Consider the following 72,089-nt stretch of genomic DNA (forward strand, 5'->3'; position numbering starts at 1 on the left):
GTACTAAGGCATATTTATGGAGTATGTTGCAAATATTTGGAATGACACTATCAAGTTAGGATAATCTGTTTAATTTTCGAAGAGGTTAAATTTGTTTGCATTCTGTTCTCTTTTGTTTGTGTTCATTCAGTAATCTTCTAAATAAATTCTGTTTTATTTGAAACTACGTAGGTTGACCAGCTTGACCAGAATCCTGGGATATCTGTCTTACATCTGCTTGAAATAACTATCAAATTTAGAGTCAGGTCCACTTTCCTGAAATGTTTTGAGGGGGTCTAGCCTGGTCGATAGCATATGGAATTAGAAAGGCTCAAAGGTGCTCTCAATGTGCTTGAGAATCTGGTGATGGATATTATGACAGAATCTTTCAAAGGATATCCTAGAATTCGTTGCATTTCTTTTTCCCAAAATCCTTTGGCCCTGGAAAAGTGCCCAAGCATTAGAAAACGGAAAATGTGAACCTTTCAAAGAAAATGGGAAGGAAGCAAAAGTCATGTAACTAGTTTGGTGAGCGTAACGTCTATTGTTGGCAAAGTGTTGAACCAATTAGTAAAGAACAGATAGCAGCATGTTTGGAAAATCATAATCACTTCAAGAAGAATCATATTTTTTCATGAAAGAGAATAACCAGGAAACAATAAATGGGAGTGAGCAGTTCTTTTTCAGTTTCGCAACCACAGGAATCAGTGCTACAAAAACAACTGTTTGCAAAATGTATTAACCTCTTGGAGGAATGAAATTAAACCACTATATCCAATTTTGCAGGTTACACATAAATCGGTGGAAAAAATAAACACAATTTTCATATAATTAGTTTAAGAGAGATATCGATCAGTTCAGTTAGTGAGCAAAATTTGGAAAGTGGATGATAACATGCGAAATTTTGAAATTGTCTTTAGGAAGGGAGAACAAAATAAGAGTGTGTTCATAAGGCTGCAACACAAAAAGACTTGCAGGTGCTTGTGCATGGAATATGGAAAGCTAGCACAACGCTACAGCAGGTAATCAGGAAGGTGAACGAAATGTTGGCGCTTATTTCAAGGGGATTCATGGATAAGAGTAGTGGAGTCTACTGTTAACTGGACAAGTTGCAGGCGAGACGATATCTTCAGCAGGGTGAGCAACTTGGTTCATATTATTTGAGGAAAGAGATCAATTCGTTGCAGGCAGTTCAGAGAAGGTTCATGAAGATGACCCGTGCTATAAAGAGATAAAAGCAAATTACTGCGGATGCTGGAATCAGAAACCAAAAGAGAAAATGCTGGAAAATCTCAGAAGGTCTGGCAGTATCTGTAAGGAGAGAAAAGAGCTGACGTTTCGAGTCTAACTGACCCTTTGAGCTCTTTTCTCTCCTTACAGATGCTGCCAGACCTGCTGAGATTTTCCAGCATTTTCTCTTTTGGTGCGATAAAGAGATTGTCATCCGATCGAAGGTTAAACACAGTGGAACTCTACTCATTGGAGGTTAGAAGAATCAGATGTGATCTCATTCAAACATATCGAATTATTAAGGTGTTTACCCGAGTAAATGCTGGAAAGGATAGTTCCCCTCATGGGAGAGTTCAAGACCAGCCTTACAATGAAACGGTGCCAACTAAACAGCGAAATGTGAAGGAATTGTGTCTCTCAGTCGTTTGTCAATCTTTGGACCTCCTTGTTGTGGTTCTGTTCGCCGAGCTGGGAATTTGTGTTGCAGACGTTTCGTCCCCGTCTAGGTGACATCCTCAGTGGTTGGGAGCCTCCTGTGAAGCCTCCTTTGGTCCTCCTTGTTGTGGACAGCTGTAGGGCAAAGTCTAGTATAAATTTAACGCTGACATCGAGAGTGTTTTTGGAGAGTGACTGTGATTTTTGTCTTTTTAACTGTGCTTCTTGTTTTCCTGATCGCTGCTCATACTGTGTATCACTGTAACATAACTTTGTTTTTACTTTCTCTATTCTGTAACTAAGGAGTTTTCCTCGGCCCCTTAGTACCTAAGATAACGCTGTAAGTGGCGGCGTACATACTATTCACTGTACTCGTTGAGTATTTGTGATAGTAAAGCTAATTCAACTCAATTCAATTCTTCTTCGTTTGAAAAATCAAATGATCGGGCGAATAGGCATGAAAGTGTGCATGATGGATGTCAGATCAGCCACCCCATTTTATGAATGATGGAGCTTGCTCTTTTGGGCGGGATGTCCTAATTCTATTCATATTTGTTATGTTACAATGACCATCATGTTCTTTTGTGAAGTTGGATACTATCTATCCTCATCATGTGGCAATATCACCCCTCACTGTTCACTTCGTGTTGATGTCCAATATGCCCGAAGCAGTTATTTTCTGAACATGTTTCCCACGTTGGACGTAAACCATTTGTAATGAGGTCCTGCGTTTCTGACGCCAGATGTGGTACTCATTAGGGTGTGTCGTTTCCTGTTACTTTCTGCACTGAAATAGTTCATTACTTCGTTCCTTGTTGGGGGGGGCGGGGTTATAATGAGGAGATTTAGGAAAAGCAACACTGTAAATTTAATAAGACTGAGTTTAGATTACTTACAGTGTGGAAACAGGCCCTTCAGCCCAACATGTCCACACCGACCGGCCGAAGCGCAACCCACCCAGACCCATTCCCCTAACACTACGGGCAATTTAACATGGCCAATTCATCTAACTCGCACTGTTTTCTGGACTGTGGGAGGAAACCAGAGCACCGGGAGGAAACCCACGCAGACAAAGGGAGAATATGCAAACTCCACACAGTCAGTCACCTGAGGCGGGAATTGAACCCAGGTCTCTGGCGTTGTGAGGCAGTAGTGCTAACCGTGCCACCCACTAAGCACTGATTATTCAACGCACATACACGAATTTAGGACGTTTAGACGATTTTTTTCTTTTGATGTTGACAATTATTTCTGCAAACGCCCAGTTCGAGTTAGAAACGGTCAGGGATAAAGGATTTGAACCTGCCTGACAGATATATTACTTTCACCTCTTGGTTACATCTGCAGGCTCCATACAGAATGTGATGTTCTTTCTTATTAACCACAGTCCAGCTAAAGGAAAGAAATGAAGCATTTGGCACCTTCGCTGTTCCTGTCACAATACCAAATAATTTGGCAGCTCATTGCTGCTGGTTATCAGAGGTTTATAGCATAGAAATGTCCCTTTGGTCTATTGAGTCTGCTATGGTCAGAAACAAACACCCGATTAGTATAATCAACAAAACAAAACAGACAAAGAACTGTGGGCGCTGGAAAGCAGCGAACGCCAGAAAACCTTCCAGGTGATTTCTGAGAAAGTGTCATCATAAAGTAAGATTTACTCTGTGTCTCTACCTGTCTTCGCCAATCTAACTTTCCAGCAGTTGGCACACAGCCTTGCCTAACTTTGCATCGCAAACATTAATCGAATACCTTCTTTATTCATGTGAAGATTTTCGACTCTACAACACTTGCAGAGTGTGAGATTCAGAATCCCAACTCCTTTTGAATGAAAAAAAATCGCCTTGTTACCATGAGGAAAATCCACTCTCCACCAACTCCATTCCAAGTACTGTCAGCAGGGCTTGGAGCTGTAGGGCGAAATCAGAATAAATTTCTTAATCCATCACTTTAGCCACTCAGCAAGGACTACAGAACCAAACAGTATTGCGTATTAATCTGCTTACTGCTCACACTCCGTAATTAGATTCTCATCAATGTCCAACACAAAATGATATACAGAACTGAAGAAAAACAACGCTAAACAAGTCACTCACTGGCACAAATCCCATGAAACCTACTTTCAGAATCACTACAATTACATTTTTCCTTGAATTGAAGCACTTCTGCCGGAAAAAAAATTGGGATGTTGGTGAGACGTTTATTCCTGAGTCTCCTCTTCGGGGATTGTGTCAATGATGCTCGAAGATGTAGTGAATAGGATATAATCTGCCTGCGTTTTCCTGAGCCTGTCCTCAATGCATCGCGAGGATAAGCCGGGATCTGACGATCTTCTGTCCTTGGGATGAGCACTGAGCCACTTTTGAAGCTACAGTCTCGACCACTTGACAGAAATTCTGCCCTGCTCTGATTTTATTGTCATCAGTATTAGCCACACAACACCTGGCGTTTAGGCCTGAAAAAATAGATTGTCCCTGAAATCTATGACTTTTATATTGGCGGAAATTTTCACAGATTTATTACAGTTTGAATGAGGTAATTCTTCCTTGTCTCCGTCGTAAATGGCTGAGCACTTGTTCAAGGATGTTCCCTTTGGTTCTGTAGTCCCTCAACCAGGCGAGTAATCGTTCCTATTTCTCCCCTGTCAGTTCGTGTAGGAATTGTGTATGAAATTTTGTTGCAGTTCTCCCAGTACCCTGGCGAGTCTTTCCAGCTTGTGTCCACAGCAACTAATCAGCCAAATTCCATTTTAAACTCTCAGGTTGTTTCAGCTGAATTATAATGGTAACCATCTGTTGGTGAAAAACCTGGAGGGAAATTTGAAAGACTTGTAGACCACACCAGCAGCACTATTGTTCGTATAATGTAAAGGCAAATTAATACTGCTCTGAATTAAAAGGAATTTGCTAAAATCTGTCGGATGTGTTAATTATAGAGATATCAAAATTATTCCCTCCTGTGGAGGAAGTGATGCACTTGTCTTCCAGGTGGTCAAAGACATGTGTTAGGAACGTGCTGCACATGTAGCCTTTGTCAATTGCTGTGTTGCATCCAGTAGGTGATATCCATTGCTGCTAAACAGAACCAGAATGCGAGTTACTCACTTCCCACCGACAAGCACAGGAATTCAGACAAGTAATCAAATTAAGCCCCTCGAGTCTGCTTTGTCATTCAGTAAGATCATGGCTGATTGGTTTATGATGTCGAACACTCCTGATAAGTTTTCAATCCATTGTTTCGCAGAAAGCATTGACCTCTGCAGATGCCATTTTTAAGATGACTTAAAATTAATTTTGCATCACAGAGGTGACTGTGAACAATACGGAATGATTAAGGATACGGTTAAGATGTTTTGTGGCCAAGATTTGTGTCATTCACGGCATTCACTGCATTGTTTTCACATGCAGGATTCTATGATTATATATGTCTTGAGTATGTTCTATGTAAGTGCCTAATTAGCACAATTTGCACAAGAAGGGTTTCGCATCGCTTACCAATAACTGGTGCCCTCGGACAGGAAAGAAAAATAACTACTCTGTCCACCCTGTGTGTTCTATAGTTGTTTCTACAGCCGTTTCCGCAGTTCAGTCACAGGCTCAGCCTTTAACGCGAGGTGATTCCCCAAACCGTCATTATTTCTTTATTTCTCGCAATCTTTACTTCTCAGCTTCCACATATTTCTTCACAGCTCTTTCGATAGTCTTAAAAGCGAAGTGTTGAACTGTACTCGTAATGCATCAGGGATGTATCGTGACGTGATAGTGAGAGTGGTACGTTTTTGATGTTGACGTCAGATGATGAAAAATGTTGGTATTTGCTGCCCATGGAGCATGTCCTGAAATGTTGTGAAATGCTGCCGAGATGGAGACCCGCAGCCACAAGCTGGAGAGGTCAAATACCTACTCAGACGTCCATGTTGGAAGTCGCTACGAGCATAACATTTCTCTGTGCCGCATGGGATATAATGAAATTCCAAATTAATCAGGTGAGAATAGAGAATAATGAGGTATACGTGGATGCAAATAGGTGTCTCACCACTTACCAGCAAGATTCTTGTCTCTCCCTTGACTCCTTAATTGGAAAATCTGACTTTTATACTTTGACATTGAGAATCTTATTTCCAGTATCTCATTATAGTTCGCCAAGAGAATCACCATTCCGCACGACATTCAGGGACCGAAGGAGTGTTTGAAACCAAACGAGGTCATTTCACGTTTCTCACATATTATGTAGAATCGCTGAAAGTGATGGACAGATGAATTTTGTCTTTTGGAAACATGAGATGATTCGGAGTTTGATGATCCGCGCTGACAAGGTGGTCTGAAGGGCGTGTTTGCATACTTTAAAAGTCCGATAGATTGATCAGTTTACTAGTGAAAATAAATTGAAATGAGAGAAGCGAAAATATACGTAATTAGGAAAAATGTCAACTGGTCTCGTGTTCTCTAAGATAATCTAATGATTAGGATTTGGAACTCACACTGTCATTGCCAGGGTTTGCTTTCTGGCCAAGGACAGAGGATTCATTCTGCTGGTGCAAAGTATTACACTGACCAGAATTCCTCATCGTGAAAACAGCAAGAACACAGCAGCCTTGTCAGATTGACTTCACATCAGAGATGAAAGCATTACATATGACCACGAACAAATCGTACATCTGTCTGCTCCTGAGCATTTAGACGCTCTGAAATACTGAGCTGCTAAACATAGACTCCGCTCCGTATGGAAATACATAACATTCATTAGGGCTTGTCAGTTTGAATACAAGAACAAAGAACAACAAAGCACACCGACAGACCATTGAGCCCTCCAAGCCAGCGCTGACACATTTTGACCTCCTGTACTAAAACTGCTTTCACTTACAAGATGGGTATCCTTCTGTTCGTTTCCTGTTCAATTATTCATCCAGGTGTTTGTTGAAAGCAGCAATTGAGTCTGCTTCCAACACCTCGCCCAGCATCGTGTTTCAAGACTCGCCAGCTTTTCTGTGGATATCTTGCCTCACACATCTCCTTCAACTCCCTCCACCCCAACCGACTCACCTGTGTATCCTAGCAATTGACATTTCAATGCTCAGAAAAGCTTACTCTCCATCAATGACATTCACAATTTATAAATTGCTATCATGTCACTTTCTCAGTCTCTCGCGCTCCAGCGAAAACAAACCCAGTGTATTCAACCTTTCTTCATAGCTATCATCCTCCAAAGCAGGAAAGTCCTGGTCAACATTCTGTATAACCTGGACAAAGCATCCACATCTTTCTGGTCGTGTGGTGATCTAATCTAATCAAGTATTTTGTGTTTCCTTCCAAACTCTGCAGAAAATAAAGGAATGGAAATAAAACTATCGCATTGAACACATACAGTCAATACACCTTTCGTTTCTTTAAGGCTCTACGAAGATTATTTGTAATATTCTCGGCTATATTAAGTAAAGTGAGAATTTGAAAGTTTTCTCTTTCCTTTATTTTGGCATTTGTATGCGCATGTCGGTTCACTTAGAGTCAGGGAGTTGTTCAGAAGAGAAGTAAACTTGGAAGGCTTGAAGGGCTACATCTCCATTTGAAGGATGGAAATAGACTCACGGGACGTGTTGTATCTGCAGCAGTGGGAACTGGATTCACTGGAGGGTGATGTGTCTGCAGGGGTGGGATTAGATTGATCCTATGCCTTCATAATGAATGGCTCAGCATTTATCTTAGAAGGTTAAACCTGATTGATATCAGTTACCATTTCGCAAGCAGTAAGAGGCATTAACACTCAGATAACTTGTTCAACTTCATCGTGATTTAATAGGTATAGTTAGAACCTCCTGAGAGAAGTAAATATAAAGTTGGGCGATCATCACTGGAGTCTTAAATGATAAGGATAAAAAAACCTTGATCTCAATTAAGTATATCCAGGAAGGCTATTGTTGGTTTAATGATAAACTTGTTGTGTTTTACTGCTCATTCTGGGAAGCAGCACATTTATACAAATAGTAATCACAACATCTCCATAAAATGCTATTTTGATTTGAAACTGTCATCAAAACTGTCTGTAACAGGGAAGATGTATAATCGAGAAACACCATTATACTGATAAACATCTCTTCACAACAAGTTATGCCTTGGTAGGAAAAAGAAGAATTCGAAGTGAGCCGCGCTGGTATTGCACCAAAGCCTAGCCACTAATGCGTATTTCTCCGCAAGATTAAGGGAAAGAATCGTGATAACTTTGCTTAAAAGTATAGCTGACAACGGTTTCCAAAGAACTGCACAAAACCTTTGGTTTTTGGAATGGTCTGAAACGAAGTGAAGACACGAAGGAGGTCCAGAACATAACGCCTACTTAAGCACGTTCATAAGTAACTGTTGTGCTCCCTTAACATTATTTAAATGAAGGAAAAATGCAGAAGTTATAGATTAGATTAGATTCCCTACAGCGTGGGAACAGGCCCTTCGGCCCAATAAGTCCACACCGACCCTCCGAAGAGTAACCCATCCAGACCGATTTCCCTCTGACTAATGCACAAATTCGCTGTGAGGTAGCAATGCTAACCATTGAGCCACCGTGCCGACATGTTCTCTGTGATTTCGTGACATCATACCTGATCTGAATCTTCACTTTATTTAACTGAGTTGGTACTGAAAACATTCAAACCTTAACCTCAGATTTCTGTTTGCTTCTGTTTTACAATTTTTACTTGATAATTAATTTTCAGAGGAATTTCAGAAAATATATTTCGGGCGGCACTGTGGCTCAGTGGCTAGCACTGTTGCCTCACAGCACCAGGGATCCGTGACCAAATCCTATCTCGGGCAACTGCCTGTGTGGAGTTTGCACATTTTCCCCGTGTCTGCGTGGGTTTCCTCCGGGTTCTGTGGTTTCCTCCCACAGTCCAAGGATGTGCAGGTTCGGTTAATTGTCCATTCTAAATTGCCCGTAGTGTTAGGTGCCTTAGTCAGGGGTAAATGTAGGGGAATGGTTCTGGATGGGTTGCTGTTCGGAGGATCGGTGTGGACTTATTGCCCGAAGCGCCTGTTTCCACACAGTAGGCATTCTAATTTAATCTATATTCAGCTTCCATAGGTCTTTTCCTGGCGTACTATCTCCTCAAATTAAGCTCAATGCTTTGAATTTATTTTTATCCTTTTCTTGCCTCCTTCCCTCGGAACTAAATCATTTTGCACTATTTTGCTCACAGAAGGATTTAAGCATTTGTAATATCTCAAGTGGATAAGACAAACCATCCAAATTCACAAAGCAACATGGCACGTTGAATGCTTCCTCCCCAGCTGCTTACATACTGCTGCATTGCACCGATGTCTTGGCAAATAATACAAGTGTTACTTGGGATGTTTTCTATTCATCCATGGGTAAGATTTCAATTGTCACTGCTGTTCATGTTGTCAGCTCTGAATGAGATTCTTCCATTTTATTTTTCATCTGGGACTTCGATTTTGCGGACATTTCAGAGACATGGACAGAGTAGGGAGAGAAACGGTTGTGGTCGGTTTGAGAGTTTGGACGTTTCAGTAAGATCAGGGAAGGTGGTAAAAAAGGGGTAGGTGAGATATTGTTCAACAAAAGGACAGTATTACGGTGGCAGATAGGACGTTTGATGATGATTTGTCTATCCAGGTAGTTTGGGCTAAGGTTAGAAACATGAAAGGGAAGGTCACCTCATTGAGAGCTTTCTATCGACCTCCGGAAAGTTTCACAGAAGCTGAGGAAAGGATTGCAAAGATGATTCTGGATAGAAGCGAAAGTAACTCGGCAGTTGTCATTGGGGACTTCAACTTTCCAAATATTGACTGGAAACACGATAGTCCGATCACTTTAGATGGGTCAGTTTCTGTCCAATGTGCGCAGGAGGGTTACTTGACACAGGATGAGAAAGGCCAATAAGAGGCGAGGCCACTTTGGATTTTGTCCCGGCTGAGTGTGTTGGATTTGGAGGTAGGTGAGCACTTTGGTAGTGGTGATCACAGTTTGGTGACGTTTACTTTAATGACGGAAAGGGACAGGCATATACCACAGGATGGCGTTATAGCTGGAGAGCAGGCAATTATGAATCGATTAAGCAAGACTAAGATGCAGACGGTGGGGAATGAAACTGCAGGGGAAAGGCACAATTGGAACGTGCAGCTTGTTCAAAGCTGTACTTCATAAATACGTACCTGTAAGATGGGGAGGACGTGGTCGAGCGTGGGAACTGTGGTTGACGAAAAACGTTGAATCTCTTGTCAAGAGGCAGAAGCAGGCTTATGTAAAGATGAGGCGTGAAGGTTCAGTTAGGGCGCATGAAAGTTACAAGTTAGTCGGGAAGAACGTAAAGCGAGAGTTAAGAAGAGCCAGGATGGGACTTGAGAAGTCTTTGGCTAATAGGATCAAGTAAAGCCTTAAAGCTTTCTGTAGGTATGTCAGGAAAAAAGAAATGGCTCGATTAATAGGGCCAGTCAAGAAAAATAGGGCGAAGGTGAGTTGGGAGTTCGAAGAAATGGGAGAAGAGCTAAATGAATCTTTATCATCAGTATTCACTCAGGAAAAAAAGACAACGTCGTTGAGAAGAATACTGAGATACAGGCTATTAGATTCGACGGGATTGAGGTTCATGAGCTGGAGATGTCAGCAATTCTGTAAAATGTTAAAATAGATAAGTTCCCTGGGCCAGACAACATTTATCCTAGAATGCTCTGGGAAGCTAAGCAGTAGATTGCAGAGCCTTTGACTTTGATCTTTATATCGTCATTGTCTACAAGAATAATGCCAGAGGGCTGGAGGACAGTAAATGTTGTCCCCTTGTTCAAGAAGGGGAATGGAAACAAACCTAGTTATTATCACCCAGTGAGCCTGACCTTTGTTGTGGACAAAGCTTTTTAAATGATCATGAGAACTAGTATTTATAATGATCTGGAAAGAAATGATTTGACTACGGATTGTTAGCATGATTTTGTGAAGAATAGTTCGTGCGTCACACATCTTATTGAGTTCTTTTAGAAGATGACCAAACAGGGAATGAAGATAAAATGGTTGACCTGGTGCATCCCGATTGCGGTAAAGCGTTTGATAAGTTTAACCATGGTGGAGATTCAAGATGGTGGCGACCCAGCAAGTCTGAGTCTGTCGTGCTCTGCCTAAAACTATGGCAAAGTGGCGCACCCGCCTTAGCCACACCTTTTAATTCATTCAAAATAGCTTTTCCCAGCATGCTTAGTCATTTTCCATCAAACTTGACTAGTTTTGTGTTGTTCTTAAAATGACTAAGGGCAAAAGTTCCCGAAGTTCGCAATAGGCAGGGACCCCTCCCCCACCCCTTCCATCAGCAGCAGAGACGTCCTCGGCCGCCTCAGGGGACTTACCCGCAGAGGCGAGCCTGATCTCTGTGATCAACAAGCTGCAGGACAGGATCGACGCCTTCATCGAAGAATCCAGGACCAGGTGGGAGTCATTCTCGGTCGTGCTGCAGAAGCGTTGGAGGGGTGGAGCAAAAGGCCACGACCTCGGAAACTACTGCCGCGTCGGTCTTGGCCGGGTGCGGCCTCTCGAGCAGCGAGTCCGGACCTTGGAAGAGCACATCGATGACCTCGATAATCGGGTCATGGAAAAATTATTTCGTTGCTGGGCCTTCCTGAGCAGGAAGAGAAAGGCCAGCTTGCAGTTTTTTTGGAGCAATGGCTCCCTCAAATATTAAAGTTGGAGTCCAGAAGAGGGCAGGTACAGGTGGGGTGGGCCCACCGGGTTGTTATACATACGCCCAGGCCGGACCAGCGCCCCCGCCCGGTTCTGTACTGGCTCCAAAGCTGTAAAGAGAAACAGATGCACCTGGAAGCCTCCAGAGTCCTGTGGAAGGATCCCCAGTCCATGATTCACAAGGGTTCCAGGATTATGTTCTTCCAGGATTTATCTCCAACCATGGCCCACAAGTGGAGGGCATTCGATGAGGCGAAGAAGCGCCTAAGAGACCTAAATATCCAATATCCCTTGCATTACGCAGCAACCCTGCACTTCAGCCACGAAGGATCCTATTAAAACTTTGGATCAGTGGAGATTGCTAAAGAATTTTTTGTATTCTCTTAAATAGACTGTAAGATTTAAATCGTATGGATAACGATTTTGCTTTATGCCCCCTTCCCCTCGCAGTTTACCCCTTCTTTCCTTCTCCATACCTTTTTTGTTCATTACTTCTCCGAGGGACAGGGAGGGGGCCTATTTGTTATTCATTATGTGATTTCTTTTTTTTACAGGCCGTATGGCTTATTTGGTTTATGTTGGAGGGGGTTTGTTTTGTCCTACTTTTTTTTAGAACGGGATTCTCTTCTTCTTTCAGCTTACTTAGTTTTCTAATAAACGATACGATTGTAACTTTGTAGTTTTATATATTCACCTAGGGGTTGGTGTGTGGGGGTGGGGGGGGGGGGTGGCGTTGGACACACTTTTAACTATGGATTTAAAGAACACTTGAATTTGTCTAATCCATTTCATAATGCCTGGGTCGATGGTGGGGCACTAGTTAGGAGAGGTTATGGTGGGGTTATTGATAGGTAGTTACGCCCTCTGAGAGCAAGGGGGAAAATCTACTTTCAAATATGTTTTGTATTTTTTTTTACTTAGGAATAGTTTTAATTGTATTGGTTTAAATATCTTAAAGAATATTTGCTTTTGTGAATTATTCATGGTCTTTACTCAGGGCATTTTGGGTGGGGTTCTTCCTCTTGGGGGGTCTCGGGCTTGCCTGGACGATCATGGCGAGCTATTCGCTTAGGTGGTGCACCTGGAATGTCAAGGGTAGTAATTCACCAATCAAAAGGAAGGAGGTACTATCAACCTTAAAAAAGAAAGGGTTGATATAGCTCTATAACAGGAGACAGATCTACTTGACAAACAGCTCTTAAAATTACAAGAGGCTGGATATGACCAGGCTTCTTTCTCATCCTTTAGATCAAAAAGTAGGGGAGTAGTCATTCTCATTTGGAAGAATCTTCCTTTTAAAATCTTAATCTAGATAAAAGATGATTATGGATAGTATATACTGATCAAGGCCCTGATAAATGGTTAGGAGTATGGCATTTTGAATCTTTATTGCCCCCTGGCACACCCCTTCAAATTTGTTTCAGAAGCGTCCTCCATGTTGATGGCTTTTGGGGCCATCAATTATAAGAGGAGATTTTAATTGTATTATGGACTCAGAGACAGATAGGATACCTAAGAGTACTATGGGTATATTTCTCAGATCCAGACAATTGGCGGATCTGAGTAAGGAGCTAGGGCTAGTAGTACAGTAGTAGATATGTGGAGGTGTCTTCACCCCCAGGGCAGAGACGTTACTTTCTACTCTAACCCATACGAATGTCATACTAAAATTGATATGATTTTTTTGCTCCCTCGACCATTTGAATTCTATATTATCCTGCAAAATAGGTAACATAGTAATTTCTGATCATGTTGCGGTATGTATGGAAGTTAAGACTAGGGACGACGGGACAGGCCCCCGACATTGGCGTATGGATTCCTTTTTAAAAAAAGATAGCAAATTTATGAAATAATTTTTCTCAAGACCACAAAACCTTTTTGGAAATTAATTCAGGTACGGCCAGTAACCTGTTGACGATGTAGGAGACTTTTAAAGTTTATGCATGAGGTTTGATCATCTCATGTTCTGCGACCCAGAAAAGACAAAAGGGAGAACAACAGCGCTTACTCGAGGCGCGCTTGAAGGCAGCTGATACACCATATGTTGATAGGCCCTCTATTACCATTCTACAAAAGGATCACAGCCCTTAGGCCAGCCTTGAATACCGCACTTACCCAAACAGCAAAGAGGGAACTATTATTTGCAAAGCAAAGACTTTATGAATATGGCGACAAGCCTGGCAGAACCTGGCGTATCTTGTTAGGTAAAGAAAATGATCCTCAAACTATTATGGCCATTAGGGAAAGTGCTGGTACTCTGACAGCCTTTACAAAGTTCTATTTTGAACTGTTTAAATCGCCGGACTGTGAGGATAGAACTAGGAAGATGGAGCCATTCTTCAAAAACTTGGTCTTTCCAGATTTAACCTCGGAGCAGGTGTCGACTCTGAATGCGCCTCTGGTAACCCAGGAAGTACTCGACGCAATTAGACAGCTTCAGAGTGGCAAAGCACATGGACCAAACGGATTCCAGGTTGACTTTTACAAAGAATTCATAGGGGAACTGGCTGGTCCACTTATAGACATGTATAATTACTCACATAGTCAGGGCTGCCTCACGCCTTCATTGAGAGAAACAAATATTTCTCCCATTCTTAAAAAAGGAAAAGCCCCAGAAGATTGCTCATTCTACAGACCAATATCCTAGCTAAATGTAGATTTTTAAATCGTTTTTAAAACGTTAGCATTAAGATTGGAGATGGTCTTATCATATATGATAAAAGTGGACCAGACGGGGTTTATCAAGGGATGTAGATCATCTAACACCATTAGAAGGGTCTTAAATACGATAAAAGCCGGTCAATAGGAAGGAATATCGGGGATAGTTGTCTCCTGGATGCAGAGAAGACATTTGACCGGGTTGAATGGTCATATCTTTTTTTACACAGTGGAAAGGTTAGGTGATGGAGAGGTATTTTCTAAATGGGTCTCAATATTATATAATGACCCCAAAGATTTAGGTTTGGATAGCTTCAGCTTGGTTAGGGGCTGTCGTCAAGGATGTCCTCCCTCACCGTTATTATTCACGCTAATAATTGAACCACTAGCAGAAGCTATGCGAACCGACTCTAACATAGTGGTTCCAAGGGTTGGTTCAGGTAAACATAAAATCACTCTCTGTGCTGATGATGTCCTCCTGTTCTTACGTAATCCTTTGATATTCGTACCCCGCTTAATTCAAGTAATTAATCTATTTAGTATGTTCTCAGTCTACAAAATCAAATTTATGAAATTGGAGACCATGCTGTTGGGTGATCTCGCTAGTATATCCAATTTATCGGACAGATCTTGTTTTCCCTTTCGGTGGTCACTGGAGGGCTTTCAATACTTAGGTATTTTTACCACCCCAGTATTTGGTCAGCTGTATAAAGCCAATTTTATATACCTACTGGAGAAAATAAGGGAGCATCTTCAACGCTGTGGAGATCTCCCAATATCCTGGTTAGGCAGAGTAGATCTAGTTAAAATGAATATTCTGCCTCGTCTCTGATATCCTATGAGAATGTTCCCTTTGATGTTGCCGAGACTGACGTTATATAAAACTCGGTGAGCGTTTGGGGCGAGTCAAAACTGCCTCATATTTCTGATGTAAATCACATTGCGCCTTCTCCATTGTTACAAATCTTCCCCATACATGCAGTCTCTTCCCAATTTACCAGTTATGTTGCAGATTCTCACTAAACCTTTGCAGAAGCTCACAATCAACCATCCAAAGAAGATCCACTAACGTTCTAATGACAGAAATATGTAAAATTCCGCACATGTTCAAAACAGTTTCCTTCCCTTTCCTTTTAATGTTCTGCTCGTTTTCCTTTCTGCACTTATTCCCAACAGCCTGAACAAAGGAATACTTGACGCCTCATCGCGACATAGAATTCTTTCACATCTTAACACGCACCATTTTCTGTAATTCATCATCCCCAACGTCAGCATCAGTAGAACTGTGGAGATTGATACCATGTTCAAGGGAGAGAAAGCGAGGGAAACGATTTCACGTTTGGTCACGAACTGGATGCATAATGAACAGAAAAGAATTTCCAGGAAAATTGATGTAGAAAAATAGAAGGGGCCTTTGTTTTAAACAGAATGTGATTCTCATGTCGAACAAACCTGCTGCGGAAATGATGGATTGGGTACAAAACAAAAGGCTTTTGGATAATTACATGAATGGGAATGGTTTAGCGGATCTGTGCCAGGAACAGGCAGGCGGGGCTACTTTGTTGTGGCGTTATGTTCAGAGTGGACCGATCGATTTGTTTACGGCCTGTATGACGCTATGTCTGTAGGAATGAGATTCTTCTTTCTTTTCAATATTCATTCATGACATGTAGGCAATATTGGCAAGACCAGATCTTGTTGTGAGTACCGAATTTCCTTCAGTTGTGTGGCTTGTTCGGCCATTAGAAAGACCAGCTCAGAGCCAATGACATTGTTTCTCATCTGGAGTTGCCGATAATGCAGATTGGGCAAGGAATGCAAATGCCATTTTTTTGTATAGGGCATAGATGAACCACCAAATTTCAAACAAATTCACTAAAATCTACTCCCAGTAATGGCTAGCACTGTTATGTAGTAAATTTTACCATTTGCTAGAGGGGACTTTGAGCCTATGTTTCCATAGTATTTGCGTGGATCTCTGGGCGACAACTACAGTGACATTACACCAATCCCTCCGTCTCCCTATAAAACATTGAAGAGAATGTGGCATTTCTAGTTGTATTATGCACACTTGTAAGTGTGGCCAGAAGAAATTTGCTCATCTAAATTTAAACAAAACAAATGTTCAGTTGATGGTTTATTCAGCATCTGGACTGAGACAGGGTGGAGACTGAGGATGTTATGGAGCTGATGGGAGACAGGATTGCTGCTAGAGATATTATGGCGGATGAAGTCAGCTCATGGCAAAGTTACTGCTCGAGGTGGTAATTAGTTTGGATTCGAATCAGACACTGCCACTTACATAGTTCGAAAGGAATGGAGTTCATGAAAGTGAATTACTACAATGTCTGTCTTATTTTCAGTATTTATGTAATGCGGACAGTATTTCAGTTCAACGCGATTTACAGATGGATAACACTTGGAAGGATAGCCGCTCGGATAAAGCAACTGGCGCATTCAGGTCACTAGCATCACGAAGATTTAGCAAGTAATGTGTGTCGAATCCTAGTCGATCAGTGTTCATAGTGGATTTACAAACGAAAAACAGAGAAGCATTTCTGTAACTCTGACTGAGACTCCACAATGGTGCGTTGTGCCCTGACACCAGAGTCAAAGGTATATCTGAATGGGCACAGGCCATTCTGAACACATGTGGTCCGTACTGTTGCAAACAACATCGGCAGAAAGACAGATAAGGTCCTGAAATGAAAATTGATGGTATTGAATAGAAAATGTAAAATCAAGATTTCTCGGCTTGTGATATCATTATTAATCCCTGTGCCACGTGCTATCGAGGCTACAACTGGGAAAACAATTCAGTTAAATGTGTAATTAAGGAAGTTATGTAGGTGAGAGAGTTATAAGCATCTGTATCACTGGGATATATTCCAGAGCATGTGGTGTCTGTGCAAGAGTAGCCAGTTGAAGTTAAACTAGAGGCGCTCCAATATCCTAACAGAGACGTTGGCTTGTGTCATTCGGCGTTGGAGAGACACGTTAAAATATTGTGATTGAGGGAAGAAAACCAGAGCAATAATTCAACATATAGAATGTGTGAATAGAAGAGAGAAGCTAAATCGAGAATGCATAATATGAAGAATAACAGGTCCAGAGTAATGAACACAGCAGGACTGAGCTCTGGAATGTATTTATTTTCATGGAAGCAGAATAACACATAAACGAGATGAGATTACAAAATGGAATATTACATGTAACTACGATGCTGTCGTCATTACAGAAAATCGGTCAACAGAAGGACAGGACTGGATGTTCAATTTATTAAGACATAGATTTTTCAAGAGTGATACGAGAGATGTAAAAGTGTTGTGGTAGTTAGAATGTTGATCAAGAAGGAAGTCACAGCTGTACAAAGAGAGAACATCGTGCAGGAATCATCTTGAAAGGCCATATGTGTATCTTTCAGAAAGGGTGAAGACTCTTTGGTCCAACTCGGCCAGGATTGCTAAGTTAACGTCGTCTAATTTCCAAACAGTTGCCCATTCTTTCTAAAACTTGCCTACCTACGCACTTGCCCAAGTGTTTTGCTAATGCTCTAATTGTGCTCATCTTGACAACTTCATTTGATACATTTTTCTATGTATTCTCCGAACTCTGTGAAAATGTTGCCGCTCTAGTCCCTTATTTTCAACTTTTCTTTCTCATGTTGAAACTATGCCTCATCTTTTGGAATACCTCCCTTTGGGGAAAGTACCTTGTCTATTCATCTTATCTATACCCTTCATGATTTTATATACATCTAGAAGGTCACCACTCAACATCCCACACTTCAGCAGAAAAGAGTGCCAGCCTATTCAGGCTTTCATTCTAACTCAAACTTTTCACTTCCAGTAAAATCTATGAAATTATTTTTGCACCTTCAACAGTTTGATAGCACCCTTCCGATAGTGGAGCGACCAGAATTGTATGAAGTCCTCCAAATCTAGGCTTCTGAATGTCTTGTGCAGGGGTAACATGATGTCCTAACTCCTACACTCAGTACTCTGACCAATGAAGTGTGCCCAGCACGTTCACCATATTTTCTATCTGTGCCACCACTCACACAGAACTATATACCTGCACCATTTGCATTCTCTGTTCAACAAGCCCTCTTAGGGCTGTATCATTAACTGTTGTAAGTTCTGCTTTGGTTTTCATTACTAAAATATATCAGTCTCTCAATTCATAAAAAATAAACTTCACCTGCCAGTCTGCAGCCCACTGAAAGTAGAGATAAATCTCTTTGTACTTTGAGATAAATTTCTTCACTGTCTAACAATTTTTGTCTCATTTGCAAACTTGGGACAATATCTCACACTTTCTCATCCAAATCATATATATATAAATAATGAATAACAGTCGATCTAGAATGAATCTTTGTGGCATACCGCTGATCACAAACTTCCAGTCTGAACAACAAGCGATTACCATCACACTCTGTCTCCTACCGCCAGCTGTTCCTGATCCCATAATAATCATCCTACTAAATAGTCTACCAACTTGTGCCATGTCGAAGGCCTTGTGAATGTCCGTGTAGATCAAATCTATTGTCTGCCTTCATTGACCTTCTTGATCACTTCTTCAAAAACTGGGTCAAGATAGACAGACAAGATTGAGCACACACAAAAGCATGTTCAGGATTCTTTATCAGTCGTTAGCTTTCCAAATGCATATGGATCCTATCTCTCAGAGTCCCCTCCAACAATGTATCACTAGTGATGTCAGCCTCACCAGTATGTAGATGGACAGACACGATTCACCACACACACAAAAGCATGTTCAGGAGTCTAACTCAGTCCTTAGCTTTCCAAATGCATATGCAGTCTGTCTCTCAGAATCCCCCCCCAACAAAGCACTCACTATTGATGTCAGTCTCACCAGTATGTAGGGTCATGGCTTTTCCTTGCAGTCTTTCGTAAATATTTGGGCAACTTTATCTAACCACCATTCTCTAGCACCACACCCGTGGCTGTCATGATACTAATATCTCAGCAAGGGGCCGGCAATTACTTCCCAAGTTTCCATAATACCTTGGGTAGACTTGATCAGGTTCTAGAAATTTATCTACGATTATGCCTTTTAAGATATCCAGAACCTCCTCTTAGAACATAGAACATTGCAGCCTAGTTCAAGAACTTCAGTCCCCGACGTTGCACCGACCCATAAAAACAATCTGAAGCCTACCTAACGTACACTATTCCATTATGATTCATATGTTTATCAAATGACCATGTAAATGCCCTCAAAGTTGACGAGTCTACTACTGTTGCAGGCAGAACATTCCATGCCCTTACTACTCTCTGAGTAAAGACACTACTTTTGACATCTGTCCGATATCCATCATCCCCCAATTTAAATGTATGTCCTTATGTGCTAGCCATCACCATCCGATGCAAAAGACTCTCACTCTCCATCCGATCGATAGCTCTGCTCATCTTGTATGTCTCTATTAAGTCAACTTTCAACCTCATATCTAATGAAAGCAGCCTCAATCCCTCAGACGTTCCTCGTAAGATGTTTTCTCCATACCAGGCAATATCCTGATAAATCTCTTCTGCATCCTTTCCAATGTTTATACTCCCTTCCTTCCAGAAATACTGCAAGTGCAGCCACACCAGAGGTCTGCACAGCTTCAACATGACCTCACGGCTCAGAAGCTCAATCTCTCTAACAATAAAAGCTAACACACCGTATGCCTTCTTAACAACTCTATCAATCTGGGTAGCAACTTTCAGGGATCTACATACATGGAGACCCAAATCTCTCTGCACATCCACACGACCAAGAATCTTACCATTAGCCGAATACTGTGTTTTTGTTACTCCTTCAACAATGATTCACCTGGCATTTTCCACAATAAACTGCATTTGCCGCCACTCAGCCCAGCTCTTAAAAATCGCGAGGCGCGATCTACCTATCACAAAACCGTGTTGGCTACCTCTAATCAAATCAATCCTTTCGATATGATTATAAATCCTATAATCATATAATCATTTATAATCATTTCCAACACTTCAACCACAACTGAAACAAGGCTCACTGATCAATAATTAGCAGTGTTGTCCCTAGTCACTTTCTTGATCAAGTGGGTAACGTTTGCTACTCTCCAGTCTTCTGGACTATTCCTGCAGAAAATGATAACATAAAGATCCAAGCTCAATATTCTACAATCTCATCGTTAGCTTAGCAGAGAATCCAAGGAAAGCTCTTATCCAAACCAGCGTGCTTATCTATTTTCACACGTTCAAGGATTGCAAAACCACCTCCTTATGAAACTCAACCACATCTAGACTAATAGCCTGTATCTCAGTAATCTACTTGACAACATTGTCATTTTCCAGTGTGAATACTGGCGAAAAATATGCATTTAGCTCCTCTCCTATGTCCTAGGACACCACGTCCAAGTTTCCAATACTGACCTTGACTGGCACTAACTTTACTCTCGTCATTCTTTGATTCCTGACATTCTGAAAGAAAGCTTTAGGGTTTTTCTTGATTGTACCTGCCAAAGAATTCTTGTATCCCCTCCTGGCTCTTCTTCACTGTCTGTTTTGGTCCTTCCTGGCGAACATGTAACTCTCAAGCGCCCTAATTGAGACTTCACGTCTCATCTTTACATAATACTTCTTTTTCCTCTTGACAAGAGATACAAATTATTTAATAAACCGTGGCACTCTCGCTCGACCACTTCTTTCCTGCCTGGCAAATACATATTGGTCCTGGAAGACTGAGGTGTAGCATATGTTGTGCTATTACTCAAGAAGTGCCGCCAAGAAAATATTAGAGATTATAAATTCGTCAGCTCAACATCTGTAGTGTGTAAGTCTCTTGAGAACATTCTGAAGGATGAGATGAACAAAAATTTGGAAAAGCAGGTTTTGATTAGGAATAGACAACATGGCTTTGTATCTGGAAGGTCATGCCTTACAAATTTGTCAGAGTTCTTTGATGAAGAGACCAGCAATGTTCACGAGACCAAAGATGTAGGAGTAGTGTACATGGATTCAAATAAGGCATTTAATAACGTTCAACATGGTAGGCTGCTCTGGAAGTTTAGATCATATGGAACCCAAGGCGAGCTGGCAAATTCGATACAAAATAGGCTTGATGATAAGAAGCAGACGATAATAATGGAAAGCTGCTTGTCGGTTTGGAGGCCTGTGACTAGTGGAATGCGTTCGGGTTCTTTGCTGGGCCCATTATTGTTTGCTATCTGTATCAATGCTTTCAATGACAACGTACAAAGCATGATTAGTAAGTTTGCAGATTACAGGAAAATAGGCAGTATCGTGCAAAGTTAGGAAAGTTATCAGAAGATGCAGCAGAACCTTGATCAGCTGGGAAAGTTGCCTGAGAAATGGAAAATAGAGTTTAATGTACATAAATGTGAGGTAATGCATTTTAGAAAATCAAATCAGTTAGGTGTTTCAGGGTGAATGACACAACTTTAAGATGAGTAGTGTAAAAGAGTGATCTTGGACTTCAGACTCACAGTCCTCATAAAGTCGAGTCGCCGATGGAGAGGCCAGTTCACATGCTGAAATTCATCAATCAGGGCATTGACCATAGAAGTTGTGAAGTTTAGTTGTAGTTACACGGGACGTTGCTAAGTATGCAATTAGAGTATTGTGCTCAGTTTTGTTCATCTTACTTTAGGAAGGATGTTATTAAGCTGGAAAGAATGCAGAAGAAATTTACAAGGATGTTCCCTGGACTTAGAAGTCTGAGTTATAGGGAGATATCGGACAAGCTGGGACACTTTTCTTCAGAGTATAGGAGACTGAGGGAGGCGGGTCGTGTAGAGCTGTATAAGATCACGAGAGACATGGATAGGATGAATGTACTCAGTATTTTTCCCAGGATTGAGGAAGAGAGGATAAGAAGGCATGAGTGTAAGGTTCAAGGGGAAAGAATAAAAGGGAACCCGAGGGGCCACTGTTTTTTACACAGAAGTTGGTACACATATGGAATGAATTGCTAGTGGAAGCGATTGAGTCGAGTACATCAAGAACTATTAAAAGGCATTTGGACAAATACATGGATCGCAAATGCTTAGAAGGATATGGACCAAGAGCAGGATAATGCGGGTGGCGTGGACAGACACTTTTGTCAGCACGGACCAGTCTGGGCGAATGGGCCTGCCTCCATGCTGTCTCCATACGACTCTATGAATCTAAATCAACATTGTGTTTGTTACATCGAAGTCACTTCCATTTTCCTCTTCTGAAACCATTGAGACTGTGTGCATGCATTTTATTACTTCCCAGAATCCCTTTAAATGTTAAGGTAATTATTGCATTTAGACGTTTTAGAATATCAAGGCATTTGAGATTTAACGTAATTTTTATCAGGATGTATGGAAGTGTACCCAGGCTCAGTGCATTCGAGATTCCTGATGTTCACTGCAATGATGTTTTCCCACTCTACTTCTCCAACACAGAAATGTTATTGATGAATGGCTTTATGGGTTGAGGTTGCCTCATGAATCACTATAATTCGAAGTTGAAATTCTACAAATAGGTTCAGACTTCAGTGTTTCTATTTTCTAAAAGGAAAAATCAGGTTTATCCATTCCACATCAAGTAGAATGGGTTAGTTGGTATTAATCAACTACGGGTAAACGAAAGGGGTTGGGGAGTAATTTCGTGCACATAAGAACGACATCCATCTCTACTGTCAAGTGGGTATGTCCACCGAGATGGGAATTCGATTTGCAGACGTTTCATCACCTGTCTAGTTGACCTCTTTGGTGCTTTGGGTCCTTTTGTGAAACGCTGCTGTACTGCACCTTATGGAATGTATTTGGTTCCGTATTTGTTCTTCCAGCTGCCGTTTCCAGTCGTTCACTGTAGTGACCGGTATATTGGATCTTGATCAATGTGCTTGTTGATGCGGTCTGTGGCTGGCTGCCATGCTTCTAGGAATTCTGTGGCTGACCTACGTTTAGCTTTTCCTATGATCATTGTGCAATCTCAATCGAATTCATGGTCTTGGTTATCACAACTGGTTGTGACATTTAGTGGAAGTTGCTGTACATGGATGCAGGTTGTTAGTTGCATGTTTTTTTTCCAATTTGTAGTGTTTTGTGCAGTCTTTCTATAGAATTCTGCAAATTATGTCTGTCTTGTACATGATGGGTACAGGGTATTTTGTTCTCGTGAGTAGATGTCTGAGTCTGGCTGTCAGTTTATGGTCTGTTGTGAATCCGACTGTTCGGTGAAGTCTGGCAATCAGTTCTGATACCTTTTCATGTAAGTTAGCGAGGCCAGTGAGTTATGTCGTGGCATGCCCTCGACGTGTTGTTCGTCTGTTAGGCAGCGGCAGATGAAGTTGCAGGGATATCGTTCTTGACAAATACATTGTAGAGCTGTTCTTCCCTTCGACGGTCGGAGTGTTGCAGTACACTGAAGCCCATTTGAGTAGGGATAATTGCAGCCTCTCTTGCACATGTTTGGGTGTTTCTACAGTAATTAAGGACATGGTCGTTATGTGTGGCTTTCTTGCTCACTTTTGTGGTGCATTCAATATTCTGTGTTCTTGTACACATCCAGAAATGGGAGTCGATTGTTGGCTTGTTTCTCTTTCAGAAATCTGATCCTTGCAATTACGGTGCTGCTAATCTGGTGTGTATTCTCTTAATGATTTTTTCAAAAGTGTCATCTTCGTATATGATCCAGAGTTTGCACTGGATTTGCCGAGAGCTGTTTGTTTCAATCTTTGCATCGCTGTTTCTGCTATGAACCCAGAAATGGGAAAGACGACAGGTATTTCATTGATCTGTTTCATATATTTGGTTGTTGAATGTAACGTGTGTCGTCAAGGCTAGGTCTCCCCCAATCCCTCCTCCATGTCGTGGACCCTTAGATCGATGGATGGTCTGCAGGCTTAGGTTCATTCCTACCAACTTGCATTATCCCGTTCCAAGGTGAAGTTTGATGACTTGTAACGAAACTCCTTCGTATACAGTGTAACAAATGGGCAGTACACAAAATCAATTTTCATTATGCTATCTGTGGCACAGAAAAAAAAATCATATGGCTCATTCAAGATCATGCAGCTGTCAAATATCATCAACAGATTTAGCCCTTCAGCCCATCCTATAAAATTACCTCTCAACTGATTAAATGAGGTAGGAAAAGGTGAACGCAGGTAAGCGGTACGACCTGGTTGTTCGATGGGAGGAATTGATTCAGTTGGTATCTGGAAGGATTGGTTAATGAGAGGAATAAAAGGCGGGGGAAGGGCTGGAAACGGAGTCGTGGGATGGGACGGGAGCATTTTGAAATTGGAGAACTCAGTGTTAAGTCTTCTGGGCTATTCGTTGCTCAAGCAGAAGTATAAGCACTCGCAGAGATCTTGCGTAATGAAATAAATAACTGGAAGATGCCCAATTCATTTTGAGGTCCGATGCCTTTAGGGAAAAAATAATAAAACTTATCTCCTGGAGATCTCTTTGTGAGCCAGTCTGTTTTCCTCTCAGCAAATTTATGCCACCACAAAGAACATTATCCACAAAATTGATTTACCCATAGAACTTGTCCTGCTTGGGAATGTAGTGGACACTTGGCACCGCAGTGAGCACAAACGTATTAGGCAGCTTAATATACTTCCATGAACTATTTAGTTAATGATGGACATTAACATTTAATAGCACATGATGCATCAATTTATTGAATACAAATCAATTTGAGTCTTTTCACATAGGAATTTTACAGCGTGCATTTATGTGTCACTGAATGTTTAGATGCCTGATAAAACTTTTGGAAATATCCAAATTATTCAACAAATGCGCATGCTTAAAAAGATTTTTTTTTGATGCAATAACGATAACATTAATGATTAGACTCTCATTCAGATTGTTGGGACGAAGCTGTGTTCAACTGGCAGCATCACTGGGGCAGAAGTGTTGACTGGATTTGGCATCCTTGCTCCATTTCTACGACCTGTTCCCATAAAACCATAAAATAGTCAGAGACTTGAATCAATACTGATAACAGGGATTCAAAGAAGTGTTATTTACACTTTGTGGTCATTAGAAAATGCCTCTGCATTGATTGTTCCCTTTATAATTTCAGGCCCGTTTCATATTGTGTAAGCACATATAATTGCACCATTCTGTTGTCGCTGAATACCTCACTTGAGGTTTTATTCAAATCCAGTTCAGGAAACGTAACTTTGTCTGAAAAGGTATATGCCATCGTCACAGCAACTACACTCATTTATTACAAATAAAAATGTAATCAAGGAGAAAATATCAGACTTTCTAATTGTATCCCTAGAGCATGAAATAATGTATAAATGTGACAATGTTAACCGGAGTGTAACAAATGCATAGAACTTCTATAGAAATGCATGTGTCACCACAAGGTCTCCTGTTCGAAATCTACTATCCTGCTCTTGCAGTTATCGGCTTTCCAGGTAGAAGTATATTTTATTTAATTGGAGTTTCATGAAGTGCTGGTTTATTGAATTAGTTTTCCGAATCACCACTTGCGAATCTTTGCGATACTGGTATTCATTCCCTGAACTATAACAGCATGTTTAGCTAGTTCAGCCAGAATTTCTTCTTAATTGGCAGACGTTTTTCTTCACATTACTTTTTTTCTTATATATCTTATGAAGCATACTAGTTCCACATTTTGAGGGTATAATTTATTTCGTTCATTCCCACAATTTATTGTTAACATATGTAAAAGTATTCTACAGTAGCAGCGTCGCTTCCCCATTCATTAGCTTAGTCTATGCATTATTTCTCATGAACATGTTTCAACATATTATGACACGCATGTGGAGAAGTTAGGACATCAAGCCGGTTCTCAACAACTTACTCTATTCACATTATTTTTATCCCGCTTTAATTATTTGTCATTTACCTATGAGGGGAAAAATATTCACCCTTCACAAATGTAATTTCTCGCACTTTTGATTTTGACTACTTGGGCTGGGTGCTTCATGAATCTGAAACTAATTTCACAGTGAAAACAGGTTATATTTTACTGTACAAAATTCTATTACTATTCAGTGACTGTAGAGATGCTATGTTACAAGTTTAATTCCACTGTGTTAATGTCACAGTTGCTCTGTGTGAATATTCTTTCAGTTATCATATGTAATTAACGTGTGCTACTGGCTTGTTTTTTGGGACTTACGTTTCATAATATCTATCATGCCTTAATAAACATATATCTATTGTTGCATTTTTAATGTTACATGTGATACCTTATTACAAGGGGACATAAATTTAAGGTGAAGGGTGGAAGGTATAGGGGAGATGTCAGGGGTGGGTTCTTTACCCAGAGAGTGGTGGGGGCATGGAATGCGCTGCCTGTGGGAGTGGTGACCTTTAAGCGGCAATTGGATAGGTACATGGATGGGTGCTTAAGCTAGGACAAATGTTCGGCACAACTTCGTGGGCCGAAGGGCCTGTTCTGTGCTGTATTGTTCTATGTTCTATGTTCTATAATCGTCTCAGTGTAAGTGTACATTTATTATGTTATTTGTACTCCTGCTCAAGACATGTTAAACGCAAGTTATATTCTGTTGCTGACATTCATTGTAGCGTAGCACTTCACACAATTAACTGATTGAACAGGAGAATTAAATGTTTAACTGGCTTATAAATTTACCGAATGAAGTCATTAAATTGGTATCAAAGGAGGTGTGGTTTTGGCAGGATGCAGGATAAATGCAGGAGTTCTCGTTTATAGAATCATTAACATTTGACTCGATCTGAAAAGGCTAATGCCCAAAACGTCAATTCTCCCGCTCCTCGGATGTTGTATGACCTGACGGGTTTTTCTAGCACCACACTCTCGACTCTGAACAATCAATTCCAAGAATCTCTGTACGAATCGTAGCTGGTTAGACCACATTGTCGTTTTGTTCTGTTCTCCCGATTAGTTGATTTTCTGACTTCCATGCATTGAACTCCACAAACGTTTTCTTGCTCCGTTCACTTCGTAATATTGCAACCAGTATCATTTTCGTTCTTTTTCTCTCTAGAATGAATAAAGCTAGAGCAGTTGAAATGTCTCATAACTGAGACTAGAATTTTTGATTTCAAATTCCCATTATATGAATAAAAATCTCACACAACACCTTGCAACTTTAAGATTATACATTTAGAAACAGACATTTCTCTGAATGAAATCTCATTATCTCTACACTACAGTGGTTCAGTTCGACATGAACAGTTCCAAGTGACTGTCATGGGAAGAGTTAGATACTTTGTTGCATTCTAACCAGTCTTTTCATTGCAAACTCAAAAATATGTCAATTGTCCGTTCTGCCGTACCTCATGAGGTTTTTGTTTTGTCAAAGTTGATTACAGGCATTTCAAACAAATAATTTGATGAATATCGCTATTTTTGAAACTCAAAACATATAATTTTTCTTGACTTACTGTTGTTTTTGTTCCTTGCGTGTCACACATTCGACGCATTATTCCTCGATTTCTTTCTCCCATTTGGTAATTCATTTTACCTATTCTACTTTTGGTTTTGAAGATTTTTTTGTATTAACTACGTGTTTCTATTATATTTCACTACTGACTTCGCTGCATCATTATGCTAATTTACTTTTAAGTTGGTTGATTGTACCAAATGGAGAAACATTGCTATACAAGAGATATTTGTTAATACAGGTCACTGTTTTGGAGATACACAATTGATTAAACGCTCTGAAAATTTTTAATGGAGGTTAAACTACATGTTTTCATGTTCGATCTCTGAAGGATATTAATTGTATTTTAACCTCGCTTTTTTTTCGATTGCAGCAAACTTGGCGGTAATACTGATATTGTCTCGAAAAACATGCGGGCTCTCTAAATGTATCACATATTATCTGGTGTCCATGGCAGTGACAGATCTCCAGGTCATTATCACGGCTGTGATATTAAGTCGCATTGCTGGAATTTTCTTCCCATTGAGTTTTCTGTCCATCACACCAGTATGCAGTCTTCGTGTTGCATTAATTTATGAAGCCATAGACAGTTCTGCTTGGTTGACGGTCGCTTTCACCTTTGATCGATTTGTGGCGATTTGTTGCCAGAAGCTGAAAATAAAATACTGTACAGAGAAGACAGCAGGCTGGATTATTGGAAGTGTTTGCACACTGAGCTGTATAAAGAATGCCTTCTGGTATTTTGTATTCGAACCTTTGTACATACTGAATGACACACCTTGGTTCTGTGTCCATAAATTAATGTTCTATGCATCACCCGCGTGGATTGTATTTGATTGGATGCGATCCATTTTAACTCCTTGTTTTCCCTTCATTTTAATTTTATTGCTCAATGTTCTGACTGTCAGACACATTCTAGCAGCCAATCGAGTCCGCAAGAGATTTCGATCCCAGAGTGCTGAAGAGAACCAAAATGATCCAGAGGTTGAGAAGCGGCGAAAGTCCATTGTGTTACTCTTTGGTATCTCAGGCAGTTTCATTCTGTCATATTTGCTATATTTTGTAACTATCTTCTACGTTCGAGTCAGAAGTGTGACTTACTCTTCGGGTTCCAGTGTAACTGATTCAATATCATTTCTTCAGGAAAGTGGATATATGCTTCAGTTACTGAGTTCCTGCATCAATCCATTTATTTATGCCGTGACACAGGGTAAAATCCGAGATGAGTTTAAGAATGGATTGAGATATCCACTTAATTTGTTTGGTAAATTATGTAAATGTTGAAAAGATACAAATATTATCTGTATTCTGCATGATTTTAGAAAAGGTTCTTCAAATTGCCCGTATTAAGTCTGACTTTCATTGAAAGCTGCATATATTTTGGAAACTTACTAAGAGTGCGACTGAAAAAATAGCATTAATATAAAAATTGATGTTGCAAATCGTTCTGATATTGTAATATGCTGTCAGATCCAGTGAATTTCTATCTGTCATGAGGGTGTCAGAATATCAGAATTAGTGCTGAGCAGCCACTGAGTCCGCATTTGGTTTATTAGTAAGCAGAACACAAGCTTCCTGCATGCGTTCAACACTGGCTTTCTCATTTTTCATCAATTGAGAATGATGACTGTATGCTTAGATTGGGGATTTATCCACAAAGCATACATGGCAGTACAAAGCCTTTTGAAACTGATCGAGGCATTCTCACGTCAGGAGTTCTAACTTGAACATCTTTTATTCAACTTGTTTGTTCAGAGTTAGGTCATCAGCCTGAAGTTAGTTGTGATGGGGATATAACACAACCTGAACAAAGATAACAAATGTCAGTTCTATAGCCACCAACATGATTTCGTCCGACTGGGCGTAAAAAAAAACACACTTCATAAACTGAATCTAACAATAGGGCTGAACTTCATATGGCATTTCTCTTCGAAGACTTATTCTCTTTCAATACGGTAACCAGGTATGTGAGAAAAGCACATGACGAATCATATCTGCATCATCTGTATGCATCAGTTTTATATATCGAGGTAATCGCCTACAGGCAGCGCGAAAGTACAATATGTGTCTTGAACAAAATCATGTGTAGTGAAATACCTGTCAGGAGATGACAAAAGTTTTGTGCATAGCTCTTTTCCTGCCTTCTGCTATATTGCTATCTTCACGATTTTTCACTGTTCCATCGGAAATAAAACCTTTCAAAAATGAGAGCGTCCATTACTTCAGAGGTCCTTTCTCCAGGTCACCACTCTGAAGTCGCCATTGCCACCAACTTCTATATATTCTTGCCCAGAACAGTGAATTCTAAATTCTAGTTTTAGGGCCAAGACATATCTTTATTTACCCACTTTGTGATTTTCCGTCTCGCAGAAAGTGGCAGCTTCCTTGAAAACGGGTTACTGTATCGTTGTAAACTGATGAATTATGGTGGTGCTAAATTAATTCGTTATTTTCTGTCTTATTGCTGTAAAATCAGCAGATTTCTGCGTCAATCTTACATTTGCATATTTACAGACGCTAATGTATTCCCGCTAGACTCTGGAACATTTCTTTCTTCTTCGCAAGTATTGAGATACTCATTGTTTTCTCACATATTACAGCTGCACGTGACAAAGTTTAAGAACGTATGATTGCTAATGTTCAAGAGAAAACGAATCAAAGACCAAATACCCCAATCAGTTTGAGTCAAGAGAAACTCGAATGTGTTTTACCACTCAGCCATTGTCCGGAACTGGAAGTTACGTCGTCGTACCAGGGTCAACAAGATTTTTTAGGTGAATATGTAGTTCAAATATTTGTGAGAGAAATGGGTTTGAATTTAGCGGGCATTGGCACTACAACAGCGAAAGATATAAGCAGTTCCAATGGGATTGGTTTTATCCATGTCTTGCAGAGCCTTGGGTAAAAACGTAGCTATGATTATGGATACATCTTTGAATTATAACTTAGGTTCCTGAGATAGTATAGGGAGGTGGGAGATCAGTTGCTTTGAACATTATAGAATGAAAATTAAGCGAAGACGCAGAACAGCAAGGTAGTGCTGAAGCTGATTTTCTTTTCTAGTTACCAAAATGTAACTAAGGCGTCAGAACATTCAACCTTCAATTATTCTTTGAGGAGGTCACTAACCAGGTGGATGAGCGTTAAGCAGTATATATGGTGCATACGGATTTCAATCAGGCGTATGGTAGGCCATTGCATAAAATACGGAGGAGTGGGATTTAGGGTTATTTCACAGATTGGACCAGATATTGTCGAGCTGAAAGAAGACAGGTGGTTGATGGGAAACATTCATCCTGGAGTTTAGTTACTATTGGCATATCGGAAGGCTTCATTTTGGTGCACTGATGTTTGTCTTTTTTTTGTAAATGACTTGGATGAGGGCGTAAACGGATGGGTTAGTAAAGTTGCGGATGCCAGAAAGTCACAAAAACTGTGTAGAGTGTGGAAGGCTTTTGCAGGTCACAGAGAGACATAGCATAGCTGCAGAACTGTGCTGAGAGGTGACAAATTGAGTTTAATGTGAAATGATGGGAGATTATTCACTTTGGAAGGAGTAACAGGAATGCACAGTACTGGACTAATGGTAAGATTCGTAGTAGCATGGATGAGCAGAGGATCTTAGTGTCCATGTGAATCAATCCCCGAAATTCACCATTCAGATTGATAGGGTGGTTAAGAAGGTGTACGGTGTTTTCGGTTCTATTGGTAGAGGAATTGAGTGTTGAAATCACGAGGTCATGTTGCAGCTATACAAAACACTGTTGCATCCGCTCTTGGAGTATTGTGTACAGTTCTGGTCACCACATCATAGAGAAGATGTGGAAGCATTAGAAAGGGTGAGTGGGAGATTTTACAGGATGTTGCTTGGTTTGGTGGCAAGGTCTTATGAGGAAAGTCTGAGGGATCCGTGGCTGATTTCGTTCGAGAGAAGGTTAAAAGGGGAGTTAATCGAAACATGCAAGATGATCAGAGGATTAGATAGGGTGGACGGCGAGAGCCTTTTTCCTCGAAAGATGATGGCTAGCAGGAGGAGACATAGCTTTGATTTGACGGGTGGTAGATACAGGACATACGTTAAATGTTGGTTCGTTACTCAGTGAGTAGTCAGGGCGTGGTATACCCTACCTGCAGTAGTAGTAGACTCGCAAACTTTGAACACATTTCCATTTCCATTGGATAAACAAATGAAAGACAATGGAATAGTGGAGGTTACATGGTCTTCAGATTGGTTTCACAGGTTGGCGCAACATCGAGGACAGAAGGGCTTGTACTGCGCTGTTATATTCTAGACTTTATGTTCTATAAGTTTCTCAGCCCATTTTCACGCTTCCTCCCGGTAACCACTCATCCTCTTCATACACAAAAACTTATCCGTCTCTGTCTTACATGTATTCAATGAGCTGGCCTCCACAATCTTCTGTGATAGTGAATTCCATAGATTCACCACTGTCTGGCTGAAGACCTATCTCCTCATCTTCATTCTAAAAGACCGACCCTTTATTTTAAGGCTATGCCATCGGATCTTAATCTCTCCCAACAATGGAAACATCTTCACCATATCTCCGCTTTTCAGGACATTCAGTATTCTCTATTCTTCAGTTACATGCCCCTGCAACCTTCTGAACTCCACGAGTATAAACTCAGTCCTCAAACAATTCTCATATGTTCAGCTTTTCAGCTTGGGACCATTCTCATGAACCACCTCTGAACACACCCCAGGGTCAATACATCTTTCCTGAGATATCGGATGCAAAGCTGCGCGCAATACTGGAAGTGAGGTATGACTAGAGCCTTGTAGAGCCTCAGAAGTACATCTCTGCTTTTATATTCAAGTCCTCTCAAAATAAATGCCATTATTGCATTTGCTTTCCGAATCACTGAATCAGCCTGCAAGTTTAGCTTGAGAGAAATCGGGAATATACCTCTCAGTAGCTTTGCATTTCAGACTTCTGGTTTTTTCTGATTTAGAAAATAAACCATGCCTCAATTCTTCCTATCAAAATGCATGATCTCACATTTCCCACGTGGTGCTTCATCTGCCACTTCTTTGCCCATTCTCCTAACCGGTACAAATCTGAAACCTCTCCACTTTCTAAATGCTACGTGACTTTTGACCTATCGTTGTATCACCTGCAAACGTAGCTGGAATGACCAATCATGTTGGTCATTAATGTGTAAAGTGAAAAGTTGTCGTCGCAACACTGAACCTTGTGGACTTGTCAGCGGCTGCCATCCTGAGAAAGACCATTTTATCCCCACTCTCTCCTTTCTGCCAGTCAGCCAAGTCATTCATGCTAGCAGGAGAAAGTGAGGACTGCCGATGCTGGGGATCAGAGCTTAAAAATGTGTTGCTGGAAAAGCGCAGCTGGTCAGGCAGCATCAAAGGAGAAGGGGAATCGACGTTTCGGGCATAAGCCCTTCTTCAGGAATGAGGAGGGTGTGCCAAGCAGGCTAAGATAAAAGGTAGGGAGGAGGGACTTGGGGAAGTGGCGTTGGGAATGCGATAGGTGGAAGGAGGTCAAGATGAGGGTGATAGGCCGGAGAGGGGGTGGGGGCGGAGAGGTCGGGAAGAAGATTGCAGGTCAAGAAGGCGGTGCTGAGATTTTGCTAATCGGTCTGTAATTCTCCGTTTTTTCCATTACTCCCTTTAAAAATAGGGTGTCAATTTAGCGATTTCCAGTACTCTGGAACCTCCCATATTCCAGCGAATACTGGCACATCATCACTTCCGCCTCCTCTACCTCTTCTGTGATCTCCCTTATACCTCTAGGGTGTAGTCCATCGTTTCCAGGTCATTTATCTGTGTTCAGGCAATTCATTTTTAGCATCTTCTCCTTGGTGATGGTCACCATACTCAGCTCTGCCATATCACTCTCTTGAATGATTAAATGCAGGGAGATTATGCTTTAAATGTATGAACAATTCCTTCAGCTAAAATGAGAATAGTATCGTGGATTCCACATTAGAGCAGAGATATTATTAGAGATATGAGACTGATGAGGCTGCAGGGATCTACCAGAATTTGACTAACCATTTGGTTGTGAAGACAGTTTTGACCGACTGCGGTTGCTTTCTTTGGAACAGAGAAGACTGAGAGATATATGATTGAAATGGGCAAAACTGTGAGTGGCACTGAGAGGAAGAAACATTTCCTATTTTTCACCACTAGAAGGATACTGACAAATAACACTCCCAACAGTTTCTACGGATTTCTCCAATTCTTCACCATGTATCAGACAGGATAATGAACCCAGATTCTTCAGAGTACACGCTATGAGCCTACAACATTCAGAAGGGTCAGTGTCAATGCTCACTGCAGGAGTGATCACAGATTGACTGTCAGGTTCACACCCTCATGGATGTTCCAGGATGTGACGATTCACGCATTCTGGTGTATAGCCCACACGCACCAATTAAGCAGGGAATTCTAATAGAATAGAACAGAATCCCTACAGTGTGGAAACAGACCGTTCCAGAGAGAAATTAAGTGGTTGTACTAGTGTGAATGGGTTTGTGTTTCAGCAGATACATTTTGCTTCAAAGTCTCTGCCCGTATGAAGAACTTTGAAAAAGATTATTTTTAGTGTGAACACGTTGTTGTGTGTTGATGTGGGAATGATTGACTGACTGAATTTACTCCTATAATAGAAGCTACTGAAAGGTTTCTCCTCAGTGTAAGTGCGCTGGTAGACACTGAATGTGAATCTAGGAATGTGCGAGCACTTCTAATGAATTAATGAATTCATTCACACACAAGACAAAGTTGACTGACCTGTCCCCGGGTGAGCTTGCTGTTGTTGCTGAATGTTTAACAATCACCTGAACTTCTCCCACAGTGAGAGCGAATAGAGGAGTGGAAAGGCGGTGAATACACTGGTGCAGCGTTACTGAGTGGTGGGAGGTGTCTCAATCGCGGTGACAAAGAGGCTCCGTGACCTTCTCACACTTGCTGATTGATGTGAGGGTGGAGAATGCAGGGGAAAGAGGCAGAATCTCCAAGGCCCAAAATATCAGAATTTTAGAAAAAGCCGTTGTACAATTTTACACAAAGCTGATTGATTCGCATTTTATTTGGCAATTTAGCATGTAGAATTGACCTGGAGTTTCGCAGGAGATTGCTGTCTAGTGAGAATGTCGCTGGGCGAGTGATCCAGATGTTAATGCTCAGGTGATACAAGATCACAGCATTTGATGGAGTTTAGATTCTATTCAACAAATCTATAATCTATTGGCCATGCTATAAAACTACCATTTCTTGTTGAACAACTGATCTAGTTCATCAATGTTCTTGAAGGAAAGTATTCGGCCATCATTTCCTGGTCTGGTCTACATGCGATTCCAGAACCAAAATAATGCGGGACACTCGAACTGCCGACTAAAATTATCCATAGAGCCACTTTGTTGTGCAACAAAGAACAAACAATCACATCCAACCATTAAAACAGCCTTGTTTGCTAAAATCTGCAGAAACAGACCCAATAAAGTTAGTTCACTTCTGGAAGTCATTAACAATAAAATCCAAGCAGTTGTGAACTTGGAACTTGTTGTTGCAGCAGTTTGGATGAGTGAGCAATGTTTTACCCACAGTTAGAGCAGGTGAATAAAATCTCTGGTGGACACTGAGTTGAGAAGTTCACTTGAACACAGTCCACAAGTGAGATGACCTGAATGGTCACTAGCCAGAGTGAATACGTTGATGGCTCATCACTTCCCAGGAATTTTTACAGCACTTCCCATAGTCTGGGTGTTTGAAAGATCTCTCTTCAGTGAGTACTCGCTGGTCCATTAGCAGGTAGGATAACAAAATGAATCAATTCACACACCCATAGCAGATGATTGGACTTCCGGCAGCGTGGACTTGCTGGAGTCTCAGCAAAGTGGAGAAACAATGAATCTCCTGTCACACTGTGAGCAGGACAATGGTCTATCCGCAGTGTGAATTCGCTGGTCTCTCAACAAATATCGTAACTGACTGAATCATTTCCCAGACTCAAAGCGGGTGAATATTTTTGTTTCCCCATTATGAATCCGCTGGTGTAAGTCGGGATGTGTGACTGAAGCAACTGCCCGTTTGCTCCTTAGTGTAAGCAAATTGATGAGACATCAAGTCACTGAAACCTTCACAGCAATTACTACAATCGCACCATTTAAAAAAAGCCTCCAGAATGTGAACTCGCTTGTGTGTCAGTGCATTGGATAATCAAGTGAATCCCTTAACACAATCGGTGCAGATGAATGGTCTCTCCTCAGCCTAAAGTCGCTGGAGTAATATGAGTTGAGAGGAGTATCTGAACCCACTCCTTCCGTGAGAATATTTGAATGTTCTTTGGTCAGTGGGAACACATTGATTGGACGTCAGTTCCTTGGAAGGTGTAAGTATCTCCTAATGTCTGAATATTTAAAAACGTTCCACCTACTGTGAAGTCGCTGGTGTTACAGAAGATGGGATATCTGACTTAAGGCTTTCCCGCATTTGGAACAGGAAAATGGACTTTCCCCAATGTGACTGCGCTCATGTCTTTCCACCTCAGATGGGGATTTGAAGTAATTCTCACAGTGTCCACATTCCCATGATTTCATGCCAGTGTGAATGCATTTATGTGCCGAGAGGTCAGGTGATTTTCTAAATCCTGGCTCAAACATAGCATATATATATATATATATATATATATATATATATATATATATATATATATATATTCTTCACAATATAATTGTTGCTTTTATTGTTCATGTTCAAAATCGACGATATTTAAGTTAGAACACATTGTGTGTCAATATCAGATTCTGATGTGACATGTGATTTAATTTCCAAATTCGAAGCTGTCCCTCAATAAATTTCAAGTAGATAAATAGAATGAAACAAGCCCACAAAAACACAAAATTTGGGCATCGAGCTCATTAAATTATCTAAGAATTGTATACGAATTTACAAGCGCCCTAAGGGTGACCATGAAAACTGTTGATTTGTCCCTAAAACGGTGAAGGGCAAGGGCAGCAAAACCCGGATGTTCAGGGATATCTAGAGTTTGATTCAGATTACTTACAGTGTGGAAACAGGCCCTTCAGCCCAACAAGTCCACACCAACCCGCCACCCACTCAGACCCACTCCCCTACATTTACCCCTTGACCTAACACTAGGGGCAATTTAGCATGGCCAATTCGCCTAACCTGCACATTTTTGGACTGTGGGAAGAAACCGGAGCATGCGGAGGAAACCCACGCAGACACGGGGAGAACGTGCAAACTCCACACAGTCAGCTGCCTGAGCCAGGAATTGAACTGTGAGGCAGTAGTGCTAACCACTGTGCCACCGTGCCGCTCCTGTGCTACCGTGCCGCCCCTTTGAAAAGGCAAAAAAATGCAGAGATTATGTCGATTGTAATAAAAACAAGGGAGGTCCTTTAAAGGCACAGAGAGTACTCTGTGGGTATTTAAAATATTAATTAGGAGGACGAGTGACCACAAAATATCTTCAGCACAATTTATCAATGGAAGTCTTGAAAGCATTTTATTCGTGTATTTACAATAAGATTATTGCCAGGAAAACCGGGACGCAATTTAGAATCAAAAGGGGCAGAGGCACGTAGAGCCGGCGGACGTTCAGTAACACATTTCATTTGTATTCACAGTAGAGAATGACTTTGCAATTGAGATTTCAGTCCGATTGCTAAGGTTCTAGAACACATGAGGAATGTCAAGGAGCGCATGCGCGATGCTTTGCGGGCATCACTGTATATAAAGCCCAGAGCCTGTTGAGATATTGAGTCATACAAGTATACAGCACAGACACAGACCCTGCTGTCCAAAGAGCCCCTGTCGAGCAGATGTCCTAAATTAATCTAGACCCACGTTCCAGCATTTGGCGCATATCCATCTAACTTCGTCCGGATGCTCACTGAAGCTGTTACTTAGTATGATGACGAAACGTCTGAAAATCAGCCTCCAGCTCAGCGAGCATAGCGAATCCCAGAACCTCAACCTGATCTACAAATTTCGGTAAGTCAGATAAATGCTGTAATTTCTTCTTTCATGAGTGACGAAAGATCATCAGTTCATCAATGCAAACAATACAGTTAGGTAACCCAGCAATGAACTTATTCGTCAGTCTGAAAGGTAGCTGGACCGTTTTTCATACCAAATGACATGATTGTAAACCGATATAGTCCATTTGGCATTACGAAAGCCAAGATTGTTTTTGCTCTGTCTGACAGAGGTATCTGCCAGTTGCCTTTGAGAAACTCCAAATTAGAAATATAAGTTGCTTATCCACATCTTCGACACAGTCCTCCAACCGCGAATTGTATAACATTAATCTCTGTCATGGCGTTGACTTTGAGTTAGCCCACACATAACATTTGGGTACCATCTGGTTTTGGTGTCATGACTATGGATGAGCTCCAGTCACTGTAACTCACTTTGATTATGCCGTCTTGGAGCATGCGCTCTATGTCCTTCTGAAATTGCACCAACTTTAGAGGATCATGCCGATAAGGATGTTGCTTAATCGGGACACCATCTGTTGTATCTACATCATCCACAACGCGGTTAGTACTTCTCGGCTTATTTCCAATATCTGCCCATGTGACAGTAATTTCGATGTTCTTGTGGAAGGTAACACGATGACGAATCCCATTTTTTGCCAACTTCTTTAGTGTCCAATTTGATTTGAGACATTAGAATAGATTACTTACAGTGTGGAAACAGGCCCAACAGCCCAACAAGTCCACAACAACCCTCCGAAGAGCAACCCACCCAGATCCATTCCCCTACATTTACCCCTTTACCTAATACTACGAGCTATTTAGCATGGACAATTCACCTAACTTGGACATCTTTGGACTGTAGGAGGAAACCCACGCAGACACGGGGCGAATGTGCAAACTCCACACAGATAGTTGCCTGAGACGGGAATTGAACCCACATCTCTGGCGCTGATGAGGCAGCAGTGCGAACCACTGTGCCACCGTGCCGCCCCTGTCCAATTCAGAATGCTCTGAACTTGGTTCTTCCTTCTGTGCTGCAATTATTAACACCTTTTCCTCTTGCTTTCCTTTCCTGTCAAAATACCTTTTGAGCATTTTCACATGACACATTCTGTGAGATGGATTCCTGACTGGAGTCGTTATCAAGTAATCTACATCATTCCATTTCTTCCAGATTTGATAAGGTTTACTCAACCTTACTTTTAAAAGTTCATTTATTACTGGAAATAACACCCATACCTTATCCCCAATGGCAAATTTTCGAATTTGTAATTTCTTATCTGCATCCTGTTTCGTTGTATGCTGCGATTCCTGAAAGTGCTGTTTAGCCAACTCCACAGCTCTACTAAATCGTTCTCTAAAATTTGATACATAATCCAAATGTATGGTCTCTGAATTCTGACTTATTATTTTCTCCTTAATCGATTTCAACGGTTCTCTTGCTTCATTCCCAAAAATGAATTCAAAATGACTGAATTTGGTGCATCTTTGTTCGCAAAAAGTTCAAACGGAGGCTCCCTTATCCCAAACATCAGGATAGTCCTGACTGTAAGCCCTCAACATGGTCTTTAGTGCTTGATGCCATCTTTCTAGTGCTCCCTGCGATTCCGAATGGTACGCAGTCGATTTGAATTGCTTTATTCCTAAGTTATCCAAAACCTTCTTGAATAGCTTGGATGTGTAGTTTGACTCTTAACCTGACTGGATCTCTGTAGGTAGTCCGCATTTAGTAAAAAGAAGTGATTAATATTCTATAACGCTTGTAGCTGTGATATTGCATTTGGGATTGCCTCTGGAAATCTCGTCGATATATCCATTATTGTTAATAAATAGCTGTTCCCCGTTTTTTCATTTGAGATAGGTGACCTACGCAATCAATCAAGAATCTTGTAAGAAATTTTCCAAATGCTGGAATAAGCATTAAAGGTGCAAGGTTTATTACTGCGTATGGTTTTCCGATTAGCTGATATGTCGGACACGTCTGGCAAAATTCAACTACATCCTTGTGTAGTCCAGGCCAGTGAAAATGTCTTTGTATCTTAGCAAGTATTTTCCTCAGGCCTAAATTAACACCAAGTAGTAGCTTATGCGGCACTCACAGCACCTGCTTTCTATCAACGAGGCGCAAGTGAGATTGCAGATGCTAGAGATTACAGTCGAGTGGTGCTGGAAAAGCACAGCAGTTCAGGCTGCGCTCATTTCGAATGAAGGGATCCTGCCCGAAACATCGATTTTCCTGCTCCTTGGATGCTGCCTGAGCGGCTGTGCTTTTCCAGAACCACTCTAATCTTGCTCCTGCTGCCCCTACTGTCAAAACAAAGTGAAACTTCTGTTCATTTCTCATCTGCTTGGATGTGTGATGGTCGCCACTTCCTCATTAGACATCATTTGTTAAGTAACAACACACGGGGATGTATTCACTCTCCTTCTCTGGATACGCCTTTTGATACAACTGTTTTTTAATTATCATCTTTCTGCTGTAACTCAATAAGCTCAGCAGAGCGAAAGAAACTTGCATCTTTACTTAATTGGTCCTGCTCTGTCCCACTTATCTGATCAAAAAAGACTCTGATAATGCTATTTCAGCTTCCTTATCGGTGCCTTTTGATCGCTCCTCCTTCAGCTTGTGCATCTGTGACCTCGGTAAGACGCAACCACAGGAAATTTGTAAATACTAATGCTGCAATTGCCTGCGTCTTCACTGGCCTTTCAACTAGTGTAGGCAGCACGCCTAACAGTGAATCAGATATTTTTCTTTAGATTTCCAATAGTGTGGAAACAGTCCCTTCAGCCCAACAAATCCACACCGACCCACTGTAGAGTAACCCACCCAGACCTATTTCCCTCTGACTAATGCACCGAACACTCTGGGCAATTTAGCATGGTCAATCAACCTGACCTGCAACTCTTTGGCCTGTGGGAGAAAACCGGAGCACCCAAAGGAAACCCACACAGACACGGGGAGAATGTGCAAACTCCACACAGACAGTCTGCCCGAGGCTGGAATCGAACCTGGGACCCTAGTGCTATGAGGCAGCAGTGCTAACCACTGAGCCACCGTGCAAGGACAAATTGTATTTCTGGAGCTGAGAGTTTGTTCAATGCTACAACTACAAATTCTCCACTCTTCTCTGGACTCTAGCCTCAATTTACACAATTGAGCACTTCTTGTCTCACCATAGATTCATGTCACGAGCACTTTTTGGCAATAGTCCTTCATGAGTACGTATCTCCTCATCCTTCAGCATCACAGACTGAGAGGATCTTTTGTCCCTTAATATTGTGATCTCTTTACACTGCTACTCCTGGTCTATGTGCATAAACATGGCGCTTGCATGAATACTTTTTAAGCAGATCTGGCACTTCTGCTCCATCAACCTCTGATTCAAGTTTCTAGCTCCCATTGGGCTTTTTGTTACCGTGCCATTAAAACTTCAGGGCTTTTCCTGCTTTACTACATCTGGCTTTCTTCTAGTGCAACACTGTGATTTCATGTGGTCCACTTTATTACAGTGAAACACGGGAGCTTTCGAACTGCTTTGTCCCCTTCAAGGGTTTCCTGCTTATTCTGTGGTAAGTGCTCTTTATGATCTTCAAAGAACAAAGAAAATATATAGCCCAGCAATAGGTCATTCGGCCCTCCAAGCCTGAGCCGATCCAAATCCACAGTCTAAACCTATCGCCCAATTCCTAAGCATCGGTATCCCTCTGCTCCCCACTAACTCATGCATCTGTCTAGACGCACCTTAAATGAATCTACCGTGCCTGCCTCTACTACCTCTGCTGGCGACGCTCTAGGCACCTACCCTTCTCTGTATAAAGTACTTGTCATTTATATCCCCCTTAAAATTTTCACCTCTCACATTGAACGTGTGACCTCTCGTTACTGAACCCTCACCCTGGGAAAAAGGTTATCCCTATCTATGCTGTCCATATCCTTCATGATTTTGTAGACCTCAATCAAGTGCCTCCAAATCTCTTTTTTATCTAATGAAAACAATCCTAACCTACTCAACCTCTCTTCATAGCTACCATCTTCCATCCCAGGCAACATCCTCGTAAACCTTCTCAGCACCCTCTCCGAAACGTCCACATCATTTTCGTAATGTGACGACCAGAACTGTACACAGTATTCTAAATGCGGCCAAACCATGTTTTGTATAATTATAACAAAACCTGCCAGCTCTTATACTTAATACCCCGTCAGATGAGGACAAGCATACCGTTTGCCTTCTTGACCACTCTATTCACCTATGCAGCCCCTTTCAAGGTACAATGGACCTGAACTCCCAGATTTCTCTGCTCATCAACTTTTCCCAAAGCTCTTCCGTTTACAGTATAGTTCACTCTAGAATTAGACTTCCCAAAATCCATCGCCTCAAATTCACTGAGATCTGCCTTTCCCTTTCCAAGTGACGAATTCTCTTTGACCCAGTGTCTATCCCCATAGACTGAAATTGATTCTGGAAGCCAAACCAGAATGGACTGGTTCATAATCATCAGTCACTTCAGCTGCTAACCTGCCGTTTCAACTCTCTGCTCTTTCACATGAGTTCGTGGTGCTTCCTTGCTAAGGTTACTTTCTGCTTTTATGTCCACCCTTTTAAGCTGACTTCCATTTTTAAAGTGTCAATTTCTGAAGATCAAACACTTTCTCTTTCTCTCTATCTTCTGCTACTCTCTCATTTTCCCTCTCTTTTGCTTTTAATCGTAACTCCAACTGTATCAAAATCTGCTGCTTTTTTCTTATCTCTCGCCTCTAACCCAGCTACTTCATTTGCATTTAATTCTTGCCATCTTTAGGGATTCTGATGCTGTTTCCAGCAAGTGCAAATGCTGAGCTACTGCTGTAATGAACTCTCCTTTCCTCTAGAAGGAGGCAGCTCCAATCCTCGCTTGCCTTTTTATTCCTGCAGCTCGCCATTAACCATCTTTTGCAAAACTTCTATGTTCATCTCGTCCAACTTCACAAAACTCTTGGTGACTGAAAGAGACATTGCTATCTCAAGCTTTGTCTACGTAAACAAACCAAAAACCGAATTAAAGACACTAACACCTAACATTTGCTAATTCAAATCCGGCAAGGAGCTCCAAATCTGCTATGGACGAGGTAAGTTTACACAAATCATTTTTAAGCATGCAGTCCCGACCGTGACATTGTAACTTGTTTTGGTGAGTGTGCAGTTAAAATCACCCGTAGTAAGTTAGTTAGGTTGACTGCCAGGTTTTAAAACTAACAAAAATATAGTCACAAAATTCCGGAATGAACCATAAAGAAATGAATAAAAATACCCACAGAATTCAGTCTGTCCAAACCAGACTTACTAATGCTGTACTATATTTAGGAATATGCACAACAGTTCGAATAAACAAATCTCTTCAACACAGCGCAAAAAATGAAACAAAGTGTTATAGGTCGAAACTCGAACGGCCACGGGATTCAAAGATAAGTATTCATACTGTTCACTTACCTTCCTGGCAACCACTTGGTCCCAATGTCATCTCCGTTCTGTCTCACGCTACTCCCGGACAGGAAAAAGGTCACGAGATAGAAGGTAAATGTTTGTATTATTCGGTTAACTTTCGGGAGACTACCTGATCCCAATGTCACCTCCACTCTGTTTCCCTTTGCTCGTGGACAGGAAAAAGGCCCTGGAATTCAAAGGTAAGTATTTATACTTTTCACTTATCTTCTTGGAAACGTCCTGGTTCAAACGTCACCACCGTTCTGTCTCCCGCTGCTCCCAGACAGGAAAAAAGCTGTGAATAGTTGACAGGAAGTTGTCAAAAATTGGGATTAATTATTGAGTTCACTTCCAGAGATATTGAAGAATAACCGAAAGAGTTATTACTATCACATGAGGAGGTAAGTGGAAATACGCTGGAAATTACTAACCTAATTATGCATGGTGTTGATATAGGCGATAGTTATTGGCATACCCTCTAAGGTTGGCACATTTCAAAAGGAGATTGATTGCATGCTTTGAGAGGACATAATCGAAGTAAATTACAGAGAATGAGGCTTACCCATGGTAATTGTGCTAAAACTAAAACTGTTATGTATGGACTATCACAAAGACAATTCAGTTGCTAAGACTGATGCATATTAGATTCTGTGTTTGGAAGGCTGTGTTGAGAAGTTGGGAAAAACAACTTATATATCTAATTTGCACTGGCTCAGAGGATATTGGCAGGTACTTTTGTCAGAGAAAAGCAAAGGCAATTTCGGCTTTTGTAACGCCGAATGGATTACATCAGCTTAAAGTCATGTCTTTTGGCATGAAAAACGCGTCAGCCACATTTCAGAGAATAACCAATAAACTAATTTTTCGACTACCACAGTGTGTCATAGATATCGATGACCTGGTAATTTTTAGTCACACATGGAAGGGTTATTTGTAAGAGCGAAGTCATAGAGTCACAGAGATGTACAGCATGGAAACAGACCCTTTGGGTCAACTCGTACATGCCGACCAGATATCCCAAGCCAATCTAGTCCCACCTGCCAGCACCCGGGCCATATCCCTCCAAACCCTTCCTATTCATATACCCATACAGATGCCTTTTAAATGTTGTAATTGTATTAGCCTCTACCATTTCCTCTTGAAGCTTGTTCCATACACGTAACACCCTCTGTGTAAAAAAAGTTACCCATTAGATCTCTTTTATATCTTTCCCCTCTAACCTAAACCTATGCCGTCTAGTTCTGGATTCACGACCTCAGGGAAAAGACTTTGTCTATTTATCCTATCTATGTCCCTCATAATTTTGTAAACCTCTGTAAGGTCACCCCTCAGCCTCCGATTCCCCAGGGAAAACAAACCCAGCCTGTTCAGCCTCTCCCCATAGCTCAAATCCTCCAACCCTGGCAACATCCGTGTAAATCTTTTCTGATAACTTTCAAATTTTACAGTATCCTTCCGATAGGAAGGAGACCAGAATTGCACGCAATATTCCATTAGTGACCTAACCAATGACTTGTACAGCTGCAACATGACCTCCCAACTCCTGTACTCAATACGCTGACCAATAAAGGAAAGCATCCCAAACGCCTTCTTCACTATCCTATCTACCTGCGACTCCACTTTCAAGGAGCTATCAACCTGCACTCCAAGGACCTTACAATTAAGTGTATGAGTCCTGTTAAGATTTGCTTTCCCAAAATGCAGCACCTCGCATTTATCTGAATTAAACTCTATCTGCCACTTCGCAGCCCATTGGCCCATCTGATCAAGATCCTGTTGTAATCTGATTTAACCTTCTTCGCTGTCCACCACCCCTCCAATTTTGGTGTCGTTTGCAAACTTCCTAACCATACCTCTTACGCTCGCATACAAATCATTTATATGAATGACAAAAAGTATCACACTTGTTCAACTGATTTCCAAATGCAAGCGTGATGATAAATCTGACTAAAAGTGAATTTGCTGGAGGAGAAAGGAAAATGGATGTTTCGGCCAAAAGACCTTCATCAGGATTTCTATTGAAGGGCTTTTGCCCGAAATGTCGATTTTCATGCTCCTCGGATGCTGCCTGACCTGCTGTGCTTTTCCAGCATCACTCTAATCTTGAATCTAATCTCCAATATCTGCAGTACCCACTTCTGCCGAAAAGTAAGTGGATTTGTCGACAATTCATACCAAATGTTAGCCGCATTGGCTGCCACACTCACTGAATTGTTGAAGAAAACAACAAGTTTCAGTGAACAGCGACATGTCAGAAGACATCTGAAATCCTGAAACCTGCGTTAACCACTGACCTGGTATTTGCCACAGCTAATTACACAAAACCATTCACGGCATCTATTGATTTAATTGATATTTGTGTCGGTAGGGTCGAAGTCTTCAAGAAGATAGAAAGAAACTATCGGGAATATCTCCTAAAAGGTGAACATACATCACCAGAAATCTTCGACAGTTGAGAAGGATACTTTGAATTGATGCTGGTATTGGAACGATTTAGTGTTTATGTTTCCAGTATTGCATTTGAGACAATCATTTGCACGTATTGCACCCATTGAAGCTTGTGGAGAAATTTAAGGGCAAACATGTCAGACAGTTGAGATGGGAAGTTTTGCTACAACCATTCAATTTGAAAATTGTGCATATGGCAGGACGAGAAAACCTGATTGCCGACGCATTGGTGAGACTCGTATGAGGAAAGGAGGCATTCGATGGCAGGAATTCAAGAGACTGAATCAGAATATGGAAGTGCATGCTTGCACGTTTATAGTCGATATGAAGTGTATGTGTATTTGAGGATACTAACAATTTCAGCTTAACGGTTTTGAAATGAAGCCATCTTTGTGTATAAATGTTTTCTTTTCAAGGGGAGAGGTATGATGAAGCCGCTCCTTTAACAGGGTTATGCTGTTCTAGGCTAGCTTTCAGAGAGGTAATGGGGGACCCGGTGGTGCAGTGGTTAGCACTGCTGCCTCACAGCACCAGGAACCCAGGTTTGATTCCAGCCTTGGGCGACTGTCTGTGTCCCAAAGTCACAAGGATGTGTAGGTTCGGTGAATTGGCCATGCTAAACTGCCCGTAGTGTTAGGTGCATTAGTCAGGAGTGAATGTAGGAGAATGGGTCTGGGTGGGCTCCTTTTCGGAGGGTCATTGTGGACTTGTTGAGTCGAAGGGCCTGTTTCCATACTCTAGGTAATCTAATCTAAGCTCCGAAAAGTCTTAGAACTTGGAAGTACTCAGGAATGCCCTCATAAGAACGGGGTACGAAGCGCAACTCATCGACCGCCAGTTCCATGTGCCACGGAGAGGAACCGTAATGACTTCCCCAGCAGTGGGTGAATTCGTACCTGCAGAATTACATTTTACTTTGCTCAAAAACTGCATGAATCCATGTAAGATTCTGAAAAACCGTTTTTATAGATTAGAATCAGTCTGACCATTGTGACACAGACAACCTCACAGGGAGTTAACACCTCCAATACCTTAACTGGGTCAACATGACTCCAATTGTTAATGTGCACGTGAGAATGTAACTTTTGAAAAAAAAAGTTTTGCAATTTACATATGAAAGAACTGAAACCAACATAGTCATTCTGAAAGATGAGAAACTTAATAAACATTTCGAGTCATTTTCAATATATAATTTCAGTTACTTCACACTGGAATCTTTAGCAATAAATTCTGTGTCTGACAATCATACTCTCCACAATCACCTGATGAAGGAGCAGCGCTCAGATAGCTAGTGCTTCCAAATAAATCTGTTGGACTATAACCTGGTTTTGTGTGATTTCTAAGTTTGTACACCCCAGTCCAACACCGGCATCTCCAAATCATCTGAAAAGTCTGGTGTTGAAGGGCTTAATGCTTATTTTGTAACAGCGAACAGATACTGCCTCAGACCGAAGGGTTTCAATTAAAAAAAATCACGTGCACATTGAAAGAGGAGTTGCCCGTTCACCCAGCTTAGCTATCCTCTGATTTGGTTTCGATTTTAAGTTGTCTGAAAAAAAAGCTGCTAAACCCAAAGAAGCAGGTGCAGGCTGTTATTCTCTTTCTGAGTTCTATGCTTGAAGAACCTTTGTTTTATTTTACCTTTTGTACTAAGGCATATTTATGGAGTATGTTGCAAATATTTGGAATGACACTATCAAGTTAGGATAATCTGTTTAATTTTCGAAGAGGTTAAATTTGTTTGCATTCTGTTCTCTTTTGTTTGTGTTCATTCAGTAATCTTCTAAATAAATTCTGTTTTATTTGAAACTACGTAGGTTGACCAGCTTGACCAGAATCCTGGGATATCTGTCTTACATCTGCTTGAAATAACTATCAAATTTAGAGTCAGGTCCACTTTCCTGAAATGTTTTGAGGGGGTCTAGCCTGGTCGATAGCATATGGAATTAGAAAGGCTCAAAGGTGCTCTCAATGTGCTTGAGAATCTGGTGATGGATATTATGACAGAATCTTTCAAAGGATATCCTAGAATTCGTTGCATTTCTTTTTCCCAAAATCCTTTGGCCCTGGAAAAGTGCCCAAGCATTAGAAAACGGAAAATGTGAACCTTTCAAAGAAAATGGGAAGGAAGCAAAAGTCATGTAACTAGTTTGGTGAGCGTAACGTCTATTGTTGGCAAAGTGTTGAACCAATTAGTAAAGAACAGATAGCAGCATGTTTGGAAAATCATAATCACTTCAAGAAGAATCATATTTTTTCATGAAAGAGAATAACCAGGAAACAATAAATGGGAGTGAGCAGTTCTTTTTCAGTTTCGCAACCACAGGAATCAGTGCTACAAAAACAACTGTTTGCAAAATGTATTAACCTCTTGGAGGAATGAAATTAAACCACTATATCCAATTTTGCAGGTTACACATAAATCGGTGGAAAAAATAAACACAATTTTCATATAATTAGTTTAAGAGAGATATCGATCAGTTCAGTTAGTGAGCAAAATTTGGAAAGTGGATGATAACATGCGAAATTTTGAAATTGTCTTTAGGAAGGGAGAACAAAATAAGAGTGTGTTCATAAGGCTGCAACACAAAAAGACTTGCAGGTGCTTGTGCATGGAATATGGAAAGCTAGCACAACGCTACAGCAGGTAATCAGGAAGGTGAACGAAATGTTGGCGCTTATTTCAAGGGGATTCATGGATAAGAGTAGTGGAGTCTACTGTTAACTGGACAAGTTGCAGGCGAGACGATATCTTCAGCAGGGTGAGCAACTTGGTTCATATTATTTGAGGAAAGAGATCAATTCGTTGCAGGCAGTTCAGAGAAGGTTCATGAAGATGACCCGTGCTATAAAGAGATAAAAGCAAATTACTGCGGATGCTGGAATCAGAAACCAAAAGAGAAAATGCTGGAAAATCTCAGAAGGTCTGGCAGTATCTGTAAGGAGAGAAAAGAGCTGACGTTTCGAGTCTAACTGACCCTTTGAGCTCTTTTCTCTCCTTACAGATGCTGCCAGACCTGCTGAGATTTTCCAGCATTTTCTCTTTTGGTGCGATAAAGAGATTGTCATCCGATCGAAGGTTAAACACAGTGGAACTCTACTCATTGGAGGTTAGAAGAATCAGATGTGATCTCATTCAAACATATCGAATTATTAAGGTGTTTACCCGAGTAAATGCTGGAAAGGATAGTTCCCCTCATGGGAGAGTTCAAGACCAGCCTTACAATGAAACGGTGCCAACTAAACAGCGAAATGTGAAGGAATTGTGTCTCTCAGTCGTTTGTCAATCTTTGGACCTCCTTGTTGTGGTTCTGTTCGCCGAGCTGGGAATTTGTGTTGCAGACGTTTCGTCCCCGTCTAGGTGACATCCTCAGTGGTTGGGAGCCTCCTGTGAAGCCTCCTTTGGTCCTCCTTGTTGTGGACAGCTGTAGGGCAAAGTCTAGTATAAATTTAACGCTGACATCGAGAGTGTTTTTGGAGAGTGACTGTGATTTTTGTCTTTTTAACTGTGCTTCTTGTTTTCCTGATCGCTGCTCATACTGTGTATCACTGTAACATAACTTTGTTTTTACTTTCTCTATTCTGTAACTAAGGAGTTTTCCTCGGCCCCTTAGTACCTAAGATAACGCTGTAAGTGGCGGCGTACATACTATTCACTGTACTCGTTGAGTATTTGTGATAGTAAAGCTAATTCAACTCAATTCAATTCTTCTTCGTTTGAAAAATCAAATGATCGGGCGAATAGGCATGAAAGTGTGCATGATGGATGTCAGATCAGCCACCCCATTTTATGAATGATGGAGCTTGCTCTTTTGGGCGGGATGTCCTAATTCTATTCATATTTGTTATGTTACAATGACCATCATGTTCTTTTGTGAAGTTGGATACTATCTATCCTCATCATGTGGCAATATCACCCCTCACTGTTCACTTCGTGTTGATGTCCAATATGCCCGAAGCAGTTATTTTCTGAACATGTTTCCCACGTTGGACGTAAACCATTTGTAATGAGGTCCTGCGTTTCTGACGCCAGATGTGGTACTCATTAGGGTGTGTCGTTTCCTGTTACTTTCTGCACTGAAATAGTTCATTACTTCGTTCCTTGTTGGGGGGGGCGGGGTTATAATGAGGAGATTTAGGAAAAGCAACACTGTAAATTTAATAAGACTGAGTTTAGATTACTTACAGTGTGGAAACAGGCCCTTCAGCCCAACATGTCCACACCGACCGGCCGAAGCGCAACCCACCCAGACCCATTCCCCTAACACTACGGGCAATTTAACATGGCCAATTCATCTAACTCGCACTGTTTTCTGGACTGTGGGAGGAAACCAGAGCACCGGGAGGAAACCCACGCAGACAAAGGGAGAATATGCAAACTCCACACAGTCAGTCACCTGAGGCGGGAATTGAACCCAGGTCTCTGGCGTTGTGAGGCAGTAGTGCTAACCGTGCCACCCACTAAGCACTGATTATTCAACGCACATACACGAATTTAGGACGTTTAGACGATTTTTTTCTTTTGATGTTGACAATTATTTCTGCAAACGCCCAGTTCGAGTTAGAAACGGTCAGGGATAAAGGATTTGAACCTGCCTGACAGATATATTACTTTCACCTCTTGGTTACATCTGCAGGCTCCATACAGAATGTGATGTTCTTTCTTATTAACCACAGTCCAGCTAAAGGAAAGAAATGAAGCATTTGGCACCTTCGCTGTTCCTGTCACAATACCAAATAATTTGGCAGCTCATTGCTGCTGGTTATCAGAGGTTTATAGCATAGAAATGTCCCTTTGGTCTATTGAGTCTGCTATGGTCAGAAACAAACACCCGATTAGTATAATCAACAAAACAAAACAGACAAAGAACTGTGGGCGCTGGAAAGCAGCGAACGCCAGAAAACCTTCCAGGTGATTTCTGAGAAAGTGTCATCATAAAGTAAGATTTACTCTGTGTCTCTACCTGTCTTCGCCAATCTAACTTTCCAGCAGTTGGCACACAGCCTTGCCTAACTTTGCATCGCAAACATTAATCGAATACCTTCTTTATTCATGTGAAGATTTTCGACTCTACAACACTTGCAGAGTGTGAGATTCAGAATCCCAACTCCTTTTGAATGAAAAAAAATCGCCTTGTTACCATGAGGAAAATCCACTCTCCACCAACTCCATTCCAAGTACTGTCAGCAGGGCTTGGAGCTGTAGGGCGAAATCAGAATAAATTTCTTAATCCATCACTTTAGCCACTCAGCAAGGACTACAGAACCAAACAGTATTGCGTATTAATCTGCTTACTGCTCACACTCCGTAATTAGATTCTCATCAATGTCCAACACAAAATGATATACAGAACTGAAGAAAAACAACGCTAAACAAGTCACTCACTGGCACAAATCCCATGAAACCTACTTTCAGAATCACTACAATTACATTTTTCCTTGAATTGAAGCACTTCTGCCGGAAAAAAAATTGGGATGTTGGTGAGACGTTTATTCCTGAGTCTCCTCTTCGGGGATTGTGTCAATGATGCTCGAAGATGTAGTGAATAGGATATAATCTGCCTGCGTTTTCCTGAGCCTGTCCTCAATGCATCGCGAGGATAAGCCGGGATCTGACGATCTTCTGTCCTTGGGATGAGCACTGAGCCACTTTTGAAGCTACAGTCTCGACCACTTGACAGAAATTCTGCCCTGCTCTGATTTTATTGTCATCAGTATTAGCCACACAACACCTGGCGTTTAGGCCTGAAAAAATAGATTGTCCCTGAAATCTATGACTTTTATATTGGCGGAAATTTTCACAGATTTATTACAGTTTGAATGAGGTAATTCTTCCTTGTCTCCGTCGTAAATGGCTGAGCACTTGTTCAAGGATGTTCCCTTTGGTTCTGTAGTCCCTCAACCAGGCGAGTAATCGTTCCTATTTCTCCCCTGTCAGTTCGTGTAGGAATTGTGTATGAAATTTTGTTGCAGTTCTCCCAGTACCCTGGCGAGTCTTTCCAGCTTGTGTCCACAGCAACTAATCAGCCAAATTCCATTTTAAACTCTCAGGTTGTTTCAGCTGAATTATAATGGTAACCATCTGTTGGTGAAAAACCTGGAGGGAAATTTGAAAGACTTGTAGACCACACCAGCAGCACTATTGTTCGTATAATGTAAAGGCAAATTAATACTGCTCTGAATTAAAAGGAATTTGCTAAAATCTGTCGGATGTGTTAATTATAGAGATATCAAAATTATTCCCTCCTGTGGAGGAAGTGATGCACTTGTCTTCCAGGTGGTCAAAGACATGTGTTAGGAACGTGCTGCACATGTAGCCTTTGTCAATTGCTGTGTTGCATCCAGTAGGTGATATCCATTGCTGCTAAACAGAACCAGAATGCGAGTTACTCACTTCCCACCGACAAGCACAGGAATTCAGACAAGTAATCAAATTAAGCCCCTCGAGTCTGCTTTGTCATTCAGTAAGATCATGGCTGATTGGTTTATGATGTCGAACACTCCTGATAAGTTTTCAATCCATTGTTTCGCAGAAAGCATTGACCTCTGCAGATGCCATTTTTAAGATGACTTAAAATTAATTTTGCATCACAGAGGTGACTGTGAACAATACGGAATGATTAAGGATACGGTTAAGATGTTTTGTGGCCAAGATTTGTGTCATTCACGGCATTCACTGCATTGTTTTCACATGCAGGATTCTATGATTATATATGTCTTGAGTATGTTCTATGTAAGTGCCTAATTAGCACAATTTGCACAAGAAGGGTTTCGCATCGCTTACCAATAACTGGTGCCCTCGGACAGGAAAGAAAAATAACTACTCTGTCCACCCTGTGTGTTCTATAGTTGTTTCTACAGCCGTTTCCGCAGTTCAGTCACAGGCTCAGCCTTTAACGCGAGGTGATTCCCCAAACCGTCATTATTTCTTTATTTCTCGCAATCTTTACTTCTCAGCTTCCACATATTTCTTCACAGCTCTTTCGATAGTCTTAAAAGCGAAGTGTTGAACTGTACTCGTAATGCATCAGGGATGTATCGTGACGTGATAGTGAGAGTGGTACGTTTTTGATGTTGACGTCAGATGATGAAAAATGTTGGTATTTGCTGCCCATGGAGCATGTCCTGAAATGTTGTGAAATGCTGCCGAGATGGAGACCCGCAGCCACAAGCTGGAGAGGTCAAATACCTACTCAGACGTCCATGTTGGAAGTCGCTACGAGCATAACATTTCTCTGTGCCGCATGGGATATAATGAAATTCCAAATTAATCAGGTGAGAATAGAGAATAATGAGGTATACGTGGATGCAAATAGGTGTCTCACCACTTACCAGCAAGATTCTTGTCTCTCCCTTGACTCCTTAATTGGAAAATCTGACTTTTATACTTTGACATTGAGAATCTTATTTCCAGTATCTCATTATAGTTCGCCAAGAGAATCACCATTCCGCACGACATTCAGGGACCGAAGGAGTGTTTGAAACCAAACGAGGTCATTTCACGTTTCTCACATATTATGTAGAATCGCTGAAAGTGATGGACAGATGAATTTTGTCTTTTGGAAACATGAGATGATTCGGAGTTTGATGATCCGCGCTGACAAGGTGGTCTGAAGGGCGTGTTTGCATACTTTAAAAGTCCGATAGATTGATCAGTTTACTAGTGAAAATAAATTGAAATGAGAGAAGCGAAAATATACGTAATTAGGAAAAATGTCAACTGGTCTCGTGTTCTCTAAGATAATCTAATGATTAGGATTTGGAACTCACACTGTCATTGCCAGGGTTTGCTTTCTGGCCAAGGACAGAGGATTCATTCTGCTGGTGCAAAGTATTACACTGACCAGAATTCCTCATCGTGAAAACAGCAAGAACACAGCAGCCTTGTCAGATTGACTTCACATCAGAGATGAAAGCATTACATATGACCACGAACAAATCGTACATCTGTCTGCTCCTGAGCATTTAGACGCTCTGAAATACTGAGCTGCTAAACATAGACTCCGCTCCGTATGGAAATACATAACATTCATTAGGGCTTGTCAGTTTGAATACAAGAACAAAGAACAACAAAGCACACCGACAGACCATTGAGCCCTCCAAGCCAGCGCTGACACATTTTGACCTCCTGTACTAAAACTGCTTTCACTTACAAGATGGGTATCCTTCTGTTCGTTTCCTGTTCAATTATTCATCCAGGTGTTTGTTGAAAGCAGCAATTGAGTCTGCTTCCAACACCTCGCCCAGCATCGTGTTTCAAGACTCGCCAGCTTTTCTGTGGATATCTTGCCTCACACATCTCCTTCAACTCCCTCCACCCCAACCGACTCACCTGTGTATCCTAGCAATTGACATTTCAATGCTCAGAAAAGCTTACTCTCCATCAATGACATTCACAATTTATAAATTGCTATCATGTCACTTTCTCAGTCTCTCGCGCTCCAGCGAAAACAAACCCAGTGTATTCAACCTTTCTTCATAGCTATCATCCTCCAAAGCAGGAAAGTCCTGGTCAACATTCTGTATAACCTGGACAAAGCATCCACATCTTTCTGGTCGTGTGGTGATCTAATCTAATCAAGTATTTTGTGTTTCCTTCCAAACTCTGCAGAAAATAAAGGAATGGAAATAAAACTATCGCATTGAACACATACAGTCAATACACCTTTCGTTTCTTTAAGGCTCTACGAAGATTATTTGTAATATTCTCGGCTATATTAAGTAAAGTGAGAATTTGAAAGTTTTCTCTTTCCTTTATTTTGGCATTTGTATGCGCATGTCGGTTCACTTAGAGTCAGGGAGTTGTTCAGAAGAGAAGTAAACTTGGAAGGCTTGAAGGGCTACATCTCCATTTGAAGGATGGAAATAGACTCACGGGACGTGTTGTATCTGCAGCAGTGGGAACTGGATTCACTGGAGGGTGATGTGTCTGCAGGGGTGGGATTAGATTGATCCTATGCCTTCATAATGAATGGCTCAGCATTTATCTTAGAAGGTTAAACCTGATTGATATCAGTTACCATTTCGCAAGCAGTAAGAGGCATTAACACTCAGATAACTTGTTCAACTTCATCGTGATTTAATAGGTATAGTTAGAACCTCCTGAGAGAAGTAAATATAAAGTTGGGCGATCATCACTGGAGTCTTAAATGATAAGGATAAAAAAACCTTGATCTCAATTAAGTATATCCAGGAAGGCTATTGTTGGTTTAATGATAAACTTGTTGTGTTTTACTGCTCATTCTGGGAAGCAGCACATTTATACAAATAGTAATCACAACATCTCCATAAAATGCTATTTTGATTTGAAACTGTCATCAAAACTGTCTGTAACAGGGAAGATGTATAATCGAGAAACACCATTATACTGATAAACATCTCTTCACAACAAGTTATGCCTTGGTAGGAAAAAGAAGAATTCGAAGTGAGCCGCGCTGGTATTGCACCAAAGCCTAGCCACTAATGCGTATTTCTCCGCAAGATTAAGGGAAAGAATCGTGATAACTTTGCTTAAAAGTATAGCTGACAACGGTTTCCAAAGAACTGCACAAAACCTTTGGTTTTTGGAATGGTCTGAAACGAAGTGAAGACACGAAGGAGGTCCAGAACATAACGCCTACTTAAGCACGTTCATAAGTAACTGTTGTGCTCCCTTAACATTATTTAAATGAAGGAAAAATGCAGAAGTTATAGATTAGATTAGATTCCCTACAGCGTGGGAACAGGCCCTTCGGCCCAATAAGTCCACACCGACCCTCCGAAGAGTAACCCATCCAGACCGATTTCCCTCTGACTAATGCACAAATTCGCTGTGAGGTAGCAATGCTAACCATTGAGCCACCGTGCCGACATGTTCTCTGTGATTTCGTGACATCATACCTGATCTGAATCTTCACTTTATTTAACTGAGTTGGTACTGAAAACATTCAAACCTTAACCTCAGATTTCTGTTTGCTTCTGTTTTACAATTTTTACTTGATAATTAATTTTCAGAGGAATTTCAGAAAATATATTTCGGGCGGCACTGTGGCTCAGTGGCTAGCACTGTTGCCTCACAGCACCAGGGATCCGTGACCAAATCCTATCTCGGGCAACTGCCTGTGTGGAGTTTGCACATTTTCCCCGTGTCTGCGTGGGTTTCCTCCGGGTTCTGTGGTTTCCTCCCACAGTCCAAGGATGTGCAGGTTCGGTTAATTGTCCATTCTAAATTGCCCGTAGTGTTAGGTGCCTTAGTCAGGGGTAAATGTAGGGGAATGGTTCTGGATGGGTTGCTGTTCGGAGGATCGGTGTGGACTTATTGCCCGAAGCGCCTGTTTCCACACAGTAGGCATTCTAATTTAATCTATATTCAGCTTCCATAGGTCTTTTCCTGGCGTACTATCTCCTCAAATTAAGCTCAATGCTTTGAATTTATTTTTATCCTTTTCTTGCCTCCTTCCCTCGGAACTAAATCATTTTGCACTATTTTGCTCACAGAAGGATTTAAGCATTTGTAATATCTCAAGTGGATAAGACAAACCATCCAAATTCACAAAGCAACATGGCACGTTGAATGCTTCCTCCCCAGCTGCTTACATACTGCTGCATTGCACCGATGTCTTGGCAAATAATACAAGTGTTACTTGGGATGTTTTCTATTCATCCATGGGTAAGATTTCAATTGTCACTGCTGTTCATGTTGTCAGCTCTGAATGAGATTCTTCCATTTTATTTTTCATCTGGGACTTCGATTTTGCGGACATTTCAGAGACATGGACAGAGTAGGGAGAGAAACGGTTGTGGTCGGTTTGAGAGTTTGGACGTTTCAGTAAGATCAGGGAAGGTGGTAAAAAAGGGGTAGGTGAGATATTGTTCAACAAAAGGACAGTATTACGGTGGCAGATAGGACGTTTGATGATGATTTGTCTATCCAGGTAGTTTGGGCTAAGGTTAGAAACATGAAAGGGAAGGTCACCTCATTGAGAGCTTTCTATCGACCTCCGGAAAGTTTCACAGAAGCTGAGGAAAGGATTGCAAAGATGATTCTGGATAGAAGCGAAAGTAACTCGGCAGTTGTCATTGGGGACTTCAACTTTCCAAATATTGACTGGAAACACGATAGTCCGATCACTTTAGATGGGTCAGTTTCTGTCCAATGTGCGCAGGAGGGTTACTTGACACAGGATGAGAAAGGCCAATAAGAGGCGAGGCCACTTTGGATTTTGTCCCGGCTGAGTGTGTTGGATTTGGAGGTAGGTGAGCACTTTGGTAGTGGTGATCACAGTTTGGTGACGTTTACTTTAATGACGGAAAGGGACAGGCATATACCACAGGATGGCGTTATAGCTGGAGAGCAGGCAATTATGAATCGATTAAGCAAGACTAAGATGCAGACGGTGGGGAATGAAACTGCAGGGGAAAGGCACAATTGGAACGTGCAGCTTGTTCAAAGCTGTACTTCATAAATACGTACCTGTAAGATGGGGAGGACGTGGTCGAGCGTGGGAACTGTGGTTGACGAAAAACGTTGAATCTCTTGTCAAGAGGCAGAAGCAGGCTTATGTAAAGATGAGGCGTGAAGGTTCAGTTAGGGCGCATGAAAGTTACAAGTTAGTCGGGAAGAACGTAAAGCGAGAGTTAAGAAGAGCCAGGATGGGACTTGAGAAGTCTTTGGCTAATAGGATCAAGTAAAGCCTTAAAGCTTTCTGTAGGTATGTCAGGAAAAAAGAAATGGCTCGATTAATAGGGCCAGTCAAGAAAAATAGGGCGAAGGTGAGTTGGGAGTTCGAAGAAATGGGAGAAGAGCTAAATGAATCTTTATCATCAGTATTCACTCAGGAAAAAAAGACAACGTCGTTGAGAAGAATACTGAGATACAGGCTATTAGATTCGACGGGATTGAGGTTCATGAGCTGGAGATGTCAGCAATTCTGTAAAATGTTAAAATAGATAAGTTCCCTGGGCCAGACAACATTTATCCTAGAATGCTCTGGGAAGCTAAGCAGTAGATTGCAGAGCCTTTGACTTTGATCTTTATATCGTCATTGTCTACAAGAATAATGCCAGAGGGCTGGAGGACAGTAAATGTTGTCCCCTTGTTCAAGAAGGGGAATGGAAACAAACCTAGTTATTATCACCCAGTGAGCCTGACCTTTGTTGTGGACAAAGCTTTTTAAATGATCATGAGAACTAGTATTTATAATGATCTGGAAAGAAATGATTTGACTACGGATTGTTAGCATGATTTTGTGAAGAATAGTTCGTGCGTCACACATCTTATTGAGTTCTTTTAGAAGATGACCAAACAGGGAATGAAGATAAAATGGTTGACCTGGTGCATCCCGATTGCGGTAAAGCGTTTGATAAGTTTAACCATGGTGGAGATTCAAGATGGTGGCGACCCAGCAAGTCTGAGTCTGTCGTGCTCTGCCTAAAACTATGGCAAAGTGGCGCACCCGCCTTAGCCACACCTTTTAATTCATTCAAAATAGCTTTTCCCAGCATGCTTAGTCATTTTCCATCAAACTTGACTAGTTTTGTGTTGTTCTTAAAATGACTAAGGGCAAAAGTTCCCGAAGTTCGCAATAGGCAGGGACCCCTCCCCCACCCCTTCCATCAGCAGCAGAGACGTCCTCGGCCGCCTCAGGGGACTTACCCGCAGAGGCGAGCCTGATCTCTGTGATCAACAAGCTGCAGGACAGGATCGACGCCTTCATCGAAGAATCCAGGACCAGGTGGGAGTCATTCTCGGTCGTGCTGCAGAAGCGTTGGAGGGGTGGAGCAAAAGGCCACGACCTCGGAAACTACTGCCGCGTCGGTCTTGGCCGGGTGCGGCCTCTCGAGCAGCGAGTCCGGACCTTGGAAGAGCACATCGATGACCTCGATAATCGGGTCATGGAAAAATTATTTCGTTGCTGGGCCTTCCTGAGCAGGAAGAGAAAGGCCAGCTTGCAGTTTTTTTGGAGCAATGGCTCCCTCAAATATTAAAGTTGGAGTCCAGAAGAGGGCAGGTACAGGTGGGGTGGGCCCACCGGGTTGTTATACATACGCCCAGGCCGGACCAGCGCCCCCGCCCGGTTCTGTACTGGCTCCAAAGCTGTAAAGAGAAACAGATGCACCTGGAAGCCTCCAGAGTCCTGTGGAAGGATCCCCAGTCCATGATTCACAAGGGTTCCAGGATTATGTTCTTCCAGGATTTATCTCCAACCATGGCCCACAAGTGGAGGGCATTCGATGAGGCGAAGAAGCGCCTAAGAGACCTAAATATCCAATATCCCTTGCATTACGCAGCAACCCTGCACTTCAGCCACGAAGGATCCTATTAAAACTTTGGATCAGTGGAGATTGCTAAAGAATTTTTTGTATTCTCTTAAATAGACTGTAAGATTTAAATCGTATGGATAACGATTTTGCTTTATGCCCCCTTCCCCTCGCAGTTTACCCCTTCTTTCCTTCTCCATACCTTTTTTGTTCATTACTTCTCCGAGGGACAGGGAGGGGGCCTATTTGTTATTCATTATGTGATTTCTTTTTTTTACAGGCCGTATGGCTTATTTGGTTTATGTTGGAGGGGGTTTGTTTTGTCCTACTTTTTTTTAGAACGGGATTCTCTTCTTCTTTCAGCTTACTTAGTTTTCTAATAAACGATACGATTGTAACTTTGTAGTTTTATATATTCACCTAGGGGTTGGTGTGTGGGGGTGGGGGGGGGGGTGGCGTTGGACACACTTTTAACTATGGATTTAAAGAACACTTGAATTTGTCTAATCCATTTCATAATGCCTGGGTCGATGGTGGGGCACTAGTTAGGAGAGGTTATGGTGGGGTTATTGATAGGTAGTTACGCCCTCTGAGAGCAAGGGGGAAAATCTACTTTCAAATATGTTTTGTATTTTTTTTTACTTAGGAATAGTTTTAATTGTATTGGTTTAAATATCTTAAAGAATATTTGCTTTTGTGAATTATTCATGGTCTTTACTCAGGGCATTTTGGGTGGGGTTCTTCCTCTTGGGGGGTCTCGGGCTTGCCTGGACGATCATGGCGAGCTATTCGCTTAGGTGGTGCACCTGGAATGTCAAGGGTAGTAATTCACCAATCAAAAGGAAGGAGGTACTATCAACCTTAAAAAAGAAAGGGTTGATATAGCTCTATAACAGGAGACAGATCTACTTGACAAACAGCTCTTAAAATTACAAGAGGCTGGATATGACCAGGCTTCTTTCTCATCCTTTAGATCAAAAAGTAGGGGAGTAGTCATTCTCATTTGGAAGAATCTTCCTTTTAAAATCTTAATCTAGATAAAAGATGATTATGGATAGTATATACTGATCAAGGCCCTGATAAATGGTTAGGAGTATGGCATTTTGAATCTTTATTGCCCCCTGGCACACCCCTTCAAATTTGTTTCAGAAGCGTCCTCCATGTTGATGGCTTTTGGGGCCATCAATTATAAGAGGAGATTTTAATTGTATTATGGACTCAGAGACAGATAGGATACCTAAGAGTACTATGGGTATATTTCTCAGATCCAGACAATTGGCGGATCTGAGTAAGGAGCTAGGGCTAGTAGTACAGTAGTAGATATGTGGAGGTGTCTTCACCCCCAGGGCAGAGACGTTACTTTCTACTCTAACCCATACGAATGTCATACTAAAATTGATATGATTTTTTTGCTCCCTCGACCATTTGAATTCTATATTATCCTGCAAAATAGGTAACATAGTAATTTCTGATCATGTTGCGGTATGTATGGAAGTTAAGACTAGGGACGACGGGACAGGCCCCCGACATTGGCGTATGGATTCCTTTTTAAAAAAAGATAGCAAATTTATGAAATAATTTTTCTCAAGACCACAAAACCTTTTTGGAAATTAATTCAGGTACGGCCAGTAACCTGTTGACGATGTAGGAGACTTTTAAAGTTTATGCATGAGGTTTGATCATCTCATGTTCTGCGACCCAGAAAAGACAAAAGGGAGAACAACAGCGCTTACTCGAGGCGCGCTTGAAGGCAGCTGATACACCATATGTTGATAGGCCCTCTATTACCATTCTACAAAAGGATCACAGCCCTTAGGCCAGCCTTGAATACCGCACTTACCCAAACAGCAAAGAGGGAACTATTATTTGCAAAGCAAAGACTTTATGAATATGGCGACAAGCCTGGCAGAACCTGGCGTATCTTGTTAGGTAAAGAAAATGATCCTCAAACTATTATGGCCATTAGGGAAAGTGCTGGTACTCTGACAGCCTTTACAAAGTTCTATTTTGAACTGTTTAAATCGCCGGACTGTGAGGATAGAACTAGGAAGATGGAGCCATTCTTCAAAAACTTGGTCTTTCCAGATTTAACCTCGGAGCAGGTGTCGACTCTGAATGCGCCTCTGGTAACCCAGGAAGTACTCGACGCAATTAGACAGCTTCAGAGTGGCAAAGCACATGGACCAAACGGATTCCAGGTTGACTTTTACAAAGAATTCATAGGGGAACTGGCTGGTCCACTTATAGACATGTATAATTACTCACATAGTCAGGGCTGCCTCACGCCTTCATTGAGAGAAACAAATATTTCTCCCATTCTTAAAAAAGGAAAAGCCCCAGAAGATTGGTCATTCTACAGACCAATATCCTAGCTAAATGTAGATTTTTATATCGTTTTTAAAAAGTTAGCATTAAGATTGGAGATGGTATTATCATATATGATAAAAGTGGACCAGACGGGGTTTATCAAGGGATGTAGATCATCTAACACCATTAGAAGGGTCTTAAATACGATAAAAGCCGGTCAATAGGAAGGAATATCGGGGATAGTTGTCTCCTGGATGCAGAGAAGACATTTGACCGGGTTGAATGGTCATATCTTTTTTTACACAGTGGAAAGGTTAGGTGATGGAGAGGTATTTTCTAAATGGGTCTCAATATTATATAATGACCCCAAAGATTTATGTTTGGATAGCTTCAGCTTGGTTAGGGGCTGTCGTCAAGGATGTCCTCCCTCACCGTTATTATTCACGCTAATAATTGAACCACTAGCAGAAGCTATGGGAACCGACTCTAACATAGTGGTTCCAAGGGTTGGTTCAGGTAAACATAAAATCACTCTCTGTGCTGATGATGTCCTCCTGTTCTTACGTAATCCTTTGATATTCGTACCCCGCTTAATTCAAGTAATTAATCTATTTAGTATGTTCTCAGTCTACAAAATCAAATTTATGAAATTGGAGACCATGCTGTTGGGTGATCTCGCTAGTATATCCAATTTATCGGACAGATCTTGTTTTCCCTTTCGGTGGTCACTGGAGGGCTTTCAATACTTAGGTATTTTTACCACCCCAGTATTTGGTCAGCTGTATAAAGCCAATTTTATATACCTACTGGAGAAAATAAGGGAGCATCTTCAACGCTGTGGAGATCTCCCAATATCCTGGTTAGGCAGAGTAGATCTAGTTAAAATGAATATTCTGCCTCGTCTCTGATATCCTATGAGAATGTTCCCTTTGATGTTGCCGAGACTGACGTTATATAAACGACACGGCTGACTTGGTTCCTTTATTTGGAATCATAGATGGCTCCTTATCAAATTAGAGAGGCTGTAGCTTCCACAAGAAAGGAAAGTTCCAGACTTTAGAAGGTATCAGTTGAGTTCTTTATTCGGACATGTAGCTGATTGTGTCTCTTGTGACCCATAATCAATTTGATTTGACATCGAGACCTCCAAGCAAAGTGTCCCCTCAACAATCTTTTATTTTTAGATAAGATGAGAGTTATTATGGACTATTGTAAAAACCCTATTGTATTAAATACAATTAAAGGCTGGAGGAAAATGTGGCAACATGAGGGTAACTTATGAAAACGGCTCCTTATACTCAGATAGTTGGAACATGGGGTTTTCAGCCAGGGCAGACAGATGCTACATTTAAAACCTGGAGGTCCAGAGATATATCTTGCTTAGGGGACCTCTTCGATGGGGAGGTTATGATGTCTTTTGACCAGCTGCACCAGAAATTTGGACTGTCCAACGGAGACCTTTTTCGGTATTTCCAAATACAACATTATATACAGAAAAGACCACATTATTAGACAGTCCCTACAATTCAGATAGAGAGACAAGTGTGCAATGGTCAATGGGTCCACGCTCAGTCAGTATTCTTTATCATTCATTACAGACCGAGGTATCGAAAGACAAGGACTGACTGTTTAAAATATGGAACCAGGAATTGGGGTTAGAAATCCCTTCAGAAATGTGGTAGCCACAAAGATCTCTATTTGTAATAGAACTCAAGCTATTCAATTACAGGGCTTATATAGCAACGGAACGACTGGCAAAATCTATGGTAGAAACATCCCCAGTGTGTCCTAAATGTAAAATAGAAGTGGGCACTCTCACACACTGTTTATGGATATGTCACAAGGTCCGCAAATACTGGGACAAAATAACAAATGCTCTGACAGAAATCTTGGGAACGGAGATTGGATTGGATCCAATGTCTCTTCTCCTGGGCTTTTCACATCAGCCCTCCCTGGATTTGCACGGGAGGAAATTATTCTCCATTCTCTCTTTCTGTGCAAGGAAAACTATCTTAGTTAATTGGGTAGCTGAGGGTCCTCCAGGACATTAGAGTTGGCATAGGTTAATCATGGAATATATCCCCCTTGACTTCCTCATAAATATGGTGCAACGAAAAACTGAATTATTGCATAAAATATGGCAGCCCTTTCTGAACTATATAGACACAAATATTACAAATATTGTCAAGGGCTTTTGTCTGGCTGCAGCAGTGGTTCTGGCTGGACCAGGGGACCTCTGGGGGAGGAATCTCGTATAAATACGGTTTTATCATTACATGATGTTAATCCATTTTGAGTACATACTTAATTATTTAGTTATTACGTTATTTCTTACTAGTAATGCAAGATATTTTATTTTTTGGTTGTTTGTAGGATAGATTAGTAGTTAGCTGAGTTTTTTTCTCTTTTTTGTTTTGTTGTGTTTTAGTTTTTATTTTTTTCATGTATATATTTAATTGTATATTAGTGCTTATATTTGTTTGTATTACTTTGTAATTTTGTAAAAAAAGTTTTAAAATCTCTTTTATCTTTCAATAAAAATACCAATTTTAAAAAAAGGTTAACCATGGTACGCTCTTGCAAAAATTATGGAGGTTAAATTTGAAGGTGATTTAGTGGTTTGGATCAGAAATTGGATAGCTGTAAAACGACAGAGGCTGGTGATTGATAGGAAATGATCATCCTGGAGTGCAGCTACTAGTGGTGTAACGGAAGGATCTGTTTTGGGGCCACATTTTATAAATGACCTGGATGAGTGTGTAGAAGGATGGGAAGTAAAAATCGGCGGCGTTGTGGATGGTGCAGAAGAATGTTGTAGGCTACAAATGAATACAGTTAAGTTGCAGAGCTGGGCTGAGAATCGGCAAATCGAGTTTAATGCGGAAAAGTGTGAGGTGACTTATTTAGTAGGAGTAACAGGAATACAGAATTTTTGGCCTAGCAGAAAGGTTCTTGTTAGTGTGGATGAACAGAGAAATCTCTGTGTCTATGGACATAGATACCTGAAAGTTGCCACCTAGGTTGACAGGGTTGTTAAAAAGGCTTACATTGTGTTAGCTTTTCCTTGTAGACGGATTGAGTTTCAGAGCGATGAGGTCATGTTGCAGATGTAAACAAAAGCTCTGGTGTAGCCGCACTTCGAGTATTGCTTAGTGTTCTGGTCACCACGTTATCGGAAGGACGTTAGAAAGGGTGCAGCAGAGATTTACCAGTATGCTGTAGAATAGGGAGGAAAAGACTTATGAGGAAGGGCTGAGTGACTTGATGCTGTTTTCATTAAAGGCACCGAAGTTGAGGGGAGATTTAATAGACGCATAAAACATGATCAGTGGATTAGTTATGGTGAACAGTGAGAGCGTTTTTTCTTGGACTGTGTTGTTTAGCACCGGAGACATACCTTTAAATGGAGGGATCATAGATATAGGACAGATGTCAGAGGTAGGTCCTTTACTCAAGGAGTAGTAGGGGCGTAGAATGACCTTGGCACAACAGTCGTAGACTCGTCAAAACTAAGGGCTTTTAAATGGTTATTGGATAAACATATGGAGGATAATGGGATCGTATAGGGAAAATGGGCATCCGATTGGTTTCACAGGTCGATGCAACATCGAGGGCCGAAGGGCTTGTACTCCGCTGAAACGTTTTATATTCGATATTCGATATTCGATCTCTCTCAATCAGACGAAATCTCATTTAATTTTCACGAACATTTGAGGTAAAATACAAGTCATTATAAAACACTTTTCAAAAGTCACCGTATATCTTGAAGGGAGCCAAAGATTCCCGATCCACCTTTTGAAACGTTTAATGAAAGAATCAACAAACGGTCGACTGCCAATTGTCTTAATTTTCCAGTCACTTTGTCACACGTGTGAAGGCCAGGTAGTCAGCCATCAGCCTTTTGTTGACAAAAACAAGTGTGTAATCCACTGCCATCGGTGCCTTGGCAAGCAGCATAGAATACAGAACATAGAAAAATGCAGTTCAGAGCAGGCCATTCGGCCCTCGATGTTACACCGATCTGCGAATTAATTTAAGCCCATCCCCCTTCGCTATCCCATCATCATACATATACTTATCTAACGACTGTCAAAATGCCCCTAATGTGGCTGAGTTAATTATATTGGCAGGCTGGGCATTCCACGCTCTGAGTAAAGAATTTTCCTCTGACATCGTAAATCTATCACCCCTCAATTTGCACGTATGCCCCCTCGTACAAGCCAACATCATCTTCCTAAGAAAAAAACCTCTCAGTTCCACCCTATTTAATCCCCTGATCATCTTGTATATCTCTATTAAATCCTCTCTTAGCCTTCCTCTCTCGAATGAGAACAGACCCATGTCCCCCAGCCTTTCCTGATAAGACCTTTCCTCCATATCAAGCAACATCCTCTGAACTCTTCCAAAGCTTCCACATCCTTCCTATAACGCGGTGACCAGAACTGTACACAATATTCCATGTGTGACCGCACCTGAGTTTTGTACATCTGTGACATAACCTCATTGCTCAGAAGCTCAATCCCTCTAACAATAAAAGCAAAGACACTACATGCTGTCTTAACAATCCTATCAATCTGGGTGGCAACTTTCAGGGATATATGTACATAGAAACCAAGATCCCTCTGCACATCCACACTACTAAGGATCTTTTCATTGACCTAGTATTCTGCCTTCCTGTTATTCTTCGCAAAGTGAATCACCTCACATTTATCTGCATGAACTCCATTTGCCACCTCTCAGCCCAATTCTGTAGCTTATCCAAGTCCCCTAACATTCCAATTGTAAGATTGGAAACGTGCTACCTGCAGAAAAAAGAAATTCCAGCTACATCAGAGCTGTGTCTTACATTTACATTGCATTACATTACAGCGTGGAAACAGGCCCTTCGGTCCAACAAGTCCACACCGACCCGCCGAAGCGTAACCAACCCATACCCCTACATTTACCCCTTATCTAACACGATGGGCAATTTAGCATGGCCAATTCACCCGACCTGCACATCTTTGGACCGTGGGAGGAAACCGGAGCACCCGAAGGAAACCCACGCAGACACGGGGAGAACGTGCAAACTCCACACAGTCAGTCGCCTGAGGCGGGAATTGAACCCTTGTCTCTGGCGCTGTGAGGCAGCAGTGCTGACCACTGTGCCACCGTGCCACCCACTTACAGGATTTAATCTGATGTGAAACATTTCCAGAGTGGGAAAACTAGAAGATGTAATGATCAGAAACCTCGTGTTTAAAATTGCTTTTACTGTGAAACCTCTGACAATCTCACGGTGATTGCAAATTCTCAAATGCCGAACTGATCTCGCTGGAAAGTGAGATTGAACTTCAGATGATTAGTGATGATGAGTTTAAAGGCAACACGGTTATTCGTGTAAATCGAGAACACTACATCTAATATTAACTTTATTTGACATTTGCCACCATGCAGACTTTGCGAGAATTGTAAACCAATGCTCTGATCCCAGCTGATGATAACAGCGAAGAAGTCATATCCAAGGCAGAAACCTGGCCAGATAGATCTTGTGTTTATTTTTGTATTTTATTTCGTGGTGTTGATGAGTTACTTGATCTGACCACAATGAAAATAAAGGGAATGATATGAGTAAGTGTGTGCAGCTGTGTCTGACCTTTCTGGGATATGTCCTGAATGAAACTATACATGGTTGCGTTATACCGCATGTACTGTCTCAGAGAGCTAAGTAACACGTTTGTTCAGAAAGGAAAGAATGAACACGACAGACAGATTGACGTCCTGCTCTTTGCAAAAGTCAGATTTTTTTTATAGTGCATTCACTTGCGAGCACCTCAGTTTTGTCCAGACACCAACATCTAAAGAATCAGGGTATAACATTTTAAAGCCTTATTCGATTCTTTGAAAAGTATACTATTCCATGGAAGCATCAAATTCAGTGGAGCATTAGCAATCCGCTAATTACAGTAAATTAAATAAAAAGGAATGATCAAGCAGAGAATTGTCTCCCTGGAGGCTGCCATCAGATAAATATGTGGATGTTTTTTTAGGAAATTGTGAAATTTATTTCGAATGTTTGTTAAAAATGCATGGGGTACCAAACGGTCTGCTGTTTGCCATTTATTATCCTGTCCTTGCAGCTATCGGGCTTCCAGGTAAGCAGTTAGTTAACAGCTGCGAGTCAATGGTCAATTCTACCAGTGCTGATATTTTATCTGTAGTTTATATATGTGTATATATATATATATATATATATATATAGCACCGTATTATATTTTGTCCACTTCCATTTCTAAAACGAATTCAGCAGGGGAATGGGAACCTAAATTGTAGTTCCAGTGTCCAAAAGGTTGAGCGTACTGAGGTCAAACAGAAGGTTTCAAGGTCGCAAGCGTGCACTGGCAAGCCGGAAGGTGTGTCTACTTCAACGCCAGGAGCATCTGGAATAATCGGATGAACTTTCAGCATGGTTTGGTACCTGGGACTTGGATGTTGTGCGTATTTAGGAAACATTGATAGAGCAGAGACAGGACTGGTTGTTGCAGGATTTGGGATTTACATGTAAGAATGAAAATGGTAAAAGATGAGGAGGGTTGGCATTGTTCGCCAAGGACTGTTTCACGGTGTCAGAAAGGGCAATTGAGAACTCGTCTACTGAGATAATATGGGCTGAGATTAGAAAAAGGAATGGAAAGGTCACCCTGTTGGAGGTTTCTATAGGCATCCGAAAAGTTCCAACAATGTAGAGGAAAGGATTGCAAAGATGATTCTGGAACAGAGCGAGAGGTACAGGATACTTCTGAAGGGGTCTTTAACTTTACAAATATTGACTGAAAATGCTATTGTTCGGGCACGTTAGATGGGTCAGCATTTGTCAAATGTGCGCAGGATGGTTTCCTGACACAATATGCAGACTAGTCAACAAAGGCGAGGCTACAGTCGATTTGGACGGGGTAATGAACTCGACCAGGTTTTAGATTTGAATGTAGGTGAGCACCTTGGTGATAGAGAATATGTTTCGATTCTGTTTACTTTAGCGATGGAAAGGGGTAGTTAGATGCCGCATGGAAAGAGTTATCGCTGGGGAAAAGGCAAGTATGATGCGATTAGGCAAGATTTAGGATCCATAGGATGGGGAAGAAACTGCATGGGATGGGTACAATTGAAATGTGTAGCACATTCAGGGAACACCGACCGTGTGTCCTTGGGAAGGATGGACCTGTCAGGCAGGGATGAAGTGGTCGAGTGAGGAAGCCGTGGTTTAATAAAGAAATTAAATTTCTTGTCGAGCCGGAAAAAAAAGGGTATGTAAGGATGAGATGTGAAGGCCCAGTTAGGCACTTCAGAGCTACAAGTTAGCCAGGAAAGACTTAAAGTGAGATTTAAGAAGAGCCGAGAGGGAACATGAGCAGCTGTTGGCAGATAGAGTCAAGGAAAACCCTAAAGCTTTCTATAGGTATATCAGGAAAAAAAATGACATGAATAAGATTTGGTCCATTGAAGAACAGTAGTGAGAAGTTGTGCGTAGAGTCCGAGGAGAGAGGAGACGCACTAAAGGAATATTTTCCACTAGCTTTAACATTGGAAAAGCATGATGTTGTCGACGAGAATATTGAGATTACGGTTAATAGATTAGACAGGATTAAGGTTCACAAGGAGGAGGTGTTAGCAAGTTTGGAAAGTCTGACAATAGGTAAGACTCTGAGCCGGACAGGATTTATCCTAGGGTTCTCTGGGAAGCCAAGGGGTGACTGCAGACACTTTGTCTTTGATCATTACATCATTATTGTCTACAAGAACAGTGCCAGAAAACTGAAAGGTAGCAAATCTTGTCCCCTTGTTCAAGAAGGGGAGTCGAGAAAACCCTGGTAATTATAAATCAGTGAGCCTTACTTCGGTTGTGGGTAAAGTGTTGGAAAAAATGAGAAGAATAGTAGTTAGAATCATCTCGAGAGGAATAAGTTGATTATGAATAGTCGACACGGCTTCATAAAGGGCAGCTAGTGCCTTACATACCTTATTTAGTTCTTTGAGAAGGTGACCGGACAGGTGGATTAGGGTATAGCGGTTGATGCGGTGTACATGGATTGCAATAAAACGATTGATAAGGTTCCCCAAGGTCGGCTAATGCAGAAAGTACAAGGGGGATTTAGTAGTTTGGTTCAGAAATTGGATCGCTGTGAGAAGACAGAGGGTGATGGTTGATGGGACATATTCATCCTGGAGTTCAGTTACTGGTCGTATACCACAAGAATTTGTTTTGGGGTTGCTGCTGTTTATCATTTTTATAATTGACTTGGATAAGGGCGTGTCAGACGGGTTAGTAAATGTGCGAATGGCACTAAGGCCAGTGGAGTTGTGGCAGTTCTGAAGAATGTTTTGTTACTGAGGGAACTAGAGAAGCTGCAGAGCTGGGCGAAGAGGTGGCTAATGTAGATCAATGCTGAAAAATGCGATTTGATTCACTTTGGAAGGAGCAAGAGGAGTAAGGTGTACTGGGCTAATGGTAAGATTCTTGGCAGTGTAGAGAGATCTCCATGTCCATGTACATATATCCTTGAAAGTTGCCACCCAGATTGTTAGGGTTTTTTAAGACGGCACAGGATGCATTCGCTTTTATTGCTAAAGGATTGAGTTTCGGAGCAATGAGGACACGTTGCAGCTGTACAAAACTCAGGTGCGGCCACACATGGAATGTTGCGTACAGTTCTGGTCACCACGTTAAAGGAAGGATGTGGAAGCTTTGGAAGAGTTCAGAGGAGATTTACTAGGATGTTGCTTGATATGGAATTAAAATCTTATGAGGAACTTGAGACTGTTTTCGTTATAAAGAAAGTTGAAAGTTTACTTAATTGCGACATAAAGGACAATCAGAGGATAAGGTTGGGTGGACAGTGAGAGCCTTTTTCTCTCGGATGTTGATGGCTCACACGAGGGCACACGTCTTTAAATTGAGGGGAGAAAGATTTACGACAAATGTCAAACGTTCTTTCTTTACAATGAGAGAAGTAGGGGAGTAGAACGCCCTGCCTGCAACTGCAATAGACTCGCGAACTTTAAGGGCATTTAAATGGTCATTGGATAAACATGTAGACGAAAATGGAATAGTGTATGATCGATAGGCTTCAGATTGATTTCAAAGGTCAACACAACAGCGAGGACCAAGGGCCTGTACTGCGCTGTAATGATCTATGTTCGAATTATTGCTCACTTTCTTTGCCACCACCTGTCAAATTATACCTGTCTCTACCTTCACATATTTTCTTCATCACTAGTATTCATTTGATATATGAATACTTAACTTACTTTACGCATTCACAATTTTTTGTTCTTGTTTAACGACTCACTATTAGCTGTTTTGGTTAGTTAACAGCTTCTAATACAGTACTTTCACATCATAATAGCAAATTATTCCCGTCACGTTTAGAATGTTTGTCGTGACAGAAGTTATCTCATGCCTTTTACAGGTTCTTTATTTGTAAACACTATCACCTGGAGTGCACCATCGCGCTGAAAGCGTTTTCTATTTTGGTTTTCAATGAGAAAGCAAGTTAATATTTTTCAGAAGTAAGAGAATGATTTAGTATAATGTATTAATGAATAATTTGGTCATATCTTGGAATTCAAGATATGAATGGATATCAGCACCTACAAGAATCTTGTTGCAATTGTACCAGGCTCCACCACGTCCTCTGGCAGCTCATTCCATACACGTACCACCCTCTGTGATAAAACGTTGCCCCTTAGGTCTCTTTTATATCTTACCTCTGTCACCCTAAACCTATGCCATCTAGCTCTGGACTCCCCGACTCCGGGGAAAAGACTTTGCCTATTTACTCTGCCTATGCCCCTCATAATTTTGTAAAACTCTATAAGGTCACCCCTCAGCCTCCGACGATCAAGGAAAGCAGCCCCAGCCTATTCAACCTCTTCCTATAGCTCAAATCCTCCAACCATGGCAACATCCTTGTAAATCTTTTCTGAACCCTTTCAAGTTTCACATCACCTTTCTGATAGGAAGGAGACCAGAATTGCACGCAAAATCCCAACAGTGGCCTAACCAATGTCCTGTACAGCTGCAACATGACCTCCCAACTCGTGTACTCAATACTCTGACCAATAAAAGAAAGCATACGAAACACCTTCTTCACTATCCTATCGACCTGCGACTCCACTTTCAAGGAGCTGTTAACCTGCACTCCAAGGTCTCTTTGTTCAGCAACACTCCCTAGGACCTTACCATTAAGTGTATAAGTACTGCTAAGATTTGCTTTCCCAAATGAAGCACCTCACATTTATCTGATTTAAACTCCATCTGCCACTTCTCAGCCCATTGGCCCATCTGTTCAAGATCCTGTTGTAATCTGAGATAATCCGCTTCGCTGTCCACTACACCTCCAATGTTGGTGTCATCTGCAAAATTACTAACTGTACCTTTTATGGTCGTATCCAAATCATTTATGTAAATGACACAAATGGCACTCCACTGGTCACAGTCCTCCAGTCTGAAAAATAACCCTCCCCCACCACTCTCTGTCTTCTACCTTTGAGCCTGTTCTGTATCCAAATGGCTAGTTCTCCCGAAATTCCATGAGATCTAACCTTGCTATTCAGCCTCCGATGGGTAACCTTTTCGAATGCCTTATTGAAGTCCATATACATCACATCTACTGCTCTGCCCTCATCAATCCTCTTTGTTACTTCCCCCAATCAATTGTCGAAAGTTCTTGCCTTATGCCGTCTAATTTCTCCAATTTAGAACTTCAAATTTTAGATCCGGTCCATCCATTTCCATCACTATTTCAAGTCTAATAGAATTATGTTTGCTGGCCCCAAAGTGCTCCCTCACTGACAACTCAGTCACCTTCCCTGTTTTATTTCCCAAGAGTAGGTCAAGTTTTGTACCTTCTCTAGTCGGTACATCCACATACTGAATCAGAAAATTGTCTTGTCCACACTTAACAAATTCCTCTCCATCTAAACCTTTAACACTATGGCAGTCCCAGTCTATGTTTGGAAAGTTAAAATCCCCTACCATAACGACCTTATTATTTTTACAGATAGCTGAGATCTCCTTACAAGTTTGTTTCGCAATTTCCCTCTGACTATTAGGGGGTGTATAATACAATCCCAATAAGGTTATCATCCCTTTCTTATTTCTCAGTTGAATACTTAGAAAGCAAAGAGAGGTAGACATCAAACGGAGAATTGAAAATCGGTCCGTGATTTATGGGGATTAGTGATATCAGGCTGCAAGGCCACTTCAAGGATTTTTTTTCATGGAAC

The sequence above is a fragment of the Chiloscyllium plagiosum genome, unplaced genomic scaffold (assembly GCF_037043375.1).
Source record: "Chiloscyllium plagiosum isolate Xiang-an unplaced genomic scaffold, Cpla_swu_hap1 HiC_scaffold_27, whole genome shotgun sequence".
Classification (NCBI taxonomy): domain Eukaryota; kingdom Metazoa; phylum Chordata; class Chondrichthyes; order Orectolobiformes; family Hemiscylliidae; genus Chiloscyllium; species Chiloscyllium plagiosum.